This window comes from Diadema antillarum, unplaced genomic scaffold (assembly GCF_040938485.1).
Source record: "Diadema antillarum isolate AM-2024a unplaced genomic scaffold, OU_Dant_1.0 scf00000170, whole genome shotgun sequence".
Taxonomy (NCBI): Eukaryota; Metazoa; Echinodermata; class Echinoidea; order Diadematoida; family Diadematidae; genus Diadema; species Diadema antillarum.
In genome coordinates, this window is record NW_027271059.1 from 3,894,489 (window position 1) to 3,966,577 (window position 72,089).

General features: G+C 39.0%; 3 protein-coding genes and 1 long non-coding RNA gene across 4 annotated transcripts in view; all 4 read left to right on the top strand.

Moving 5' to 3' along the window:
* Positions 1–7,464: 7,464 nt before the first annotated feature.
* Positions 7,465–47,911, top strand: LOC139722712 (uncharacterized). Its single transcript, XM_071634003.1, has 7 exons — positions 7,465–7,711; positions 28,280–28,515; positions 29,134–29,268; positions 37,606–37,759; positions 45,451–45,486; positions 46,059–46,184; positions 47,856–47,911. The coding sequence occupies exons 1-7, from the start codon at positions 7,492–7,494 to the stop codon at positions 47,909–47,911; spliced, it is 963 nt and encodes a 320-aa protein (XP_071490104.1). The 5' UTR covers positions 7,465–7,491.
* Positions 14,428–18,451, top strand: LOC139722679 (uncharacterized). The gene is made up of 2 exons (XM_071633973.1): positions 14,428–14,434; positions 17,535–18,451. Exons 1-2 carry the CDS (start codon positions 14,428–14,430, stop codon positions 18,449–18,451), a joined length of 924 nt encoding a protein of 307 aa, XP_071490074.1.
* Positions 47,912–50,248: 2,337 nt separating the features above from the next.
* Positions 50,249–56,175, top strand: LOC139722741 (uncharacterized). The gene is made up of 3 exons (XR_011710304.1): positions 50,249–50,315; positions 51,317–51,601; positions 52,881–56,175. It is a non-coding gene; the product is annotated as an uncharacterized lncRNA (long non-coding RNA).
* Positions 56,176–63,349: 7,174 nt separating this feature from the next.
* LOC139722742 (calcyclin-binding protein-like) overlaps positions 63,350–72,089 on the top strand; it is a 9,976-nt gene continuing 1,236 nt past the window's right edge. The window contains exons 1-5 of the mRNA XM_071634026.1: positions 63,350–63,552; positions 67,939–68,176; positions 70,679–70,775; positions 71,442–71,538; positions 71,777–71,871. Coding sequence (XP_071490127.1) covers positions 63,532–63,552; positions 67,939–68,176; positions 70,679–70,775; positions 71,442–71,538; positions 71,777–71,871 — 548 coding nt within the window. The 5' untranslated portion in view covers positions 63,350–63,531. The remainder of the gene's footprint in view (positions 63,553–67,938; positions 68,177–70,678; positions 70,776–71,441; positions 71,539–71,776; positions 71,872–72,089) is intronic.

Consider the following 72,089-nt stretch of genomic DNA (forward strand, 5'->3'; position numbering starts at 1 on the left):
CATAATTATGGCGGTATAATTTTGTTTTAATTGTTTGTTTGTTTTCGTACACAATTTGCAGATGGTCCCAAGTTACTCGCGTCATAGCATGTTACATGTAAGCCTATGCTATTTGACGTTGTCAACGTCTGGACCATGCCCTATGTCGATATTACTTTCTTTGCGAGCGAGCGAAGCGAGCGAGCACTTGAGAAAATTATGCATACATTATCCTACAAGATAGAGTACTGTTCAGCGCTGATACCTGTCTGAAGGCAGGCGTACGAACGTCATGCAATATGCCAAAATTGATACAATCACATTTCAGCTTCCTCCACTTTTTTTCTCATTTTTTTTTATTTTTTTATTTTTTGGCGGGGGGGGGGGAGGGATGATTGTACAGGCCACCCCCCCCCTCCTTCATTTCGGGGGGGGGGGGGGATATCAATCGAAATGTTCGGCTTATCATTTCTGATTTGAGGAATCATTATGAGGCTTACGTATCACACGTCCATAATTGAATATACTATCAAAGAAATTGAACCGTGATTTGATAGGACTGTCACATATATTTATGGAAACCCAATTCAGCAAGGCAACGACGTCTTTTGATATACAAAACAGCCCAAAACGTGGAGGAATAACACAAATACACAAACACACACACAAACAAACAAATAAACAAATGCAGGTAAGAAGCACTGTACATGAAAGCAAGTAGATAATCGCAGCAGGACAGTACATGTAACTAATACGTTTTGTTTGAATGCATAGTAGTGGCCATAAATGTAAGTATATGGATTCAGTACATGATACATGACATTCTATTCCTCCATGGTGTTTTCATGGTTTGTTTGTGTTACTTCCACAGATTCAAGATCTGAAATTGGAAATTGACTACATCTACAGGTTCCATTCTCCTGAAAAACTACAGTCCTCAAGGGGAAGTGACTTGGCCCAATGGGTGTGTACTATGCCACGTCTTTCGAGCTTCAGTCTGGAGTTTTTCGACTTGGCCGATAATTTCTTCTCAACAGCAGCTGAATTAGCACCATCCTGTCAGGTATGTAAACTTTCACCTGGTGTCAGTTCTCGCAGGGAGGATATGGACGTGTTTTTTTTTTTTTTTTAGAAAATACAAAACACAAAACAAGAGCTATATGTCATGTGGGATTTTCTTCTGTCGAAGTAATTCTTTTCCATATAGATCTCAGTCTAGGTCATGCGATTAACATTGTTTACATGTTGCTCTGGTCTTCCCCAGCATTAAACCACTCAATGTATGCATTGCAAAAATCATTTTGCTATGCTGAAGGTATTTTATGTAACTACGTGTATACATGCTAGTACACAATAGAGATTCTCTTGGCCAAAAGGTCAAAGTCAGGTGACAATGCTAAATTCAACCTTTTTGTCCCCGCCGAACGAGTTCGAGCAGGGGACTATGAAACGGGATCCGTACGTGTGTGTGTCTGTGTGTCCGTCCGTCTGTCCGTCCGTCTGTGCGTCCGTCCGTCTGTGCGTCCGTGTGTGATCAAAATTTTCAATTTGCTACTTCTCTGTCATTTATGAGCCAATTTTGATTCTGTTTGCTTTATATGATAGCACTACATGGGAGCTTTGAAACTTCTAAACAGAATTTCAGTTGTGACCTTTGGCATTGACCTTTGACCTATATTGTACATTTTGCTTCAAAATGCTACTCCTTCGCCATTTCTAACCCGATTTTGATTCCGGTTGCTTTATGTGATAGCACTAGGTGAGGGCTTCAAAACTTCTACACAGAATTTTGACCTTTGACTTCTTTGACCTTTGACCTTGATTTTTGACCTGTATTGTACATTTTGCTACCAAATGCTACTCCTTCGCCATTTCTAACCCGATTTCGATTCCGTTTGCTTTACGTGATGGCACTAGGTGAGGGCTTCAAAACTTCTACACAGAATTTCGACCTTTGACTTCTTTGACCTTTGACCTTGATTTTTTACCTATATTGTACATTGGCTACAAAATGCAACTCCTTCGCCATTTCTAACCCGATTTCAATTCCGTTTGCTTTATGTGATGACACTAGGTGAGGGCTTCAGAACTTCTACACAGAATTTTGACCTTTGACTTCTTTGACCTTTGACCTTGATCTTTTTACCTATATTGTACATTTTGCTACTAAATGCTACTTCCGGCGGGGACATATAATACGCACCGCGTAATTTCTACTTTTCCTTGTTTTCACTGTTCTTGGGGGGTATTTATTTTCCATGTAGATCTCGGTCTAGTGCGAGTAAATATTTAAAAATCGGCACCAACGACTTTGCTGCAATGGAGCATGCCCAGAAAATATTAATGCATTTACAGTAAAGTACAAAATCTCTTTTATCGAGATGGACTTAACTCATTCTTTGAACTTTTATGACAGTATAACGTTTCATTCCAATAAGTCTGATGCATTGTTTTATGAAACAAAATATGCACAAAGCTCCACGAAATGTGGTTGCCATTCCTTCGAATACTCACAAGAGAATTCGAAGAAACTGCAATAACTATTTCGTAAACAAACGACTGGATATCCTATTACGCCTATATAGCCTTACCTAAGGCATTACTATGAACTTCTTTGATCTATCCCAACAAGTTTGACCTGTGGGTACATTACAAAGTGTGTTATCCATATAAACTTTTTGTAATAAGATTCCTGGCTGGTGATCATCCTGATATTACTCAAGTCATTTTCTTGTCACAATTTCTTGTATAGTGATATAACATTAGGCAGTGTTCATGTCTATATTTGAGTAGTTGACATTTACATATTTTCATCTAGAATATTTGTAATACACTTTATATCTATTCGTTACCATGCTCGTAGACATACTAATTAACTTGCAACCAACATATACCATAGAAAGGCATCTGCAAAGAATATTTCCTGTGAGGCAAGCAAAGATGGTCAAAACGATGACATCAATTGTAATTGTGAGTTCAATCCTCCCAACACTCATCGAACAAATGACTCCAGTGATTTCCCATACCAAATAGTAAATGAGTTTGTACAGAGGAATGTGTAGGAACTACCTTGTATTTTACCGTGTTTTAGATGGTAAAAGTGATAAGTGTGACATCATCTGTGACATCGGTGAATGAAAATTAAGCAGGAAACTTTCTGACATCGACATCAATAGGAACCATATATTGAAATTAGCAAGGGAAAGAAAATGAATGGGATCATTGTAAAATTTATGAGTGAAATGGTCATGATGGGATCTGCCTGATTGCAGGAAATTCCAACGTAATTTCATTAAAAGCCCCTGTATACATCCATGGGCTCACCTCTGCAATGAAATTCAGGTATACAACAATAATTGTGTCAGGTATTTTATTTATTATTTTTGTGGGGGGGGGGGTTGAAAGCCAGATTTATTAGTGGATTTGCGCATATTTTTTCTTAATTCATGCTAGCTTTAACAATTTCTAATTCCTCAGTTTTTAGTCCCGAGTCTTGTCCTAGAAGGCGATAAGGCTCTTTATGCTGTATAAGAGAATATTAACTACTGTACTGCATCGATGTGTTCACCATGTCTGCTATGATACAACGTTTGTCGAAAAATAAGCTTCCTTTTTTTCTCCTTCAGATCAAGAGTCTTTCCTTAAAGATTTACCACGACATGTTTTCACAGCCAGAAGTGTCGGCAGCAAACTTGGCTGAATTTCTGTGTCGTTTGCCTCTTCTTGCACGTGCCGATATCACATGGAAGGATATACCTATGGCATTCTTCCAGACAATGGCCTCTAAGACCACACGCTGCAATGTAAATATCAGACATTGCTATTTGTTACCTAGTTGTAAAGAAATTAGAACTGTTAGCCTTGCGTATAAATGTATCAAAATACAATTGCAAAAAATGGGGTATTCGCGAGTGCATTGTTTTCTGATATATTGTTTATTATATAAGCATGGGCACCCAATGTATACAATAGTCTTTTTTAATTGTTGTTTTTGTTGTTGTCACTAGGTTTGTAAATCGATTGAAGTTTGTTTGAAGAAAATGAATCGAAGCAACAAAATACTCCAATTGGCTGTACACTACAATGTAGATAAGTACAGTGTGATGCAATTCATTCCTTGTATGTTGCTTGGAAGAAATTCATCTTTATCGAGTAACTGTGTGCTATGTATATTTCTGATCTTTTGTTTGGCTTTCCACTACGTATCGGCTTACATGTTATAGTTCGAGGACATTACCATCAATGGAGAGATATTGAGCAAACACCTTAGCGACATAGGGCACCACTCAGGTAAGCAATTCATTCTTGGGCACCTTTTGTATTTAGCTCGTAATAATATCTTGCCAGTTCGGAGAAGTTTGTATAAACGCAATGTATGTCGGCGCGTGGCCAGGATTTCTATAGAGGGGGAGGGTGCTCAAGTCAAAATATCGGACATTTACTCACAGAGGTGGCCGTCAAGATTAGATGATAACTTATATTTCCCTATTTTCCAAGCAAAAACAGAAAATGACTATTCAGGGCCTATTTGAATAGCTACCCATGTAAATTATGTTACCTACCAACCCTTGACCCGCGTGAGCGTCTTCCCGGCATGTACTATACATACAATAACAGTTAATTGAGGTGAACCGAAGAGTGAGGGTAGAGTGTGTCCCCTCTGAAACAAGGGAGCTTTTGCATTTTTAGATTTGAATTCAGCGATCTGATGCACACTTTGGCAGAATATCATTCTGCATCTTCATCATCTTCTTCTTCTTCTTCTTCTTCTTCTTCTTCTTCTTCTTTCAATCAGAGAGTAAGTAAAGTAAAATGGCTATCATGACACCTTCACCTCTTCATTCCAGTATAGTCCTACATCTCATAGAGGTGGACCAAAATGGAGAGTGTGCGAGAACATCCTATTCGGACATAAAGGAGTGTTTTGCATTTTTGTCCCCGCCGAACGAGTTCGAGCAGCTAGGGGACTATGAAACGGGCTCCGTACGTGTGTGTGTCTGTGTGTCCGTCCGTCTGTCCGTCCGTCTGTGCGTCCGTGTGTGATCAAAATGTTCAATTTGCTACTTCTCTGTCATTTATGAGCCAGAATAAGAAAGATTGGTAGTTACACATATCTAAATTGACGCTTACAAAGAAACGGTTGTTTTGTTTTTGTTTTTGTTTAAGTGTATGCCAGTTAATGAAATTTGTATTTTTTTTTTAATATTGTAAACTGACTGTTTTGGGTGCACCAGGTGGGTTGGGGAGGATGGCCTGAGGGCCCAAGTCATTTAGTTGGCTCTTTCCAGACCCGGGCTGCCCAACCTGGTGCAACCTTACCACTCCAGTGTATGTTCTGATTTCGAAATATGTATTATGAAATTTGTGAATGAAAGCCGAATAAATAATAACAATAATAATAATTTTGATTCTGTTTGCTTTATATGATAGCACTACATGGGAGCTTTGAAACTTCTACACAGAATTTCAGTTGTGACCTTTGACCTTGACCTTTGACCTATATTGTACATTTTGCTTCAAAATGCTACTCCTTCGCCATTTCTAACCCGATTTTGATTCTGTTTGCTTTATATAATAGCACTACATGGGAGCTTTGAAACTTCTACACAGAATTTCAGTTGTGACCTTTGACCTTGACCTTTGACCTATATTGTACATTTTGCTTCAAAATGCTACTCCGCCATTTCTAACCCGATTTTGATTCCGTTTGCTTTATGTGATGGCACTAGGTGAGGGCTTCAAAACTTCTACACAGAATTTTGACCTTTGACCTTGATTTTTTACCTATATTGTACATTGGCTACAAAATGCTACTCCTTCGCCATTTCTAACCCGATTTCGATTCCGTTTGCTTTATGTGATGGCACTAGGTGAGGGCTTCAAAACTTCTACACAGAATTTTGACCTTTGACTTCTTTGACCTTTGACATTGTACATTTTGCTACCAAATGCTACTCCTTCGCCATTTCTAACCCGATTTCGATTCCGTTTGCTTTATGTGATGGCACTAGGTGAGGGCTTCAAAACTTCTACACAGAATTTTGACCTTTGACTTCTTTGACCTTTGACCTTGATTTTTTACCTATATTGTACATTGGCTACTAAATGCTACTCCTTTGCCATTTCTAACCCGATTTCGATTCCGTTTGCTTTATGTGATGGCACTAGGTGAGGGCTTCAAAACTTGTACACAGAACTTTGACCTTTGACTTCTTTGACCTTTGACCTTGATCTTTTCACCTATATTGTACATTTTGCTACTAAATGCTACTTCCGGCGGGGACATATATTACGCACCGCGTAATTTCTACTTTTCCTTGTTATGCCTCCGTCACGAAGTGTCGCCGGAGGCATTATGTTTTTTGGTTGTCCGTCTTTCCGTCAGTCCGTACTTCCGTCCGTCCTTCTCTCCGTCCGTATATACAATCAATTTTGTGGACAGCATAACTTAAGAATCATTTGAGATTTCCAAATGAAACTTGGCATGTGTTTGTATGACTGGATGAACTTTAGCTTACCAACTTTTGGATGCACATGCTCAAAATCAAAGGTCAAAAGATCGAAACCAAATGCTCAAAGAGAGACAGTTGGAGGCTAGCTGCCGTGAGCTGGAAGTTGAGAACATGTAAGGGGAAGAACCAGGTAAATGGCTCGGAAGTCAGTGGAAGGAGAAAGATGAACCAGAAAGGTCGGAGGGAAAAGAGAGAACAAAAGGTTAATAAGTCATACTGATAAGAGAGAAAAGCATTGAGGATGAGGACCATGATTTGGCTGGGTTGGTAGCGCGTCTGCCTCCAGATCAAAATTACCCGGGTTCGATTCCCGAATTTGACTGAGCCATGTTGTGTGTAATTTTACGTTTCTCTCTAGTAGGAGACAAAAAAATCCGTCCCCCGGATAGGATGATGATGATAGTGATGATGGTGATCCACAACATTTGTATGGCACCATCTGTTTTAAAAACATTCACGGACTCCTCCAAGTTAAAGTTAGCAATTGAATGCCTGGTGAGAAACGGGAGTCTTGAGTGAAACTTTAAAGTGCTCCAATTTGTCAATTTTACGGAGAAAGTAATGATGGGAGGGAGTTCCATAGGCGAGGACATCAGATACAGGCAAATAACTGGTCTCTATACCCCTTGAGATTTGTAATGGGCATCTGGAGAGGAAGGCCAGAATGACAAAGCATAATGTGCGTTTATAGAGAGTGGCAGATTGTTATGAAGTAATGAATCATAATTCAATTGTATTCCTGTGTGAAGGGTATATACCCCCCCCCCCTTTTTTTTTTGTATTTCTTTGGTTTTAACAAAAAATAAAGGGTGGGCACGCGCACGGTGCGGCCCTGCTTGTATCTGCCACTGTATATCCAATTTTGACACATACATATTTGAAACAAAGGGAATACATTTTTGTGACTCCATCTCTTGAACCTCCACACAAAATGCTACCAGTCATGAATACACTGATCTTACTCCTGTCAGACCTGGAACAATATGGCATACACGTTGCCATGGAGACGGATATTCATCACCGATACATTATCACACCGCTCCCAAAGGCTCCAGATGACCTGGTTCTAGAGGATGATGAAGTGGTGATTGCGGTTGGTCTGAAGTTTTCTTCACCTAATGACAAGCAGCCTGAGAAACCAATCAAACTCACCATGCCACATTGTGCCGTGATCACTAAACCTGAGCGCGTCTCGACTGTGCTTTATCACCGCAACGATGGTATGTTAAAATGCTTATTATCATGTTGCATGTAATGTCATTATGTGGTGGATTGCAGTATGTTTTTCGTAAAAAGCAAACATGTTCACTCCTGTAAGGAAGAAAGTAAGTGATTCATCATGGTGACTCCTGGAAAAGGGCGCCGGAAGCGGGGGGGGGGGGGGAATTGCCCTTACAAATGTTATTATACATGTATATATTTTTTTCGGGGGGGGGGGAGGCACTTGCCCAACATTTTTTTTTTTTTTTTTTTTGGGGGGGGGGGAGAACGATTTCCCCTCCCCCCTCCAATCAAAGTACCCCCTGTCACAAATAATAAGTCGGTTATTAAGACCAAATGAAAAATAAAGGCACTTTTTTTTAGTTTAAAATTGCCAATTTCATACCTGGAAATGCAAAAATCATAGCATGCTATTAGTATACATTATATATACACTTTATTTACTTATGAATAAATTTAGTGTATATAATGGTAGCCTCACGTCCTCATGTGCCCCCCGAAATATACCTTTAGTAAACCTTACATTTTCCCTTTCTTCCATGCTTTTTAGCAATAAGAATTATCTATATTTTTCGAACAATGCGATCACGTTGAAGCTTTTAATGAATACATTTCAGACGAATGGCAAAGTGAAGCGGCTCGCTCGCTCTGCCCGTACTTGTAGTAAAATGAACAGTTTGCATAAGTTATGATCAGAGTCCTTCGCAGTGTCTTTTTTTAACTGTGTTTAATTTCCTCGAAACTTGAATTAAATGTTTTGCAAACGGGACTTTTAAACACTGCTTTCACCAAATGTCCCTACCAACGGCGTAAATCCGTATACTGAGGAGTGGGCGGAATATGATCGGCGCTAGCCACCATCACCACGATAACAAGCTTAAAACCGTACCGAGGCAACCTTGGGGGGGGGGGAGGGCTTCCCCCTCCAACAATGAGAAGTATTTGCATTTCAGTGTTGTAAATGGTGCAGTTTGATGCATGTTTTGCGCGTTTTATCGACTTGAAACAGTCCCACTTGCTAAAGGTAACAATATTATTGTAATGTCGATTATCATTGAACAGTGTGGCTATAAAATCGTATATCATTCAAATAAACTTCTTGTATGCCCTATCAATTTTTACACTAAATGTCACAAACGTGACCGAGCCTGAGCGTGCGGAGAGAGCGGGGGGGGGGGGGGTGGGAGGGGGTTCCCCCCTCGCACGGTGAGAACTTTTCGCATTTTTAGTGTTGTAAATGGTACAATTTTATGCATGTTTGCCTGTTTTATTGATTTGAAACAGTCCCACTTGTCTGAGGTAGCAGTATAATTTAATGAAGATTACATTGAGCAATTTTCCTATCAAATTGTATTATTTGAATAAACTTATTAAATTAATATTCTTACGATGAATATCATGAACAGCCTGATGAACGCTGTCTGTTAAGCAATCAAACATAAATACCAAGCAGACCAGTGTGTAGATAAGGGGTATCTCTCATCATCATCTCTGCTTATGCACAAAGTCTGGTTAGGTATACAGAGCTTAGGGGGGGGGGGTGTGGGAGGGGTGGGAGGGGACCAAGTGAGGATGGCAAGATATCTCTCCCATATTCGATGGAGCTCTCTTTTCAGTTTTAGAACTGAAATCTAACAATCTGGTGCACACTTTTGTTGGAATATCTGGAAATTTGTCAGTCAGAGAAGGTGGGAGGGGATAAGACCTATTCCCTTCTCCTACACGAGAGAGATTATGTATTTTCTAATTGTATTTCATCGTTTTGGGGCACACATTATGAGGCATATTTGGAAAACTGTCTACTTGTATGCATAGGGGGGAGGGGAGGGGGCGGGCGAGCAGGGAGAAGGCTGTCACCACCCTTCCCGTACGAGTCCGGGATCTTTTGCCTTTTACAGTTTAAACTGAGATGTCTCGTATACGCATGTCTGTTGGAATATTTGGGAAATTTAAAAAAAATGATTTGAGGGTACTGAGCGAGGAAAGTTTTGATTAAAATTGGATATTCCCCTTGTACATAAGGGAACATTTGAGCTTTCGAAATTTAAGTGATGAGTCTTGTGCACTCAGAATAATTTGGAGATCAGAGTATCCTCTCGGATCACCTTCTGTATCTGTACTTATTCTTTATTTCTCTCTCACAAAATGCTGTGCAGAGGTTAAGTCAAAAAGTCCTCCGACTATCAATTCAAACTTACACCATAATTATATGCATCATGTCATAAGGACGACAGATCTAATGTATCATTGTGATTAGTTAATCATGACGTCATAGTGATGTTTCATCTGAAATCACCTTCTCATTCATATCTCATTGATGAAAAAAAAAAATGAATGAAATCTACATCACATATCACTCCCATATTTTGCAACCATCTAGTCCATGGCATATAGATCGTTTCGTGACATAACAACGTTGTAATCAGATGCGTCTTGTGTTTTGGTAACAACGGCGTAGCCAGGATTTCATTTTAGGGTGGGGCGGTTAGTCTGCGAGGGAGCGAAGCGACCGAGCCCGAGCGAGCGGAGCGAGCGAGGGGGGGGGGGGGAGGGTGTGGGAGGGGGGTGTCCCCCCTCCCACGGTAAGAACTTTTGCATTTTGATGTTGTAAATGGTGCAATTTGATGCATGCTTTTGCGCGTTTTATCAACGTGAAACAGTCCCACTTGTTTAAGGTAGCAGTTTATTTTGATGTAGATTATTATTGAACAATTTGCCTATAAAATGGTATAATTTAAATACACTTCTTGTATTAATTCTTTTCACTGAATATCATGAACGCGACTGAACCCGAGCAAGCGGAGCGAGCGAGGGGGGAGGGGAGGGTGTGGGAGGGGGTGTCCCCCTCCCACGGTGAGAACTTTTTGCATTTTGATGTTGCAAATGGTGCAATTTGATGCATGTTTTTGCTCGTTTCATCGACGTGAAACACTAACATTAGTGCTAAGGTTGCAGTATGTTTTGATGTAGATTATCATTGAACAATTTGCCTAAAATATGGTATGATTTAAATACACTTCTTGTATTAATTCTTTTCACTGAATATCATGAAAGCGACTGAACCCGAGCAAGCGGAGCGAGCGAAGGAGGAGGGGAGGGTGTGGGAGGGGGTGTCCCCCCCTCCCACGGTGAGAACTTTTTGCATTTTGATGTTGCAAATGGTGCAATTTGATGCATGTTTTTGCGTGTTTTAACGAGTTGAAACAGTCCCACTTGTTTAAGGTTGCAGTATGTTTTGATGTAGATTATCATTGAACAATTGTGACCCTGCACCTCAAAACAAACAAAAAGTCGCCTGACATGAATTTTTAGCTAAGGCCATATTCTAAAAGAGCAGACTTAAGCTTTAAAATGATGTATAACTCAAATAAAATGGACTCTCCTAACCTATCTAAATATTGGAAAGAAAGCACAAACTCAGGAAAAGTGTGAACTGAGAAAAGAGGCTCTGAAGTACAGTGTCTATTCAAGCGCTTAATCTTTACCAAACCGTGCTGGCTGTGCGATGAATGGGACAAAAAACAGGAAGTAAACCACCAGAGCAACAACAATGAAGGGATTATCAAATTAAACTGAAATTAAGCATGCCTCATTAACACATTCTGTCCATAATTAATGCCAACTTTCAAAACAGTAGTACTATCCTTTCAAAAGTTATTAGAGTTGAAAGTGAAGAGTGTGGACATGGTTTTTCAGAAATGAAAAAGGAATTCTAAAGACACACCTAATCACACTATTTTACAAAAAATGTTCGAGATAAACTGCTAAAAAACACACTTTCCTGCCCGTTTTGTGATACCAAATTTTAGCATAATGTATAGAAGGCCCGCTGTTTCAGAAAATATGAAAAAGTCAAGTTCGGCTAGGTTGACCCATTTCACTTATTTTCAGTCCTGACGCAAAATCAGTGTATGCGACTTTATGTTCGTTTTGAGGTGCACGGTCACAATTTGCCTAAAATATGGTATGATTTAAATACACTTCTTGTATTAATTCTTTTCACTGAATATCATGAACGTGACTGAACCCGAGCAAGCGGAGCGAGCGAAGGGAGAGGGGAGGGTGTGGGAGGGGGTGTCCCCCCTCCCACGGTGAGAACTTTTTGCATTTTGATGTTGCAAATGGTGCAATTTGATGCATGTTTTTGCGTGTTTTAACGAGTTGAAACAGTCCCACTTGTTTAAGGTTGCAGTATGTTTTGATGTAGATTATCATTGAACAATTTGCCTAAAATATGGTATGATTTAAATACACTTCTTGTATTAATTCTTTTCACTGAATATCATGAACGCGACTGAACCCGAGCAAGCGGATCGAGCGAAGGTAGAGGGGAGGGTGTGGGAGGGGGTGTCCCCCCTCCCACGGTGAGAACTTTTTGCATTTTGATGTTGCAAATGGTGCAATTTGATGCATGTTTTTGCGCGTTTTATCGACGTGAAACAGTAACATTAGTGTAAGGTAGCAGTATATTTTGATGTAGATTATCATTGAACAATTTGCCTATAATATGGTATGATTTAAATACACTTCTTGTGTTAATTCTTTTCACTGAATATCATGAACGCGACTGAATCCGAGCAAGCGGAGCGAGCGAAGGGAGAGGGGAGGGTGTGGGAGGGGGTGTCCCCCCTCCCACGGTGAGAACTTTTTGCATTTTGATGTTGCAAATGATGCAATTTGATGCACGTTTTTGCGCGTTTTATCGACGTGAAACAGTAACATCAGTGTAAGGTGGCAGTATATTTTGATGTAGATTATTATTGAACAATTTGCATATAAAATGGTATCATTTTTAAAAATCTTTTTGTATTAATTCTTTTCACTGAATATCATGAACGCGACTGAACCCGAGCGAGCGGAGCGAGCAAAGGAGGAGGGGGAGGGTGTCTAAGGGGGGGGGGGGGGGGGGGACACCCCCCTCGGTGAGAACTTTTTGCATTTTGATGTTGCAAAATGGTGCAATTTGATGCATGTTTTTGCGTGTTTTAACGAGTTGAAGCAGTCCCACTTGTTTGAGTTTGCAGTATATTTTAGTGTAGATTATTATTGAACAATTTGCCTATAAAATGGTATAATTTAAATAATCTTCTTGTATTAATTCTTACACTGAATATCATGAACGCTGTCTGTTCAGCAATCAAACAGAAAAAGCATGCACACGAGGGTGTAGATAGGGGCATATCCCCTCCCACACGAAGGTGATTTTGCGTTTTCAGACCTGAAATTCAGCGATCTGGTGCAAATTTTTGGTGCAATACTTTTTCATCGAAGTGTTAAAATCACGGAATTTAACTCTTATTCCGAATGTGCACCATCTGTGTGTCAGTGTATAAAGTCTAGTGAGGTAGAGCTTAGGGGAAGGGGAATTCCGCCTCCCGCTCGCGGAGCTTTTGCGTTTTTAGAATTGAAATAAAGCGATCTGGGTATAGCCACAGTCTACTCCTATGCATGGCGGAAGGGGGGGGGGGAGGGGCGGGTGAGCAGGGAGAAGGCGTGGGCGAGTGTTATCTCCACCCTTCCCTTCCGATGGAGCTTTTGCCTTTTTAAGGTTGAAATTGAGATATTTCGTATACGCATATTTGATGGAATCAACATTTGGGAAATCAGAAAAAAAACAAAAAAACCCAACAACTGATGGAGGGAGGGGACTGAGGGAGGAAAGGGTCGATTAAAAGGGGAAATTCCCCTTACATGAGGGAACCTTGAGTTTTTTGAATGTATGTGATAAGTCTTGTGCACTCAGAATTATTCATAATTTTTTTTTGTAAATCTAAAAAGTGTACTAAGATAGGGAAAGAGGCACAGAGGGGGAGCACGAGAGATTTTGCATATTTTGAATTGAAATTCAACGATCTGGTGCACACTTTGAGTGAAATATTCAAAAAAATATCTTATTTGATGAAAGGTTGCAAAGGAGACCCGCTTCATGTGCATGCATACAGTATACATGCATTTTTTTTTCCGCCTCCCAAATCCCCGGTCCAAATCTTAGGGGGGGGGGGGGGGGGGGCGACCGCCCCCATCGCCCCCTTCCCCCCCCCCCCCCCCCCCCCCCCTGGCTACGCCTTGGTAAATACATGGCATATTGCGCCATATTTTGAACAGATATGGACCTTGTCAAGAGGATCATTTCATAAGATAAAGGCCTTTTCCTAAGACGCCATCTTGTACATCAAAATGAGGTTCAATTTGTCTCTTTGTTAACATAATACGCCCTTTCCATTTGAAATCTGTAGAGATAAAAGGTTTGATTCCCTTTTCTTAAATGAGAATCTCAGAAACCATTTTCTACATGGGATCACCTAATTTGTCAGTCTTGAAATATTCTCGAGTCTAGTTAGGTGATCCGAGTATTCTCTTGGATCCCTTTCTGTATTATGTACTGATTATTTATTCTTCTTTCTTTATTTCTCCTCAAAGGTTATGTAGAGGTTAACTCAGAAAAACCTCTGCCTATCAATTTATCATGTCCCAAAGACGACAGATCTAATAAAATCATTGTGATCAGTCTACATAAACAGATGGCGCTGTTTATCTTATCGGTCTCGCGAGCCTCCTTTGCCTAGTGTCGGTCTCATGGGCTATCTTTGCATAGTGTCGATCTCGTGAGGCTTTTGTGCGTATAGTGTTGAACTTCTGAGCTGTAGTTCGTGAACCGTGTAACTCGTGGGCTATATGACTCATGAACCTATTTTTGACGTCGGTCTCGTGGACCATGACTTGTGAGTGTCGGTCTCGTTCGACAGCCCCCCCCCCCCCATCGGCTGACATACAAAATTCAAACAAACAAAAACACAAACAACATTGAAATTAAAATCACTTTGTGGTACCTTATCATCTTCGCACTTTTTCGTACAAATTCTGGTGTGGTAGTACCCGATCAGCCGTCAAGCAAAAAAGAAAAAAAAATCATCAAATTCTAAGCTTTGAACAGACTGAACTGTGGCACTCAGTCGCGAAAACAACCCCCCCCCCAAAAAAAAAAAAAAAAACACAAAAAAAAAAATACAAAAAACACAAAAACCCACAAAAAACACAAAAATAGGGCTTCAAAACTTTTTCTTGTTAAACTTATTTCGTCAACAAATCAACTGACAAATTAACAAACAAACCAAACAGAGGTACCACAGTTTACAAAACACATACAGATTTTCTTTCTGTAGCGATTAAGTTGGAATTATGCGTGGCACAATGCTAGATGCCGAAGCACCAACTCTGGCGACATTATAGTGTCCTGTATTTCCAGGTACTCACCTGCGTGTATGTAATTATTCCTGGCAGTTTGTTTCGTTTAATGATTAAGGGCATCATAACCAAGAGTCATTTCGTTCGCTTTAATAACTCTCCGAAAAATACCGCATATTCCCAAAAGTTGCCCACCGGCTTGCAGCAGTGATAGAAGCAAGAAACGTTTTACTGTGTCAATTATATGAGTCATATCAGAATGTCTAAACTGAAAATAGAGCGTAACACTAATATAGAAGACTGAAGCATGAACAGGCTGCAGAGGGCCTAGACACTGATTCAAAGTGCACCTAGATCAAAATGGGATTGGAGATGGGATTATTTTTTTGGCCAAGAACAAAACATTCACACTTCCAAAGCGTAATCCAAAAGAGATTGCAAACCTGCAACTGCTAGTACAGCAGGAGGAAAAGCCGTTTTCGTAATAATCTGCAAGTGACATCGCATGTAATCTAATCAAATAAAACTAAGAGCTGCAAAAATTGTCAATGTCTGTAAAAACCAATTAATGAGAACACACGTTGAAAAGAACACTCTGCAGCTACCCAAACCATCACACACAGACACTATACATGTATCCCAGTCATCGCAGGAATCTGTTTTCACCATCAAAGCGAACTATAAAGTCTGCAATTTAACCACCATGATCAATGTCACTCTATATGCCAACCTGGACCTCGTATTTTAAACGAAGTTTCTTGTTTCGTGTTACGACCAAAATCACTCTGAGAATGATCGCACAAAAGAAACAATCAACTGATGTTCAGGCGGTTTATTAACAGTGATATTGTGGGTACAGGCTGGTAATCGGCGTCACATCAGTACAACAATGATCAATAGAAACAATTACAAATCGGTAATGGAATCACTTACATGCGTCCAAATCTTAGATCTCAAAGTTGCTACAGTTCCCTGGTAATGTCCAGATACGATGTTCGATGCGCAAATTAATGATCCGCGATGCACCGATGAAAGATTCCTTCGACGTAAATCCAGAGGTACAGGTTACAATAGTCCGCGTTATAAATCCAGGGTATATGTCCACAATAGATCCACGGTATAATGTTCACAGCGAAAAGTGCAGAATCCAACCACCACGTCCAATCGATGCGTTGAATGATGATTCACTTTATATTGTCCAGCTAGGAATCCAGCCCGTCACAGCTTTGCCGTAGCAATGTCCATTGACATAAAAACATGGAGTCTATCCCAATGAAGGCAAATTAATTCTCTGCAGGCAAAAATGTTTCCCAGGCCTTATCTCCACAAACATAACAGGTCAGCAGGTAACACAGGACTGACTATAACAAGTCGCTTCAGAGCCAAAAGTGTCATAACTCTCAGAGCAGAGGTGTTAGGTACTCTGCCTACTGCAGAATTTCTCTGGCTTATATACTATCCATTCACCTCTTTCTAGCACATTCTGTAACTCTCTCCAACCTGGGGCCACATACATGAACATACTAGCAAGTCCTAGTTCCAGGAAACCTGGATGACTCACTGCATAACATCATTGCCAAAATTAACTACCAATCACATTGGGCTACAGGGACAGTGCCTCACTCAGCCAAACATGTAAGCACTTCCCAGAACATTCTGGAATGGGTGAAATCATTCTAGATTGAGTGAGCTATAATGTATTTCCTGTTACATGCATGTACTGTATAGCTACATTGTATAGCACCTAGAAAATTCTCCACTGATCTGGCCAGCCTGTATGTACTATATCTATACCACATAGAATGTTCTCCATTAATCTGGTCAACCTGTGTACATACACATTAAAACAGCCATGCATACAGTACATAATACATGTATATAACTACTAGTGTGTACATTAATTTTTGTGACACCATCCCCCATGGGAAAAAGAAAGCCTTGCCGTAGCAAGGGTTTCTTTTACCTTCACAATTTCTCATTATCATTTACAATGAATGTGAGGTAAAATCCAAGTCAAGCTACAATAATCATATACTATCACATACCTTTTGGATAGCTGTATTAATTCCATGTTCTCTTTTCATGGATACCATTTACAATGATATTGCTTGGATTCTCGGAGCTTATACAATCACATCAAACTGTTTTGCACACATTAATGAATATGCTAAACACATACACTGGAAATGATATGCGATGAAAACTTTTCACCTTTGATACTCTCTTCATGTTACACTCTTGACAGAGCGTCGGCAATTACATTGTTTTTGCCTGCAACATGTTTGATTTTGAGTGCATAATGGCTGCGTCATCATGCTCCATCTGAACAACCTGTTGTTCTTCATTTTGAACCGGTCTAAAAAGACCAAGGGGTTGTGGTCAGTATAGACCGTGATCTCCCCTTTGCTATTTGTCAAGTACACTTCGTATTGCTGGAGGGCAAGGATGAGACTTACCTTTACCAACATTATCACAGATACGTGTGACGTCAAAGTTGAGTGTCAAGTCTTGTCCTTGTTCAAACATAAATTACACCTTTTTGAGGACATTTCAACTGGAGATTTTTGACGTGAGTACTAAGGATGAGGACACATTTCTTCGAAATATAGGTTTTTCATTAAACCGATATTCCTACAGGTGGAAAAGCTCAAGAAAAATCTCGGAAATCCCAAAGGGGCAAGTTGTCAGAGAATGACCGGCGAAGGGACAAGACCCCCGCCGGTGAGCCCGGGGCCGAAGAATCGAACTTGAGCTCAGACGAGGAGTCAACTCCAGCTGGTCAGTCAAGCAACCATAGCTTCGACAGCACGCTGAAAGACGCCATTGAACGCCAAATTGGGCATTCTCTGCGTTCACCGGACCTTGTCAAACAGATTGCCAACGAAGTTTTTGAGGTGATTGCTGCGAAGCTCGAAGAGCGTGTAACGTCCAAAGTGTATAATGCTGTGTCCTTGGACCTTCAAAAGCACGCTGATGAGCTTAACGCCATGAAAAAGAAAATCTCGGATATGCAGAGAGACATCAAAAAACTCAACGACGACAGAGACGATGCTGAGCAGTACAGCAGGCGAAATTGCTTGCGAGTATACGGCGTCAGAGAGGACCCAAATGAACGCACTGACAAACTGCTGCTTGATCTCTTCAACTCCAAAATGGGCCTACAAATACCTCCTGATGCGATCGACCGCAGCCATCATATAACTCCACGTCCATGGCAGGATGGCGCCGCCGAAGATCGCAACGCGCCTGACGATCGAACCTCATCGTACGCAGATACAACCAGAAGGAAGGGACCTCGGGCGATTATCATCAAGTTCAGCCGCTACAACGCGAGAAGCGATGTGTACAAAGCCCGCACTCGACTGAGGGACATACAAGGACCCAAAATCTTCATCAGAGAGGACCTAACTGCTAGCCGAGCCGCACTTTACAGGAAGCTTGTCAATAGCAGAAAGGCGAAGACCTGCTGGACACAAGACGGCATCATTTTCGCCCTCAACAAAGACGCCAAGCGAGTCAGAATCTCATCTGCACTGGACATCGAAAATATGTGAGACTGATCGTTAGTATCTCTTGTGTATCAAATGTATAGTAATATATATAATATGCCTTATAATGTCAAATACCCATGTATAAGTTGCCGAAGAGATGTGAAATGGGATCAAAACGCTATTTTATGTGTATCATGTGATAAATGGAGTCACTTAAAATGTTCGAGAGCATCTCGAGATATATTTAATTCCGAGGTAGATTGGGTTTGCGACAAGTGTATTTTTCAAGAACTTCCTCGATTTATTCCATCAACAGAAGTTGAAGATAACTCAGATGGTGTATCATTACACAGTAAATATGATTATGGTAATGCCAAGAATATATTTGATAAAATTCGCTCAGTACCTGGATTTAATATTGCTCATCTTAATATTTGTTCTTTAGCAAAGAATATTGACGAGATTCGTCACATTGTAAGCAATGAGAAAATTCACGTAATGTCATTATGCGAAACCAGACTGGACGACACGATCTCTGATATTGAAGTAGATATTCGAGGCTATCAATGTATAAGGTTAGACAGGAATCGAAGTGGTGGTGGCATTGTGACCTACATCAACGAAAATGTTGAATTCAGTGTCAGAAAAGATTTATTCATTGACGGTCTAGAGCTTATGTGTATTGAAATCGTTTTGCCAAAGCAAAAACCTATTATTATAGTATATTGGTACCGTCCTCCAAACTCCCACGATGCGATTTTTGATCAGTTTGAAACTTTACTACAGTCGTTAGAATTTTCCTCAAAAGATGTTATAATTTACGGAGATTTGAACTGTGATTTAATGAAGAAACCTTGGTCATGTCAATCGAGACGGCTTCAACTTTTAGCTGAAGATTTCGATCTGAAGCAATATGTCGACAAGCCGACAAGAATCACACCGTCGACAGCTACATTGGTAGATGTGTTGTTTTCATCTTGTAAGGATAAAGTGAAATTCTCTGTGATGTACTGCCGTTATCAATTAGTGATCATTATATGATCGTTTGCTCTTTAGGTAAAGCCAAGGCTGGGAAAGGTTACCATAAGTTTACATATTGCCGAAATATGAAAATGCTTAATCTGGAGGACTTTAAGGCTGATTTAGAAAAGAATAGCTGGGATGATGTACTGGGTGAGTCAAGATCCGAACAGTGCGTATGACAAATTTTCTCATAAGTTTATTCCTCTATTGGATAAACATGCCCCCCTTCGAAAGAAAAGAATACGGCATCGAGAGTCACCGTGGATGAATATTGATATATTACGTAAGATGCGTGAAAGAGATCACATGAAACAACAAGCCCTTCGCTCTAAAATCGACGAGGATTGGAAATTATATAAGAGATTGAGAAACTCTGTAACTGATATGATACGGCGAGCAAAACGAGCTTATGTGTCTGAAAGCATTGTAAGGAATAATGGTGATACAAATGCAATGTGGAAATCAATACGACGTATAATGCCAAAGAAAAACAGTGATACTCCCATTCAAAAGTTGATCATTGAGGGAAATGAAGTTAAAGGTTCAAAAGAAAATAGCGGCCTCTTTGAATGATCATTTTGTATTAAGCTTGGCTGCTAGAAGAAAACAGGAGTCTAATACGAAATTTGGTAAAAATATGCAACAATATCTATCTAGGATTAGATCTCAGTTCACTTTTACTCAAATTTCTCCAAATGATGTAATGAATGTTACAAAAAATATTTCGAGGAACAAAGCTACTGGTTTGGATCAAATTCCTGCCTGTATCATAAAAGATACTATTGATTTTATTGTCGAACCTTTGACCCACATTCTAAATCTGTCATTGAAAACTGGTAAAATTCCAAGTATATGGAAAAGGGCACGTGTAACACCTATCCACAAAGGTGGTGATAAAGACAACCCATCAAATTATAGACCGATATCAATTTTACCAGTAATGTCCAAAATATTAGAGAAAATTGTATTTGATCAAATATATTGTTACCTGTGTCAAAATGACATACTCAGTTCACATCAACATGGTTTTCCGCCCTGGTCATTCCACTTTAACCGCATTGTGGTATTTAACAGATGAAATGTGTAAACAAATTGATGATGGAAATGTAATTGGTGTCGTTACTCTGGATTTAGAAAAGGCGTTCGATTTGATTTCCTTTGATGTTGTCACTGAGAAATTAAGATATCTTGGATTCGACTCACAAGCATTGCATTGGTTCAGTGATTATTTCACTAACAGAGAGCAGTCAACCTTGGTAAACGGAAACTTGTCAGCAAGTAGAACGGTTACAAGCGGAGTGCCACAGGCAAGCATTCTTGGGCCCCTTTTGTTTATCTTAGCTTTAAACGATCTGCATAAATCTGTCAAGAAGTGTGCGCTTTCCCTATATGCAGATGACACTTGTTTATATTTTCCTTCAAAGGATCCGTCCTGTTTACAGAAAACAATCAATGATGACCTAGTGTCACTTCTTGAATGGTTTAAAAGTAACGAATTATTGTTAAATGTAAACAAATGTCAGTTTATGTTGATTGGATCTAAACGGAATTTGCGAAATTTTCAGAATGTTCATCTTAACATTCAAAATACACCTCTGCAAAGAGTTTCAGAATGCAGATATCTCGGGGTCATTCTCGATGAAAACCTAACATGGACCCCACAAATTGAAAACGTTAGAAGCAAAACGCTTAAAGTCTTTCATGCAGTCAAGCGTATAAGAAAGTACATTGATAAGGATACCTCCCTGTTGTTATACAAAACTCTAATCCAACCCCATTTGGACTACTGTAGTGTAATCTGGAGGACTGGTCACTCGGGTCAACTACATCGATTGCAAGTTATTCAGAACAGATGCCTAAGAATGGTGCAAGGTGTTGGCACCCGTTACAATAGGGAAACTCTTTATTCTTCTCTTCAGGTCGACCGACTCAAAGAAAGAAGAGGAAAGCAAGCCTTAATCTTTATATTCAAACTGTTGTATAACCTTGCTCCAACAACTTTGTCCTCTAGTGTTCAACTCAGATCATTTGAAAATTACACTCTACGAAACTCAAATACTCAAATTGTGATGCCAAAAACCTCGATCTAATTTTTTCCGAAATAGCCAATTATATGTTGCATGTAAAACTTTCAATAACCTTCCTGTTCATTTAAGAAGAATTAGTGACATCAAAAGTTTCTCGAGAGAGATCATGAAGTTAGCGAAAATCCCTTAATGTGTCCAAAGAAGTATATTGATTTTCTCTTTTGTTTTTAATATCTGAATTTTTTCTTCTTTTTTTCTCATTGATCTTCTTTGTAACTTGTTCAGTGTTTGTTATATATTATTGTATATAATTGCATATGTTTGCTTTTTTCGCCGTGTGTATGTATACTTTGTTATTCGATGTGAAACACGGCCTTGCTGAAAAAACAGCTGTCCAGCTGAAAGCAGGCTTTTATTTCCGTGTATAAATAAAATAAACTCAACTCAACTCAACTCAACTCAGACTCAGAGCCTCCTTCTCAATTGTGGAGTATTTCTTCTGGTATGCGTTCAATTTTTTGGAGAAGTAGCTAACTGGACGTTCAGTGTCTTCTTCATCTTCTTGGAGCAAAAACCGCTCCCACTCCTACATCGCTAGCATCTATTGCCACCTTGAATGGCTTTGAGAAGTCAGGAGCTGCCAAAACAGGCTCATTAGCAAGGACTGCCTTTAGTTTCTCAAAGGCTCTTTGACACTCATCAGTCCAGGTGTACTTTGCCTTGCCCTTCAGCAGGTTTGTTAGGAGGGTGACTACAGTGCTGAAATTCGGTACAAATTTCCTGTAGAAACCAGCCATGCCCAGAAATCTGAGCAACTCCTTCTTGGATTGGGGGATGGGAAAGCCTAGTATAGCCTCTACCTTGGCTTCTCTTGGCAATACTTGTCCCTGACCGACTACATGCCCGAGATACACCACTTTGGCCTTCGCAAATTCACTCTTTGCCAGATTAATCACCAATCCCGCGTCCTTGAGTCGATCAAAAAGTTGCCGCAAGTGTGTAATGTGCTCCTCCCACGTGTCACTGTACACTAGGATGTCATCAATGTATACTACACAATTGTCAAGTCCTGCAATGATTTGGTTTGTCAGCCGTTGGAAGGTGGCTGGAGCATTTTTCATGCCGAATGGCATTACTTTGCATTGGAACAAGCCATCTGGTGTAGCAAAGGCAGAAATCTCTCTGGCTTTGTCGGTCAAGGGCACTTGCCAGTATCCCTTTAGAAGGTCTATTTTACTGACAATATGCAGAATTTCCGACCCTGCCAATGCAGTCTTCTAGTCTGGGAATGGGGAAAGAGTCTTTTTTCATCACGGCATTCACCTTTCTGTAATCTATACAGAATCTTTGAGACCCATCCGGTTTGGGCACCATGACGATTGGGGAGCTCCAACTGCTTTTACTCGGTTCTATTGTGTCATTGTCTGGCATGTATTGAACCTCTTCTCTTACTTTTTGCAGTTTGCTCGGGTTTAACCTGTAAGGGTTTTGCTTGATAGGGTCAGCATCTCCTACATCAACATCATGTACAGCCAGAGGGGTGCAACCTGGTTTGTCTTTACACTTTTCTTTGTACTCATGTAACAGACTAGTCACATCTTTCCTCTGATTTTCAGGTAGGTAGTTTAGTGCCTCATCTACTTTTCCTAACATCTCTGAGTTAGACAACCTGGCACTAGAGGGCTCACTTCCATTCTCATCTTGAGCTTCCCCCTCTTCCTCTTCTACCACCTGAGCTACGCCTACCGGCTGACTAGCCTTTCTCTCATAGTACTCTTTCAGCATGTTTATGTGACACACCCTCTGATCTTTTCGTCTATCTGGCATACTGATCACATAGTTCACCTCATTGAGTTTCTTTTTGACATAGTATGGGCCACTGAACTTGGCTTTCAGTGGTTCACCTTGTATGGGCAGCAGTACAAGAACTTTGTCACCTGGTTTGAAGGTTCGGGCTTTTGCATTTTTGTTTGCCTTTCTCTTCATAGAGTCTTGTGACACTTTCAAGTGTTCCCTAGCTACCTCACAAGCCTTTGAAAGCCTTTCACGAAACTTTGACACATAGTCAAGTAGGTGGACCTCATCATCCTCAGTCATGAATTTCTCTTTGATGAGCTTCAGTGGGCCCCTAACTTCATGACCGTACACCAACTCAAATGGGCTGAAACCCGTCGACTCATTTGGGGAGTCCCTCGTTGCGAACAGCAGGAAAGGGATGCCCTTATCCCAATCCTCGGGATACTCCTCACAAAATGCCCTAATCATCGTCTTTAGGGTCTGGTGGTAGCGCTCCAACGCACCTTGGGATTGGGGATGATAAGCTGACGACTTCAGCTGCTTTACACCCAAACGATACATCACCTCTTGAAATATGCCTGACATGAAATTTGACCCTTGGTCAGACTGCACTTCCTTGGGCAACCCATATCTAGTGAAAAACTGCACTAGAGCATCTACCACAGTCTTAGCAGTGATATTTCGCAATGGTATAGCCTCTGGAAACCGTGTAGACATATCCATGATTGTCAAGAGGTACTTATGACCCGACCTAGTCCTAGGCAAAGGTCCAACACAGTCAACTAGAACCCGACTGAATGGTTCTTCAAACGCAGGTATCGGAATCAATGGCGCCGGCTTCACTGAATGCTGTGGTTTTCCAGCCACCTTACATGTGTGACAAGTCTTGCAAAACTCAGCCACATCCACATTCAACCCTGGCCAATAAAAATGCCTCATGATCCGATCCTTTGTCTTTCTGACGCCTAAATGGCCGCCAACAGGTAACTCGTGAGCAATCCTCAAGATCTCACCGCGGTAACTAGGAGGGACAACAACTTGATGGACCACCGTCCAATCCTCATCAGCTGGCCTATGGGGAGGTCTCCACTTCCTCATCAAAATGCCATCTTTGACATAATAGCACTCAGGGACCTTTTCAGCCTCAACCTCAGAACACGCCGTCTGAGACAAGCCTTTCAACTCAGAGTCTGCCTGCTGTGCTTCAACCAAGGAAGACTTGCTAAACAGCCCATCACTGTTAGCCTCGGAGCCTAATACAGCAATCCCATCATTCAAATCCTTGAAAAAGGTTTCTGCCAACCAAACAACGGAATTCTCCTCCACATCAACAGAATCCGCATCATCTTGAACAGCCCTACGAGCCTGGGACCTAGTCACAACACAATCTGGGAAAATCCCAGTAAACTCCTCCTGCAACTGCTCAGTTTCAGCAACCACCACTGGTTTATCCGAAACAACTGGAGACGCAACCACCTTGTCCCCAGCCAAGTCATTCCCCAACAGGAAGTCAATCCCTGCCATCGGCAACTCAGGAACAACTCCAACAGTAACAGGACCAGAAACTAGGTCACACGACATATAACTGCCATCAACAGTCTGAATCAAGACTTTTGCATTCACTGCACTATCTGGTGGAAAAGTCATACCACCATCCACCATCAACGACTGAGAGGCCCCCGTATCCCGCAGGATGACCACTGGCTTACCTGCCTCACCAGAAGTACATGGGGTCACCTCACCATCAAACAAAAAGCTACGATAGCTCTCATCCACCTGCTTCAGCCTATCTTTGAATTTGGGAGATTGACTTTCAATGGCCTGTGTTTCACTGAACGGGACACTGTCTTCGGGTAGGACACTTTTTGACATGACAAATCCCAAGTCCTTCTTTGTTTTGTTTTGCAACTTCCAACACTGTGACTTTACATGCCCTGTCTTGTTACAGTGAAAACATTTGATGACATTTGCACTTGTACTGGACCCTTTGTCAGATTGAGGCTTTGGTGCCGATGAAGTTTCAGAACTCGTGCCTTTTTCAGGACCAGCATTCTTTGGATTGCTCGACTGATTTTTGTCTCTCTTGTTTCCAGAGAAATTCCTGAAAGGTGGTCTGTTGTCATTTCTTTGGGTCAGCTCATACTCATCAGCCATCAAGGCTGCTTTATGCAAACTTGTCACTTTATGATCATCCAAATGCGACCTCACACTGAAAGCAACACTCTTTTTGAATTCTTCCAAGAGAACAACCTCACGTAGGTTATCAAAGTCCTGATCCACTTTCAGGGATCTGTACCACCTATCAAACATCATTTCTTTTTCACGAGCAAACTCAACATGTGTCTGGCCTGGTTTGCGGTACGAATTTCTGAACTTGTGTCTGTATGCCTCTGGCACCAACTCATAAGTATTCAACACTGCTTTCTTGACTGTAGCATAGTCACGTGATTGCTCTTCAGAGAGAGATGAGTACACATCAGCTGCTTTGCCGACAAACACACTTTGAAGGAGCAAGGGCCAAAATTCCTGTGGCCAGTTCAAACTGTTAGCCACCTTCTCAAATGACACAAAATATGCATCAACTCTGTTTTCTTCAAACTTTGGCACCAATCGAATGTTCTTGGCCAAATCAAATTCAGAGGGAGCCTTTTCATGATTTCCAACAGTCTGTGAATGAGTCAATTCCATCTCACGCAATTTCACTTGTTGCTCCACCTCAAACTTCTTCTGTTCCATTTCAAATTTCTTCTCTTCCATTTCAAGTTTCTTCATTTCAATTTCTCTTTGTTTGTCCCTTTCCTTCATTTCCATTTCTAGTCTCATCTTCTCTTTCTCCAGTTCAAATTCCCTTGCTCTTTCTCTTTCCTTCATTTCCAATTTAGCAAGCTCAAGCCTGGCTTGATCTGAAATTTGAGCTCGATCTGGAGTGTCAATTTCTTCTTTGAGCTCCATGTGACCAGCTACTAAGTCAAGAATCTCTGCCTTTCTTGCACCTTGTGGAACATCTACATTTAAATGCTGTGCAATAGCAGTCAAATCACATTTGCGTAACCTTTGCAAATCTTTGAGGGACAAATCTGTCCTCTGAACAAATGCCTGAACATCCATTGTACTGATTGACATTGTCACACTGTAATACACACAATATACAATTGAACAATCAACTCAACTGATATTTTGTCTGTACCAATACTCTGGATTCCGGAACGTTCCAAATTCTAAGTTTTGGCTTAAATTCACCTCCCGGACAAGCCCCCAATTTTGTTACGACCAAAATCACTCTGAGAATGATCGCACAAAAGAAACAATCAACTGATGTTCAGGCGGTTTATTAACAGTGATATTGTGGGTACAGACTGGTAATCGGCGTCACATCAGTACAACAATGATCAATAGAAACAATTACAAATCGGTAATGGAATCACTTACATGCATCCAAATCTTAGATCTCAAAGTTGCTACAGTTCCCTGGTAATGTCCAGATACGATGTTCGATGCACAAATGCATGATCCGCGATGCACCGATGAAAGATTCCTTCGACGTAAATCCAGAGGCACAGGTTACAATAGTCCGCGTTATAAATCCAGGGTATATGTCCACAATAGATCCACGGTATAATGTTCACAGCGAAATGTGCAGAATCCAACCACCACGTCCAATCGATGCGTTGAATGATTCACTTTATATTGTCCAGCTAGGAATCCAGCCCGTCACAGCTTTGCCGTAGCAATGTCCATTGACATAAAAACATGGAGTCTATCCCAATGAAGGCAAATTAATTCTCTGCAGGCAAAAATGTCTCCCAGGCCTTATCTCCACAAACATAACAGGTCAGCAGGTAACACAGGACTGACTATAACAAGTCGCTTCAGAGCCAGAAGTGACGTAACTCTCAGAGCAGAGGTGTTAGGTACTCTGCCTACTGCAGAATTTCTCTGGCTTATATACTATCCATTCACCCCTTTCTAGCACATTCTGTAACTCTCTCCAACCTGGGGCCACATACATGAACATACTAGCAAGTCCTAGTTCCAGGAAACCTGGATGACTCACTGCATAACATCATTGCCAAAATTAACTACCAATCACATTGGGCTACAGGGACAGTGCCTCACTCAGCCAAACATGTAAGCACTTCCCAGAACATTCTGGAATGGGTGAAATCATTCTAGATTGAGTGAGCTATAAAGTATTTCCTGTTACATGCATGTACTGTATAGCTACATTGTATAGCACCTAGAAAATTCTCCACTGATCTGGTCAGCCTGTATGTACTATATCTATACCACATAGAATGTTCTCCATTAATCTGGTCAACCTGTGTACATACACATTAAAACAGCCATGCATACAGTACATAATACATGTATATAACTACTAGTGTGTACATTTGTGACATTTGCAAGAACAGAATTCAGATAGCAATCATAATGCCCAGACTAGCTTAGTCGATGAAATTTGCATAGAGTCTCTTGAGAGTCAACCTCTAATAAATCAGCAAGAGAACATCATTTGGATGGTGATATTATGTATAGTAGCAAGGCCTCTGCTGATCCATGTTGACTTTAGGGGAAAGGGGGCATTTAAGTCCGAATGAAAATTCACACACACACACACACACACACACGCTTCGGTACCTGCAGGTGCCGAAGACTGTTATGGTCCAGATATGGGAGTGCCATCTTATGCCCGTAATCAAACGCCGGCCCTTAACGTCTAATCTTATAGAACAAGTAGTCAACAGAATTGCAAACGTCGGGATATGTGACAATTATACAGACTTGCATCTCTCATAACACACAATTACAAAACAGAATTGTTGCGCAACGATTCCTCCTCAAAAATATACACTGTATAAACAATATGCCATTTCAAAAAGACTAAATTATGTGAAATTTTGTGTGAAAGGAAACAATCAAACCAAGTAGGTCTCAAGCGTTTGTTTGTTTGTTTGTTTTTTTTCAAAGAAAGTGTAGAATCGTGAAAACAAATATTTTGAGTCAAGATGACATTTGCTTGTCTGCTCTCCTTTTTTCTTTTCAGATTCAGAACAGTTTTCCCGGGTTCCTGTCACATACGGCTCTGTACGTCTGGGTAAAGAAAGTTTAGTGCTGACTGTCAACCATTTCTGTCAATGGTGGATTACTGCAAAGATCACGGAGTTTTTCTTTTCCGAGAAACGGGTCATTTGCATACCTTACATACCCAAACATGTAACAGCGGGAGAGAGGCACACAGTCACATTCATCATCCATGATGACATCCAAGGTGTGCACAAGGTATGTTTTTTGGTGGGTTTTTTTTGATGAAAATAAATAGTTTAGGTAACATTACAGGTAATTTGATAACACTTTTTAAATGTCCCAATATACTTTTCTTTGCATGATGATACCAAAAAAAAAAAATGAAAATCTAACACATTGATCAAAGATCAAATCACCCCCATTTTAGGCAGTATAAATGAGTATGTGAACTGATATAATGAAGAAATTTTGCAAGCGTATCCCGAAGTCACATCCCATAATTACTTCCCAGCCAGGGCAAAAAAAGGAATTGTTTAAGAGTAATTTATTTATTTTTTCAACAGTAAACAATCATGTATCCATGTGAGTGTGAGTGTGTGTGTGTGATGCACATTCACAAAAGTCATTAAATGTCCGAAATATAATATGTCATATGAAATATCTCTCCCTCTCTTTCTCTCTCCCTCTCTCTCTCTGTATATATATATATATATATATATATATATATATATATATGAATTCGTTTGATCTAAACTTTAAATCAGTTTGAAATTGGCTTATTTTCATGCCTGGAAAACATGAAAGTCAGAAAGCCGATATCTAAATATCTGTAGACCTAAAATAAAACTTAGTTGAACGACTATTATTCTGCAGAATATTCATGAAAAGATGGTGACAGCTAGCTTCGTTATTGGACGGGTTGGTGGCGGCGAGCAGTTCCCTGTGAAATTGAATGACGGCAGCGTCGTAGTAACCATGTGGGTAGAGGAGAAGGTGATAAGCACTAAAGTGAGTATAGTCTAACTTCACAGTCTATCTTTTCTACTGCATCTTTATTGTTTTTTTATTACACATGGATTCACAAGATTGGTCAGACTGTTAGATACTTTGTCCGTTATATAGGTAATGGATGGCGGACGGAAAACAACATATTCGACTCCGCGTTTCGCTCTTCTTGTTTGCTTGTTATACCTCAGCAAAAATAAGTTCCATATCCGGATTAAGGTAAAATATTCTTTCGTAAATAAAACGCGGAGTGGGCTTATCCGGGCAAAAATGCCCATGATATATTGTCTGGTGCACTGGACATTTGTCGACATTGCTTTGACTTTGCGCATTCGCGACTAAAGAGCTATTCAGTTGTACACTATGACTTTAGTCGGCTACAATGGAGATGGTGGGGGGCTTCCAAAATAAGATCAAAGTTGGGTAAAATTGCTATATACGCCAGTGCATAAATCGACTGTTGTTGGGCATTCCTAAGTCCCCCCCCCAATAGCTGAAATGGGCAGCATTTCTCTTCCATTGTGTTAGAAAGGGCAAATAGTAGCCGTATAATTGTAAAATTTCCTTTATAACATTGCCAACAATAACTTCAAGAGAATTGTAGCAGTCTCCTTTTCCACCGATGGCTACATCGAGACTTTGGAATGTCCGATTTTCCTCAAACGTTCACTGATACGTTCTAGTATGTTGCTGAATTCAGTCAATCCACATTTCAATATTCGGACCTCTGTTCCTTTAAGTAAACAAATGTATCATTAATCTCATGTTCTCTTTGTGGGAATGGTTTTTGTCTTAATGAATAAAACAGCAAAAACCTTTAAAGGGATCGTATAGTTTTGGTTGAGACCTACTTTCAGGTTTCTAACATTTTTTTGGTGAGATAATGAGAAACCTCTCATGAAATATGAAAGAGCATGTAATTTTATGAGGAATTCAACGTTTATTTAATGAAAATTGGTTTTGAAATGTCTGAGATTCCAGATATTCAAAAAAGAGCGATTCTAATAAAAGTGTGTGACCCACACTTTATTACGATCACTTTGTTTTACTTTGTTTTTGGATGTTTCAGTCATTCCAAACCCGATTTTCATCAAATAAACTTTGAAATCCTCTTAAAATGGTATGCTCTGCATTATATCATAAGTGTTTTCTTGGTATCTCGCAAAAAGTAAAAAGCCCAATTCTCATCTCCACCAATACTGTACCATCCCTTTAACACTCACGCAAACATGAGCGAAGTCGTTTCAGCATATGGGGGTACTTAGTTACACTTTAGAAAGTGTTCATAGGCCTACTGGATAAAAGTAGATCTGATAATGAATAACATTTATTGTGTACCTGTCTGTGTATGTATGCGGTCTTTGCATTTGTGATTGTGCGTGTGTGTGTGTGTGTGTGTGTGTGTGTGTGTTTGCCTCTCATATCCATTTCTATTAATTATTGATCATGCATGCACGGAATAAAAATATCACTGCTTCCTACAATACAAGCTTACTTCTCATCAAAGTAGGCCTATTTTAGATGTAACGGAGTATCAAACAGTGGTACCTATTCATTAAACATTTCTTTCACGTAGTCAAGCTGATTCCATTGACTGAAGAGTGTGGGTTTTGATACGTATCTGAATATGCGTGATATTGATGTATGTATATAAGCTGAAAAAATGCATAGAATCATAAATCAGTTTCCTGTATAGGTAACAAAGCATTATCTATATTACAAATTCATGGGTTAAGTCGTTACAGCTAAATAACATTCAAGATGTGTCATGGGGCAAGTATGCCGCACACACACTCTAACTGAGAAGTCTACAGATACGCGCTATTACCTGTGTAGTGTTGAAAATTATTGAAAAAAGAGGGGAAACTAAAAAGCAGAGCTTGTAATATGCATTGTCCTCAAAGCCATTGTTACTGAGGTACAAAGAATGTAAAGGCCGTGTCACACAAGCCTTGCGTGCGACTTCCAAAGAACAATTTTGACTACCCGGAGGTCCTCGTAGATGATCCGCACATGACAGTACCTAGCATGTATCTCAAAAGTAGTCGCCCGGAGGTGCGCACGCATATTTTTTTACCCGCAACCGTGTTTAGGCCCTGTCACACCTTTCCGGGCAAGCTACTCGGGCTTGTTACGTGTAGGGATTTTCTAGCATACCGGACATTCCTGAGGGCGGAAAAGGATTTGTGCGAGTCAGCGCATGTGTCTTACTTGCTGGACGCGTTATACTTGCGAGTATACTGTGTGACCTTTATACCAATCGCGTGGGGGCTGACAACTCAGTGAAGGAATTCCTCTAATGGAATGGCTGAAATCTCACAGAATTTCATTATCTTGGCTGCATACTGGACAGCGAAGTACCTGCGTGGGAATTACCTGGGAAGTACTGCCGCTAAGGGTCTCCTACTGGCGTTCTGCGTGGACCTCTACGGGCATTCCCGCGACTCACCCGGAAAAAGTTTTGGTCATGCTCAAAACTTGGCTGCGGTTAAATCAGACTTGCGTGAGCACCTCCTAGCAACTACGCGCTAGATACTGCCACGTGCGGACCAACTGAGGAGAGCTCCGGGGAGTAAATTTGTTTCCCCGCAAGTCAAGCCGCAGACGTTCCCCGTACGGTATGACAAGGCATGAATGAAAATTGCAAACATTCTTGTTCGCCCGCTGAAAATCTTCTACGTGGTGGAAACTACCTCCTCGCCACAAGCCCACGTAGCTTGCCCGGAATGGTGTGACACGGCCTTTACCATGTATCATACGGGCAGAGAAGCGTATAGAGTGAGTACAGCACAATCGTTGATGACAAACTAAATCCCTATAAAAGCCCAAAGAATGTCCCTCTTTTAGCAAGAAGTTGTTATGATGATGATGATGATGATGATTATTATTATTATTATTACTATCATTATTATTATTGTTATTAATTTTATTTTTATTATTATAAAATTATTGTAATTGTTATTCATTTGGTCATAATAATAGTGCAACACAGTGCAATGTTACAGGAGTACTAAATGTAACAAACGCAAACAGAAAAACTGACCAGAATGAATATTAGTTATTTGTGGAAAATTGAGCAAAGAAAATGGGATTCCTTCGGGATCCGGACCTCCGGATTCCTAACCCGGTGCTCTACCGACTGAGCTATAGAAAGTCCTTATTCAGTTTTAGTCCCAGAAACCTCAAATACTCTTGGTCAGAAGCTATAGCAGTGTGTTAGTGTGTGACACACACGTGCGCACTTTAACGGATAGAGAAACGTATATAAAGTGAGTACAAATATTCATTGATGACAATCACACATAAAAATGAACCCTACTTTTATGTCTCATACAGTGGACTAGCTCCCAACAAACCGGCATCCTTAACTGTGTGATAACAAGCAATCATACACGCAACCATAGGCGTACCCAGGATATCTTAGAGGGGGGTGTTCAGTGGCGTACCGTGGGTCAAGACATGGGGGGGCACCTCATGGAAGCAACATCAGAATTGCATAACTGTACAATTAAATGCGAGCGAGCGGAGCGAGCGAGCTTGAAAATTTTGACATTTTACAGTCCCCAAACTGCCGTTTGTAGGTATATATGATAATATATGTATATATATATATATATGCTCTGGAAATTAAGGGGGTTGCACCGGGTGCAACTGCTGGCAGTTGCTGGCAGTAACATCAGGAGAATGGCATAACGATTAAAGAGAATTTTGACATTTTACAGTCCCCCAACTGCCGTTTGTAGCTATATTTTTTCGCTTTAGAAATTAAGGGGAGGGGGCGCACCGGGCGCAACTGCTGGCAATTACTGACAGCAACATCAGGAGAATTGCATAACGATTAAATGCGAGCGAGCGAAGCGAGCGAGCTTGAAAATTTTGACATTTTACAGTCCCCAAACTGCCGTTTGTAGCTATATTTTTTCGCTTTAGAAATTAAGGGGAGGGGGCGCACCGGGCGCAACTGCTGGCAATTACTGACAGCAACATTAGGAGAACTGCATAACGATTAAATGCGAGCGAGCGAAGCGAGCGAGCTTGAAAATTTTGACATTTTACAGTCCCAAAACTGCCGTTTGTAGCTATATTTTTTCGCTTTGAAAATCAAGGGGAGGGGGCGCACCGGGCGCAACTGCCGGCAATTACTGACAGCAACATCAGGAGAATTGCATAACGATTAAATGCGAGCAAGCGAAGCGAGCGAGCTTGAAAATTTTGACATTTTACAGTCCCCAAACTGCCGTTTGTAGCTATATTTTTTCGCTTTGGAAATTCGGGGGGGGGGGGCGCACCGGGAGCAACTGCTGGCAATTACTGGCAGTAACATCAGGAAAATGGCATATAACGGTTAAATGCGAGCGAGCGAGCTTGAAAATTTTGACATTTTACCTTCCAAAAACTGTCGTTTGTAGCTACATGTATATTTTTTTCGCATTAGAGGGAGAGGGCGCCCGGTGCGCCCCCTGGATCCGCCACTGGTAGTCAAGGGTGTCGGTTTATGTTCATGATTGTGGGAGGTATGACCAGCGAGGGGACGTCGAAGTGACCAAGCGGGAGAAGGATGTCCAAAATCTGCACTTTATATGAAGCATCCCCTAATTTGTTTGTGTTTGTAAGTGTGTGTGTTTCATATAGATGGAAAAGTTAGGAAATAGCCAAGGTCAAGTCTTATTATTGGCAATGCAAGGCATTTTGATATAGACTAGTATGTAAAGCAACACTGCAATATCAATGATCAAGCTTTGATAGCAAATGTGTACAACCTATATATCAAACATCACATTGCGCAACATTGCAGCGACTCTTTTTGCCATTCCGATATTCTGAGTACACTGCGCACATCCTGCTTGTATTCAAAATGCCAACCAGGAATCACTGAATCACAATCTTTTGTCATCTCCGGCTTTTCGAACAATGTTATACCTCTTTAATTATATGGTTAAAAGAAATCTTAGAAAAATATCTTTTTTTCTTGATCATCCTTTCATGTCGATTTCAAAAGCAGTTTACTAACCCTTGAATTACCATTTTCGTAGGTTTTTTTTTCTTTTTTTTCTTTTGTTTACCAGCGGATTGGGGGGGGGGGGGGGCACGTGCCCCCCATTCCCCCCCCCTCCCCCGTAGTTACGCCACTGTTCCTAGACCTAGATATCTAGTGAATTTTAGGCGCCGCGCAATAAAGTCATCCAACCACAATTTGTAGACTCACATTCAGTTATCTTTCAGTTTTAACTTTCAGTCATTGAAAAAATTCATATCTACTGTTACTAAAGATTACCAAGTCCAAGTGTTATTACTAATTACATTGAGTAGCAAGTAACTTGCTACTCCCAGAGCTTCCAGAGCTTGCTGCTTCCAGTAGGCTACTATACTGACTGTACTTGGTAGTCAGTGGCGTATCTAGGGAAAACGGCGCCCGGGGCAAGCGCGAAAATTGCGCCCCTAATTTCTGAAAAAGTGTTCAACCCCAACCCCATCCCGGTAGGGACTTTAAAAAAGTCCTCATGATATGCTTTTTGAAGCAGTTAAGAGGGGTCTTTTGAGGTTGATTTAAATGTAATAGATATTGAAGAATTCTGGCGAGCGAGCGCAGCGAGCGAGCCGAAAATTTTCATATTTCAGCTTTATACATAACATGGAATTCTTTCATTTTTGGTTATTAAATCTTCGAATTACAATTCTAAACAATATATAGTGACGCCCTTATAGATAACGATTTATACCAACAGTGTCCAACCCCATCCCGGTAAGGACTTAAAAAAAGTCCACATGATATGCTTTTTCAAGCACTTAGAAGGGGTCTTTTGAGGGTGATTTAAATGTAATAGATATTGAAGAATTTTGGCGAGCGAGTGCAGCGAGGGAGCCGAAAAATTTTGTATTTCAGCTTACAAAACATGGAATTCTTGTCATTTTTGGTTATTAAATCTTCGAATGACAATTCTAATCAAGATATAGTGACCGTCTTATAGATAACGATTTATACCAACAGTGTTCAACCCCAATCCCATCCCGGTCAATAGGGACTTTGAAAAAGTCCACTTGATATGCTTTTTCGAGCACTTCAAAGGGTTTTTTTGAGGGTGATATAAAATCTGATAAATTTTGATAAATTTTGATAAATTTTGGCGAGCGAGCGCAGCGAGCGAGCCGACAATTTTTGTATTTCACCTTACAAAACATGGAATTCTTGTCATTTTTTGGTTGTTAAATCTTACAATTCTAATCAAGATATAGTTACGGTCTTATAGATAACGATTTATACCAACAGTGTTCAACCCCAATCCCATTCCGGTCAATAGGGACTTTAAAAAAAGTCCACTTGATATGCTTTTTCGAGCACTTCAAAGGGTTTTTTTGAGGGTGATATAAAATCTGATAAATTTTGATAAATTTTGATAAATTTTGGCGAGCGAGCGCAGCGAGCGAGCCGACAATTTTTGTATTTCACCTTACAAAACATGGAATTCTTGTCATTTTTTGGTTATTAAATCTTACAATTCTAATCAAGATATAGTGACGGCTTCATAGATAACGATTTATGCCAACAAACTAAGGACTAGGAAAGATACTCTAAATTACTACGAGTGAGTGAGCCGAAATTTTTATATTTCCACGTCATCATTTCTTTTGTTCTTCTTATTTTTTTTTTTGTGGATAAATCTTGGCGAGCGGGCGCAGCGAGCGGGCCGAAAATTTTTATATTTCAGCGTTACAAAACATGGAATTCATGTTTTGTTTTTATCTTGTTTGATTTGGTTTTCTGCCCCCCCCCCCCCCCCCCCCCATTCTCCTTCCCCCCGTCCGGGCGAGGGTTTTTATCTTCTTCTTCTTCTTCTTCTTCTTTTTCTTCGTCGGTTTTTTTTTCTTCTTCCTATTTTTCTCGCTTTTTTTTCACGTGCCCCCCTTGCCCCCCCCCCCCCTTATAGATACGCCACTGTTGGAAGTTGATACTACTAACTTAGCATGCAATGTGCCTATAATAGGCTGCAGCGCAGCATGCATTGTACACACATAATATTATGCATCATACACAATTTACGGTACCGCGTACGGTATAATACCGGTAAACGGTGAACATTATGCCCAATGTATCTTCGCGATTCGGCCAGAAAGCAAAGCAGGGATCGGGAATGTCTACTGTTTGCGCGTCAGCTTCGTGCGCGGTGCAGTAACGTAGTATTAACACGTACTGTACACGAGTTCTTTAGTGCGTATAGTATTATGTAACTCCATAATGTATCATCATCCACACAAACATTAAGATAAAACAAGGAAGAGAGAGAGAGAGAGAGAATGAACGCAAAAGAAAGGAAAGGCGGAATTCAAAACGGAAATAAAAGCGACAAAGACAGCTTTTGTTTCATTTGTCAACATCTAAACATTGCTGAAGAGGGGTGTTGAATAGCTCAAACACCTCCCTTTTGCCCAAGGGAGGTGTTTGAACACCTCAAACACCCCCATTTTGGCAAAGGGGGGTGTTTGAACACCCAAAACACCCCCCCCCCCCTCGGTACGCCCTTGCACGCGACAACAATATAACAACAACTGAACAGCAATGTTTACTAACACGCGCCACGGCCCTAATCTCTACTTCGTCACCATCGAAGCATTTTTACAATCATAACATTCATCACAAGGGGAAGACATTGTACCCAAAATTCAAATCATATAAAAAAAAAAGAATACAACATACCCAACAAAAAAAAAAAACCCATCCCAAACCCAGTTATAGAAACTCCCCAAATGTTATAGATATAATGTAAATTAAACATTCAATTTATCATCTCAGACAATATTTAACGCCAAAATGAATGCATGCAAAATGTCATGACATAAAAGTTATATACTATTATATGGATGGCTGTATGTTTTGGCTGGGTAATCATGTGTTGTTTGGTTTTGTGTTATGTTTTAGCATTCATTCTGCATTGGTGTTTTCTATGTGTGTATCATCTGAAGTACAGCTCAAAGGCCGCAGAACCAGGCGGGGCAGTCACCCCCTCCCCACACACTCACACACACACACACACACACTCACTTCCCAATTGTTGGCCCTTCCGAGCCAATGAAAAGGGGAGGTGGATTTACGAGAAAAAAAAAATGACGAAATTAAAAACTGTCAATGAGTCTCGGAGAGTTCAGCCCCCTGGATTCTTTCGGGGGGGGGGGGGGTATAATGCATATCGACACTTTACAACAATCCCTAAAAGAAAACAAAAACAAAATGAAAATGTTCCGCGGTCCATGCCGCTGCTGATACATTTCCTCTATAGTCTATACATCTAAAGTATGCAAAAGTGACGGCAACGGTTTCTCTGCTGGTTTTGAATAAACACACAGACAAGGGACATCAGGTTTTTCACCACGCTGAACAATCAACAATTGGATTTCTTCACTAAAGCTCAGGACAACCCCATGAAGAACCTACTGGTTAAATTTGAAGTGGAGCAAGGAAGCAAGAAAAGCGAGCTTGAATTCCTTATCGATTACACGAGTAAGTAAATCCACATTCCCTATTGTCAATGCGAAGATCAAACTCTTGAAGCAAATGTATATTAATGTTCATTATTGGAAACCTTGGTTCGCATTTTGCTGGCAGATTGACTTAAACTGGTAGGATTTCTAGAAAAAAAAAACACAAGTCACAAAACTTCTACCTGAATTATTCAGTGAACTTTTAGAACCAGACTTTTTAAACACTAATTCTAAAAGAAATGCGAAAAATGTAGTTCCTTAAAGGGAAATAAATTACTCTTTACAACCTAATTTTCAATTAAAAAAAAAAAGAAGTGACTGATAGATTACCATACTTTCTTAGTTTTATTGACGCATTTTCTAGTTAATCGAAAACTTTCAGTCTGAATGAATCTACTCAAAGTTTGTGCATGACAATTTGTGTATGGCTAAAAATGTTAACACTCTATGTTTTAAGAGGGCCGTGACTTCGTCTATACGCCAATTAGCGCTCAAATATTTGAATAAAAGAGCAGCAGTACTTTCAGTGAAATTTTCAGCGAATCTCCTTTTAGAAATATGACAGCAATATGTAACTCAATAATTACATATTCTTCATTGTTTTCAGAGATAATAGATGACAATCGTATATCTTGTTTAATGAAGTAAGAAATCAAAAACAAATAAGTATGCAATACTGACAGATGATAAAGGTACGAAATTACATCAATTCATCTGGACTTACTGTTTTAATTCCGAGAGCGATTTAAAGTCAGATCATTGACTTTCATCAGCTCGTCTGATTTGCTGGCGGGAAGGCATCGTTTCCAATCGGCGCAGACGCACTACATACGCTATTGTTCGGAGTCAGTTGTCGAGTAATGATTATCTGGATGACAGAGTTGTATACACCCGGGAGAGGTTGTGTTGTTGCTTTAACAATATTGATATAATAATAACTCAGTATTTATATAGCGCTTATCAATAAAATCCTCTAAGCGCTTTACATGATGGGTATATACCTGAACATAAAGTACTGCATAATCCAAGATACTATAATTTACACAAATAATTAATCACTTAAATAACAATAATAATTACATAAATGCACGGTTATTTAAACTACAATGAAAAGCACAATACCCTCAACAGGCTGGTAACATTTAACTGAGCAACTAATTACGAAAGAGATAAGTCTTAAGTGCAGTTTTGAAACTGTTGAGGGATGGCTGATTTCTTAGGCTCAAGGGGAGTGAATTCCAGAGTGAAGGGACGGCGACTGAAAAGGCTCTGTCAACATGGGTGTGGGAGACTACCTTAGGGGCTTTTAGGAGATTCTGTTCAGCTGATCTTAGAGAGCGGGATGGTTGATATTGAGAAATCATGCTAGAGATATATGGGGAAGATTTTCCTTGAAGACTCTTAAATGTGATAACTAGGATCTTCAACAGAATGCGCTTATCGATGGGTAACCAGTGTAGTTGTTGAAGAGTATTAGATACATCATGTTTCCTCGGAACCCTCTGGACAATCCTGGCTGCAGTGTTCTGGATTCTCTGAAGTTGGCTGATCAGGGATTGTGGGAGTCCAAACAAGAGGCTGTTATTGTTGTCAAGTCTACTGGTTATGAATGCATGAACTAAAGCCAACGTCGCTGGAGTAGAGAGATACTGTCTAATCTGTCCTATCCTTCGGATGGCTATCATGGCAGAACGGCAGATAGAGCGGACATGTTCTTTCATTGTGAGATGTTGATCCATGATGCAACCAAGATTCCTTCCGAATGGGGATGCTTCCACCACCAGATCTCCAACTCCAACGGACAGCTGTTCAGGCATATGCCGAAATCGCGATGAGAAATGAACGATTTCAGTTTTTGCATCATTCAGTGTAAGCATGTTCTCCTGAGACCAAGCTTTGACATCTGCGAGGCATTCACTGACAAGAGAGAGTGATTGAGACCTGTCACTTGATCGGAAAGTCAAATAAATTTGGGTGTCGTCAGCGTACATCATCACTTCCAAGCCATGCGCTTTAACAATATCACATATCGGAGCACAATAGAGTGTGTAGGTAAGTGGACCCATTACAGATACCTGTGCTACACCACACGTGTCGCTGTAAACGCTTGAAGATGAACCGTTGATCACCACGACATGGGATCTGTTAGCCAGGTATGACTGCAACCAGCTGAGGACTATACCACCAAATTCATAGCGTTCAGCTAACCTTCGGAGCAAGATTTGATGGTCGATAGTATCGAAAGCCACACTATAGTCTAAGAGATCAAGCACGACTTCCTCGTAGCCATCCAGCGCCAGACGAATGTCATTTTGGACCCTTATCAGACCTGTTTCCACGGAATAGTTGGCTCTGTATGCTGAATGTATATTTGGCAGAAGGTGATTGATATCCAGATAGTCCTTGAACTGGCTTGCAGCTATTCTCTCAACCAACTTTGCGACAAAGCTCAAGTTCGATATGGGACGGTAACTACTGAGTTCATTACGAGGAAGGTTGTCCTTCTTCAGCCTGAGTGTTACAATCGCCTGCTTGTACTATTCCTGCCTGAAGACTGCCGTTGACCATCTTTGTTAAGATAGGAAGTAGGGCTGACGAACACCTTTTCAATAAAGACGTCGGGATAGGGTCCAGATTACATGTAGAATTTGATGTTAATTTGATAGTTTCCAGCACTCTGTCATCAGTGACAACATCAAATTCCCTCAAAGTAGCAGTACAATTCACAGTAACTTGAACCGACATATCTCGAAGGGGGCAAATATTTAACTCAGCCCTCAATTTCTGGATTTTCCCATTAAAGAAGTTTCCAAAAAAGGTGGCAAGTTGCAGGTCAGAGTCATGTTCTGGAAGAACTGTCTGTGACGTGGGTGCGGAGAGGCTGCTCGCCAAGTGAAAGAGGGCGCAACACGTACCTTTTCCAGGAAATAGTTGGATTTTGCTTGCAGAAGTTCCTTGTATGATTTACAACTATTCTTGTAGATTTCTTTGTCAACCGTTAGTTTCGTTTTTCTAGCACGACGTTCCTTCTTTCGTCGCTCTTGCTTAGCACGGGGCAAGCTCTGAGTGTACCAAGGTGCATGTGGCCTCAAGATCACATCTTTCTCTTCAATTGGAGCATGCTCATCAAGGATTCCTCGAAGCTCTCGATCATAGAGTTCCATCAGTTCTGGAATAGTTGGTAGATCATCACTACATAAATCCGAGGAAGTGATGTCATTACAGAACCTCTCCATGGCAATGTCCTTCAGTTTCCTAGCAGTAATGTGTCGCTTGATAGGACCGGGTCTTCTCGTATTCAAGCGACACATAATTGCAGAATGGTCTGATAGCAGGCTCTGCGATGTTGTAACTGATGATACCAGGGAATCGTCGTCCCTAGAAACAGTGAGGTCTAAGGTATGGCCTGCCGTGTGCGTCGAGCATGCAATGTGATTCTTTAACTTTGAGACATTTGGAGGATGTCCAGGAAACTAGATGCATCAGCACTATTCGACTTCTCAATTAGCTATGTTAAAGTCACCGGCAATGATCAGTCTCTGAGGTGATGCGAGAAGTATCTCCAGTAAGGACGAGAACTCCCTATAGAAGGTCGCATTGAAAGCTTACTTTTTCGAAGCTGGTGGTCGATAAAGTACAATAAGTCGTAAAGTACACGAGTTCGCTGAGGCTAAAGTCAGATTCAGGTATTCAAAGGACTTGAAGTCCTCCAGAGGATTCCTGGTAACATGGTACCCTTTGAGAAGTAAGACGCCAACCCCACCACCTCTGCCACTATCACGAGGAATGTGGTGGAAATCTAAATGAGGTAGTGTCTCTTTGAGAGTAGCAAGAGTATGACTCCTTCTCATTACCAGTCAACAATGTCTCTGTGAGCACCATTATATCCAGTTTGTAAGTGATAACAAAGTCACAGAGAGCGTTACACGTACCATGGGATTTTATAGATCGGGCATTCCACAGCGCAAACCTCGTCGAAAATTCCGACTGGCTGGACAAAGTTCCGTTGGTAGGAATGCTCCTCAGATGCATTACACTCGAGTCGGATATTCGGCTTATGATACTGTCGCTTTTCCGTTGAGAAATGCGTGCTTCAGCATCCCGAGTACCACTGTTGAAACGTCGTTTTCTTCCCCCCCCCCCCCCGACATCCTCTACGTTTAACGATGTTTAGTTCTTTCAGCAGATTCCATGTCAGACTATCAACTCGGTTTCTCTCAATGCCTCTAATAGACGTTTTAACTTGAAAAAGCTGTCTTTTTGTATAGTGGTGAATAGGTCGATCCATTGTGGCATGCCCCAATTCCGCCTCAGTAGGGTAGAATGGTGTGCAGTGGACTTTGGGTGCACTTGACCATACACTGATAACAATGGTAACAGGCAGTAGCAAGTATCGTCCCAGCAGCATTTTCAAGTCCGTATTGGCTGATTAGAGGCGAAACCATCGGGAAGATCGGGGAAGAAATTCAGTACATGTCCGACGATAGACAAGTCACTGTACAGCAAAAATGATCACACGAATCAAACCAAGTTTTGCGTCAATAATATACATGTACAACAATCCAAAATGTTGCATACTACATATGATTCCGTAAACAATAGGTAGTTAAATCAGAAGCAACAACAAAATGATGAAACCCTGACTTTAAAGACCGATTTTGAGAGCGATCGAAAAGATCGTGCAGCTAGCGGCAGCGCTACATATATTTTTTGAGAGATAGGTTTTCGGAGTAGACGGCTTCCCACCCCCCCCCCCCCTCTACGAATCACCGAGGCATATCTTTGTCATTGAAGTTGTGTTTGAATGTCGTCAGGTGGGAGAAGACTTCCGAATCGTTGCCCTATGGTACCTGATCTTTATTATGTAGCGGCTGCTTGGTTTCACCAAGATAGTTCTCTCGTTATCACTGTCCTTGACGTTATATGGCGTAGACAACGTTGTTTTTCTTTTCCTTAAGTATCTTGTCCCTTTGATGGACCAGCTTCTGTTTGATTGTGCAAGCCGTTGTGAAGTAGACAGTACGGGAGCCTGAATGAATCCGTTGGATTTTCTCAGAAAGTCCGTTGACGTACATTGTAGGGCACAGAGATACCTATGCTCGGCGCTGCTCTGCTGGACATGTGGTTAGCTTTCTCGTCCATCCGTGGTAGACACGAATGCAAAGTGGTTCCCGGAGATGTTTAAGCAGCTCTTTCTCCTTTGCCTCCTTAGAAGACTAATTGTAGGACGCCCTATGAAAGAGTGTTCGCACTACTCCCAATTTGTGAATAAGGGGGTGGTGTGATTCAAACAGAAGGTATTGGTCTGTATGGTGGGCTGTCCTGTAGACCGAGGAAAGGAGCGTCCCGTCGTCTTTGATGGTGATGAGACAATCTAGAAACGCTAGTTGTTTGTCATTTGCTGTCTCAACTGTGAACTTGTTATACGGTTCGAAGTTATAATTGATATGCGCAAGGAAGTTCTCTAGTTCTGCCGTCTTGATCTTGACCCAAGTGTCATCAATAAATCTTAACCAACGAGAGGGTGAATTGCCGGAGAATGAACTCACAGCCATGTCTTCAACATCTTCCATATGTGACCCTGCACCTCAAAACAAACAAAAAGTCGCCAGACATGAATTTTCAGTTAAGACCATATTCTGAAAGAGCAGACTTTAAGCTTTAAAATGATGTATAACTCAAATCAAATGGACTCTCCTTACCTATCTAAATATTGGAAAGAAAGCACAAACTCAGGAAAAGTGTGAAGTGAGAAAAGAGGCTCTGAAGTACAGTGTCTATTCAAGCGCTTAACCTTTACCACACAGTGCTGGCTGTGCCATGAATGGGACAAAAAAAAAGAGGAAGTATAAACCACCAGAGTAACAACAATGAAGGGATTATCAACTTAAACTGAAATTTAGCATGCCTCATCATCACATTCTGTCCATAATTAATGCCAATTTTCAAAGCAGTAGCGCTATCCTTTCAAAAGTTATTAGAGTTGAAAGTGAAGAGTGTGGACAAGGTTTTTCAGAAATGAAAAAGGGATTCTAAAGACACACCCAATCACACTATTCTACCAAAAATGTTCGAGATAAACTGCTAAAAAAACACACTTTCCTGCCTGTTTTTTGATACCAAATTTTGGCATTATGTAAAAGAAGACCCGCTCTTTCAGAAAATATGAAAAAGTCAAGTTCGGCTAGGTTGACCCATTTCACTTATTTTCAGTCCTCACGCAAAATCAGTGTGTGCGACTTTATGTTCGTTTTGAGGTGCACGGTCACATATGGAAGATTTTGTACCAAAGGATAAAGTAATTAAAGAAAAGAGAAACAACGTCGTCTACGCCATACAGTGTCAAGGAGAAGGTTGCCAAGAAAACTATATTGGTGAAACAAAGCAGCCGCTACATAAGCGATTCTATCAACATCGAAGACCAGGTACATTGGGCAACGATTCTGCCGTCTTCTCCTACCTGAAAATATTAAAACACAACTTTAGTGACTTCTTAAAAAGGAGCCTTGGTGGTTCGAGAGGGGGGGGGGGGGTCAGGGAAGCCGTCTACATCAACTCCGAAAACCCATCCCTTGCAAAGGGTGGGGGACTGCGACACAACCTCTCCCTGGTGTACAACTCTGTCATCCAGAGAACCCCTCGACGACTGACTCTCAACAATAACGTCGGTAGTGCGTTTGCGCCGATTGGCAACGACGCCTTCCCGCCATCAAAGCAGACGAGCTGATGAAGCATCAAGAATCTGGCGTGGAACCGTTCTCGGAATTAAAACAGTAAGTCCATGAATTTGTCGATTTTATTTTGTACCTTCATGTAATACACATGTATTACCTGGACGAATAAGAACTCACACCAATTAATTACAGGCAGATTCAGATCCAATATTTGTAAACGGAAATGGTCACTTGAATTTAGCACAGTTAAAGGCAAACATGCTCCATTTAGAAAATGAGAATGCCAATAAAGCAAAAGGAGCCTGGACTGAATATTGATATTTTAGAGAAAATGTAGGAGAGAAAATATACATACTCTATACTATAGTTATTATTGAAAATCGTAAAAAAAAGAATATAGATACGAATTTAATATTATTATACGAAAAGCCAGTATGCGTAAAATGGGTCAAGAAAATAAGAGTTTGTACGCAAAAACCGATAAGTCCATATTTACCAAATGGAGATATTTGCGATTAAAGGTTAAGAAAAATAAAGAGAATAATAAGATTTTTTTTGCTTCTTTTGATTAAAACTTCAAAAATGTACCTTCATATGTATAGTGACCAATATATCATTTAAAAAGGTATTATTTTGTACTTTATGACAGAGGCCGTACTTCAAAATCTTCAAAAAAGGACTTATCGGTTTTTAGGAACAAACTCTTCAAACGTTTGTTGTACCAAGAGGAATCTAAATGCAATGTGGAAATCTTTGAGACACATACTACCAAGGATGAATAGAGACACTACAATTCATAGATTTTGTTGATGGTAGAAAGTAGGAGCGGCTTAGATGTGAGTCGCAAAAAAAAAAATGATAAGATTCTTCTTGGAATTTAGAGCAATACTTGACTCGAGTTGTATCCACCTTCAGCTGTAGAAAATAACAGTCTCTAATGATTAAGCATTCGAATGGCTACTATTTTATATCAAAATGTGGGACGTTATCTGGTATGTTTGTCACATTGGTTCTGCTGTCTTTCCACATGCTGCAGCTACATCATCACATGGATCAGCTGCTGCAACCGCAGGTATGTTTATCAAAAGAAAGAAAGAAAATGTAACAATTTCATGATCAATTTGTTTAACCTGTTTTCTGTTACATATTACTTTATTGAAATGTAGCATCTTTTGGAAGTGTATGGTTAGAAGATAAATGCTTTATTTACTACCACACCTTGGACTATTGCGACTTCATTTTGTATGGCTGCCACAACATTTGGTGCGGCTATACCACATTTTCAGTACAAGTCAGGTTCCATAATGTCCTCTGCTGCTGTCACCTCACCAAAGCTGCTAAGTCCTGTGGCTCAACTGACAATTCTATGACGGATATCTCTATGCAAAAACCTTATTTCAATTAATACTTTCACTAGGAATTGTTTGCTCCCCTGTCACTCTCGGCGCGCCATCTTGTGCACAAGGTGTAGCCTTTATGTCTTTTGTCAGATCAATCATTTTAATGCTGGTTATGTTTCAGTCGCTGCGAGAATAAGTTGACACTGAATATGCTTTCTTTTTGTCCTACCACATTTCATATATTTTTGTAGATGTAGCTTGATTACTAAGTAATTCCAAACTTTCTTTTTCAACAAACCTTGAGGTACTACCACGTCATCTGTAATGGCTGTGACGTCATTAGGTGCTGCTGCCACATCCTCCTGCCAAGCTTCCATGTTATCATCTCCTGCAGCCTCATCACCACAAGGCCCGGCTGCCGTGTCCTCTGGTATGGCTATATCATCAAAGACATCAATTGTGGCAAAGCAATATGTTATGACTTGAAGCCTCTTGATGCATGTCGTGAAAAAAAAGTATCTGGCTGTACTGGATTCTAAAACGTTAAAAATTCTTCGAGATGGTGAACCTTTCATCAAAGGTCTACCGCAAGGCCTTCGCAATTATTCTTTTTTTCATTGGAGGCTTCCTATACACAAACAGATTATGTGTGCAGGCATTTGGGCATATTATTGAAAAAAAAAAACATATATATAATGTAAGAGAATACTTTGACCTTCGCTCATGCAGATGATATATTAGGCAAACTTATTTATCCGTGTGTCTCAAGGTACCGTAACTTTGACAATTTTTATGTCATATGTCACTTGTTTTGACACATAAGAAAGTGAAAGAGATGGACACGCCTGAGGAAAAAAAAAAAGGAACAGTGAACCCAAAAACAAAGGCTTAATGTGGGGAAGCGTGAGCGCATTATTACCACACACACAAAAAAAAGTGTTCAAAGTAGTATTTGACTTTTTCTGTTTGAAATGATAGAATAAGCAAACGTATTCATTCATAATTAAGTCTCCGAGTACTTTGAATACTTTCTACTTAAGCCACTGACCAATGCAATTCCTTCTAGCTTTGGAATCCCTTGGTTACAACTTGAAGACGACGGGCAAGTGCACCAATGTTGTTTGCAGTTCGCCCTACAATTGCAGTTCGCACTGATCGTCTTCCAGAATTACCCTTGGTCCTATTGGGGCTTGATGTTAATGTTTACTCAAAACATTGTCCAGATGTTGGAATTTGACGGGGGTTCTCCATCAGGAAAAGCATTCCTATAAATTATGATGACTCATTACATAATTCCTTGTCTCAAGAAATTTCATATCGATAAACAATCATTCTATTCAGGATTTAGCTGAAACATATTTTGTAACTGTGATAAAGTAGGGGTGTTTCGTGCACCAATTCCTTCATTTGATTGATTCATTACCCAAACACACGGCAATCATGAGGAAGGGAATGAGATGAAGAAAATGGGCATTCATTTCAATAGACTGGTTCACAAGCATTCAATTACTATGTCGGACAATCCTCAAACAACTTTTGTTGGTGTCAAAAGCAGCCTATCCTTAATTTGTACAACATTTGAATATGTTTGTGAACATTTATATCTACCCTTGATTTCAGCTTGGTGAGCAAGTGGTTTGTAATTTCTTTTTTCAAAATTGCAGCAAATGAATTCTTTTTTTTTTACGTAACATTTTCTAAATCACATATTATGAAATATATCTTTTCTCTTATCATACATTATATATATATATATATGATTATGTTACATCGGTTCTGCTATCATTTCATCTGCTACAGACACATCATCACATTGCTCAGCTGCTGAAACCGCAGGTATGTTTATCACAAGAAAGAAAGTAGAATTTCATGCTCGATATGTTTAAACTGTTTCTTTCACTTTCGTAGTATTCATTTTTATGAGAGTTAATCCTTTTACTTTTAAATGTATTTAATCAATACGATTTTATATGTAGTTGGAAAATGAGCTTTTAATTGGATTTTATTACCACGACCAGGGCTACGGTTTTTCATAATTGTGTGATTGCCAAAACAGTTATTGCGGTTATAATCTTCTACACACATTTCCAATCTTGTCCAGGTTCCATGGTGTCCTCTTTCTGCAGCCACATTATCAAGTGGCCCAGCTACTTTTAGTCCTTTGGTTCAACTGACATATTGAAGGCAAACTAAACCAATTTAATGGCGGAGAGCTATTTATTATGCAAACACATAAATATATATATTTTTTTTTTTAGATATAGCTTGATCACTAATAAATTCCAAGGTAAAATTTTCTTTTTCAACAAACCTTGAGGTACTACCACGTCATCTGTAATGGCTGTGACGTCATTAGGTGCTGCTGCCACATCCTCCTGCCAAGCTTCCATGTTATCATCTCCTGCAGCCTCATCACCACAAGGCCCGGCTGCCGTGTCCTCTTGTATGGCTATATATCATCAAATTCAATGAACATGATTGATGCAGGATATATTAGAACCATACTTTCTTTTAGAAAATATGAAATCTTTAGAGGGGATGGCTAGTAACTGATAAGTAGGAATCAGTGAGAATGCTGGAGGATGATTGTTCCAATCCTTGTGGGATTCATAAGAGTACATCATATGTCTATTGTTGTGTGAAAATTATTTGCTTCAGAATGGCCTCACATATCACGTTTAATGTTTCCAGGTTAGCGTCCCTGGTCAGTGACGGGGCATTAAACTGCACATTACTTGAATATGAGACCGTTCTGAAGCAAATAATTTTCACAAAGCAGTTGATATAAAATGTATTCTTAAATGAATCCCACAAGGATTGGAATAATCATCCCTCAGCATTCCCACTGATTTCCACTGATCGGTTACTAGCCATCCCCTTTAAATCAAACATGAAGTTTAAGCTCAAGTTGTTTTATTTCTTTTTCCGACAAATTGAGGATACAATGAATGTTTGGTATAAAATAATGACACTAAATCAGTATGCAATGAACATAATAACATTCAATAAAGACACAGAAGTATGTACACAGGCTTATTTCTCTTAAGCAATGGCATTGCCTGTACATGTAACTTTTACCCATGTTCAAATAAGACGTTGACCATTGCGTAAATGAAGGTTTGAAAAAAAAAAACAACAAATAGAACAACATGATAGAATCATTTCATACCTTTACTTGGTGGAAAGATCTCTTAAAAGGGATGAAGGTCACCCAGCGGTAAGCAAAATAAAGTTACTTGTCCCTTCTTGACGCGTGTCGTGAAGAAGCTCTGGCTGGACTGGATTCTAATAGGTTAAAATCTCATTGAGGTAGTGAACCTTAAGTCTACTGCAAAAGACTTTGCATTTATTTTTTCCCTTACACAAACAGATAGTGTGTGCAGGCATTGGGGGTATTATTGGGAAAAACATAAGAACATACTTTGATTTTCGCTCATGCCAGTCGTGCATGCGATGACAGACAAAATTATTTATCCGTGTGTCTCAGTTTACAGTAATTTTAAAAAAAAAAACAGTTTATGTCAAAAATAATTTCTTGCACTTTGGGTTTTGACATTCAGCAATCAGAAAATGAAAGAGATGGACACAATGACGTCTAAGTTTCCCAAACAGAACAGCAAACCCCAAAGCAAAGGTTAAATGTTGGAATCTTGGGGCGTATAATTTTTTTTTAAAGTAATATTTGACTTTTCTGTACAAAATGATAGATTAAGCAAACGCTTTTCGTTCATAATTATGTCTCTGAGTACCGTGACTTTGAACACTTAATGCAAAAAGCCATTTGCTGCACATTTTTGGCTCTGACACTGACCCATGCAATTCTTTCTAGCATTGATATCCCTTGGTTACAACTTGAAGACGACGGGAAAGTGAATCAATGTTGTCTGCAGTTCGCCCTATAATTCAAATTCGCACTGAGCGTCTTCCAGAATTACCCTCGTTTCTATTCGGTCTTGTGTCATGATTTTGATGTTTTCTCATTTTATTGCCCAGATGTTGAATTTGACGTCGGTCCTCGATCAGAAAAAGCATTCCTATAAACTATGCTTCCTGACTCATTACATAACTCAATGTCTCAATGAATTTGGAACCGATAAACAATCTCTCTATACAGGGGTTAGCTGAATTATATTCTGTAGGTTTGGTAAAGTAGGGGTGTTTCATGCACCAATTCCTTCACTCGATTGATTCATTACCCAGGCTCACCCTGTTTTATGAGGCAGGGAATGAGATGAAGAGAATGAGCACTCATAGCAATAGATTTGTTCACAAACATTCATTTAGTCGTTGCTATGTCAAACAAGCCTCAGACAAGTTTCTTTCTTGTCAAATGCAACCTATGCTTAGTTTGTTCAAAAGGTATAATAACTTTCGAATATGTTAGTAAACAGTTATATCTACCATTCATCGTGAAATATTTTTTCCAAAAGTGTAGCAAATTAGTTAATTTTAATTACATTTTACCAAACCACAAAATGTCATAATGATCTTGTCACATCGTCTCCTGTCATTTCTCCTGCTTCAGCCACGTCATCACATGGCTCAGCTGCCTCGACCGCAAGTATGCTTATCACAAGAAAAAAAAAAAGAAAATGGAATTTCATGCTCGATAAGTTTAACCTGTCTCTTTCGTTCAGTTTTCGTGGTATTCATTTTAATGAGAATTATTTATTTTACAATTAAATGTACTTTGTAAGTATAAGTGTACATGTTGTTGGAAAATTAACTCTTTGTTCATTACCACACCCTGGGCTGCAACAACTAAACTGCTTCTTAATTTTGTATGACTGGCACAACATTATGGTGTATAACAATTTTTCAGTGTCTTTTGCGGCAGCCACATCATCAGATAGCCCAGCTGTTAAAGGCATAATTTACCATTTGCAGATAAAACAAAAACCCAGCATTAGTGCTTTAAAACAGATTAAAAATGCGAGTTAGGGATAGAAACAACCACTGTAAATACATGAATCAGCAAAATCGATGTTAAGTGTCGTTAAATATACAAAATATGAACTATAGTTATAATGAAAATGTTTCCAGAGTAAACCGTGTACAGTTACAGTTTATTAAGAAAAATACTGATATCTCCTTATATTTTAGGCTTTATTGCGAAAATTTTATATGGTAGGATGTTTTGTGGTACAACGACCTACTCATATGCATCAAATACGATATCTTTAACATTTTTAAAAGCACTGCTCCCAAAGGTAAACTGGACCTTTAAGTCCAGTGGTGACGCAAAATGATATAACTTGTCCCTTCTTGACGCATGTCGTGAAGAATTTCTGATTTATCAAGAGCAAGTCAAATACCTGTACTTATCTAAAAACTTGCTTTGAATAGCAAATAATTTCATACTTAAGTACAAGAATTGATTATATACTTATTCAGAGTAATTATTTCACTTATACCAAGGAATTGAAACCTTGGAATTTACAATGTTCTTTACTTAAGTACAAGTATTGAGTATTTTTACCTTTACTTAGGATTGGATCTTATAAGACTAAAACTCTAGAATTTACAATTAACTTTTCTTGTCATTTTTATCAATGACTGCAGGACAAACAGAAAATGATTGGGATTCTCTTCTGAACGAAATTGCCAGTGATATCTCAGAGGAATGTGATATCGAGCGTCTTGGGAAACAGTTAGGGTTCTCCGTGGCAGAAATCCAGAGATTCATTCGAACTAACATGATAGGCGGTAATGTGACAAACCGTGGAACCCTCAACATGCTTCGTGAATGGAGTAAGGGGCAGAGCATAGCATCACGCAAATCGGACCTGGGAAAAGCTCTTAAGGATGCCATGTTAGTCCGGATCGCTGACAGGCATCTACCCTAGGGTATGTCATCATGCAAAACCCGTCAAAATTTCGTACATGTACATATTTCCCCATAAACACACGTCTGAAAATGAAGTATCCAAAATACACTGATTGTATGAAAAAAAAAGTGCTTCATTATATCGAAGTACACTAACTGATTTCTCTTCAGTCCTGAAATTTGCAATGGGGTTTACTTGCTGAAAGTCTGTTGAAAAGTCTTAAGAGGTTAGACGACAGTTTCGTCACTCAGAAATGTCACATGTTTTCTCAATTTCTAAAGTGATGTTGAGGGTATCATAAATCAACACAAATCAACGTGCTTTAAAAAATACTTATGTCTCTCTTTCTCCAAAAAAAGAAAAAGAAAAGAGTTTTATCCTTCACATAGGTGAATATTAAGACGAACCAGTGTGTGTACTTTTCTTTAAAAATCTTTCTCCATGCGTAACGTCACTACCTGTTGTAATCGTCCTGGAAAGGTGGTACCGAAACGTAACCCCCCCCCCCCCTAAAAAAAAAATAAAATAAAAATAAAATAAAAGAATAAATAAATGAATAAATAGAAATGAAAATTAAGAAAGCACAAACAAACAAACAAAAGATAAAACAAAGAAATAATAGTACATCGTAGTAACAAGTATTAAAACAAAACAACAAACAAATTGTGGAAGGGTTGTGTTCCACTGATATCACTGCATTTGAAAAACTTAATTCCTCGAAGGGCTTCCATTCCTGTATAAATATATATATATATATATATATATATATATATATATATATATATATACATATACATATATATATAGGCTATATATATATATATATTCTTTTTAATACTAAGATTATGTGATGCTCAAAACATCAGATATGGATATAGTATATAAAACTGCAACATGATGTCATGATTTGTAGAAATCATTGAATATTGCCATGACAGAAAGTCATATTGCTGCAGCAGATTGTTGTTAATTTTTTTTTTTTTTTTTTTTGCGACAGAGGGTTATTTCCAAATCGTTTTATTTAATTTAATTTGATTTCTTTATTCAATAATATCTAATACTACTCCAATCACATTTCTGGCAAGAATGAACAAAAAAGAAAGATAAGATTGTTAGGGAAATAACATAAACTTCTGTTTTAGTCCCAAATATAATTCTATGAAAGAAATCGCAGAATATAAACGGCTGTATCATAATATGGACATGAGTGGAAGGCACCCGAAGATGTTGTTAATATGGGAATGTTATCATCGGCTGTAATTCTCATAATTATTGTCCTGTTTCATTGGCTGTTTCAGAGCTCAGCGACTAAAACTCAACCAGCTGTCGACGAAACAGACCTTTTGCCACGACCCGAGCTGTATTGACATTCATCTGGACATGGCATTCTATGCGAACATTGGTAGTATGCCGGCTATGACAATACTGGATCCGGAGCCCAGAGTTTGACTTCATGTAAAATATGCCTTTGAGTTAGATGGTCCGCCAAGTCCACCTAGCTCGACACCAGTGAAACAAGACCAACGAGTTCAACACTAGGAAGAACGTCCCTCGAAGCCGATATTATATCGCGAGGTTTGATATACAGAGTGTCGGTCTCATCATGGGTCTTATTTTTTTATTTTTTTGCCTTGTGTTGAGCTTTTGGGCTCTCTGACTCGTGGGCTGTATGACTCGTGGAACTTTTTGCAGCGTTGATCTCGTGGGTTGTGTGACTCGTGGATGTTTAGCTCGTGGGATGACCCCGTAGTTTTGTCATCAAGCCATGGTTACATCGAAACTACAAAAATGTATGTCTTTTTCAACGGATTGTCCAATTATTCCTCGAGCTTTGATGTCTTCCACTTATATGCTGCATTCTCTCAATCCACGTGTGTATTTGGATTTTATTCGCCAATAACATGTAAAGACTTTGCATGTATTTAATGTAACTTGTTGACGTGTAATCAGATGTGCTATACGTAAACTTGAATCCACCACATGTTATCATTGTAACACGTAATTTTGCTAGTTTACAGTTTATACATTAGTGATGGATTTTGACTAACGAAAGAATGTGACCCAACGTATCCTACTTCTTACATGTGATAGTGTAATCCTAATACTAGAAACAAAAAGAAGATAGAAATTAAGACTCTGTATTTGGTTTTTCTGCGATGTATGATTTGATGCTACATTGCCACCTTTGTGCCTGAACTTCCCCTCAGAGGAAGAGTTGACCTCTGACATATAGAAATTAATGATACATATTTACCTTTGTCGTGTTCTTATACAGGAAAAATTATTTATTGTTAACGGGCACTGTTTTAATGGAGACTTATAGATTTCGATGATAAGTATATGGCAGCCTGTGTAGAAAGGATGTTCTTTTGAAAAAAAAAAAAAAACAACAACAACACATTATTAGCTGTATAACCCGCTAGCCTTTCGCCTGGATACAGGTGAGGTCGAAGAAACTTTCGACCTTTGTCATTCTTATTTGACACTGTGCCATGAAGATCATTTGAGGATGTGCAGCTGTAGATATGCTTCGAACAGAAAATGTTAGTGTCGTTTACATTATGTAAAGTAAAATTAATGTACAGGGTACATGACAACTTGTAAATGGTTTTACGTGATAAGTTTTCACTGTGTATGTTAGTCGTATATATATTTGTTGGTACATGCATTTTGTACTATGCACTAATAGATATACTAGTACTGTTCCATGACATAAATGAATAGTTTACATTGTGGTGACTCTTCCATCATGGCTCCAATGAATTACGTTACGTGGATGATTATGTGATTTTGCAAGTGCGTCATTGCTACAATGTAGAAAACGAAATCATAAGACGTAGCTGTGCTGCTCTGCTTGTACCTAAAATCATATGTCGATGCGATCAAATGTTAAGATAATTTCATGTTGTGTGGTGTATGCAGGGAGATTACAGTATTTCATCCTGTGTCCATCAATGATTACTGATTTAATGGTGGATGGATGCTGATAATGTTTGCCTACTTTCACTGGTGGTATTTTTTTTCACTACTTGACGATCACATGTTCCATATCTGCTGCTTCAGAATTACAGAGTGTAACATGTAAACTAGAGATCATTTGATATGGTATGTGGTCTTATGCAATTATGGAAGGCAGAGTTCAAGCAACTCTGTTCATAAATGTCTGATGCGAACTTTCTTGGACTGATAGTACCAAGTAAATGTTTTGGATTATCTAAATATAATGTTGACGACACTTTGGTATATATTTGTTCAAACAAATCTCCTTCAAGTTCATACGTTTTCCACAGATAATCAAACCATGTTTTGTTTTGTTTTGTTTTTTCTTTTTGCATGGTTAAATGGACACGGTGATTGACACTATTGCTGTGAATTATAGATTGGTGAAAAATCCTTGTGGGCAAATACGAAGTAACTTTGCCACGTTGAATTTCACATTATTCTACAAATTAACTGAACATGCAAGGCTGTGCGATCTATCATGCCTATAATTATAACAAAGTTGATAATTTGTTCATTGGCATGATCTTGATATGATGTATATCACTGTACACTGAAAACAATCAATGCCGATAATTGATCTGAAATGAAAATATCTCTGTTAAAATTGAAGTCGAAACATGTACTTTTTTCACAAGTTGAAATTACTCTACCATTTTTCATGCGTTATACTTAAGTAGTGTATGCATTTTGTAAGTGTAAATCACCTCATGTAAATACAATCACTGCAGGACAATTCACATCTGCTTATCAACATGACTTTCACTGCGTGAATGTAGTTTGTTTTTCAAATGGTTGCATTTCCCTAGTCTCTTGAAGACATCAGGAAAGTGTGGTAATAAAAAAAAAAATGTATGAAAATTGAATGTATGACAGCAGGCAAATCTACAGGACTGTGATTTGATCTCGATTCCATAATGTAAAATCAAATGAATGTATGGTGATCTTTTGATGTTTCGCCCAAGTATGCTCCTAGCGTTTGTAAAGACAATACAGACATATTCGTCATTGTCACGTTGTGGAGTGAGTTTTGTTTACCATTTGAAGTCTGTAGGAGAGGTTTTAGTGACAAGATAAAGATGGCTCAAATCTGGAAGGTCGGTAACTTAACAAAGAATGATGCCCACTTTATCTAATGAAAACGAGAGTGAGTAATTGTCCGCGGATGATTTGTTTTGTGTGTATAGATCTAATATTTTCCTGCTAAGCTACGATATGATACTCGGGAAATCATTACAATGATTTTGTTGTTGTTGCTATTGTCGAGAGTACAAACACGTTGAAGATGGAATAAGCATTGTACTGTACGGTCTTAAGGAGTATGAATCTATGGTACTGTAAATATTTTGAAACAACACTGAAATACGTTCGTGACGCAACTTTTTATTTTACTTGTTGTACAAACAAGGATTACAAGATGGTGTGCATAATGTGGTCGCTGTGAATATGTCTGACATGTCTGATGTTGAAACACTGATGTATAACAAAAATGATCAGAATATTTCTGTTTGTGGCTGTATACACGTTTATTTTTCCAAATAATTTTATGTTTAAGATTTAATTTGTATTCCATAAAGGGAATTTGCAGTTATTTATAAGTATGCTTAGATACACTGACCTTACAGTTTAGCCACATGAAGTTGATGTATATATTTCATGATCTTATATCAAGAATAGGAATGAATTGTATCAAATTTTAATGATTATATCTTAGTCAAAAATAAAGTTGAAACAATTATCTTTTAATGGTTCCATGTTCATGAGTTTTGTGATGTGTGTAAGTCCACTGTAAATTTGCCATATTGTAACTTTAAATTGCATTATTTGAAGTGTCATGTGTAAACCTTTTCACGTAGGATGAACGGTATCGCCTGTTATCATCAAATAATGACTTCTGTTCCTGTCTTAGAAGCATTGTGGGAGATGTGGTTATAGGAAATGTAAATGCAAATAAATTGTGATGCTTGATAGGACTTAGGAAGACATCATTCTTCAACTTCAATATTTTGAGTTTAAGAATAATAGCTATATTCAATGTGCAACATTTGTTACTCAAGGTAACCTTTATTCAGTTGAACCTTACATGAAGATATTCATTTTAGCCAGTCACTGTACGTATTTTATTCACCAAGATCACAACCAGATTTAAGCTTCTATGCATCAAGTTTCAAGATTTAAACATTGATTTGATATCATTTGATATGTGTGATATACATTATGTGAAACAGTTTCATGCTATGATGGAAGGCATACTTCAACATCTTTGTAAATTGATATAATCTTGCAAATTTCTTGTGCTAATAAGACAAATCAGATGTCTTACAATAGGCTTATTTATGTTAGAATGTTGAAAACACTGTCTTATGTATAATTATGTTCAGAAAATCTCCTGCAAGTATGCTTTCTAGATAATATTAAACAATGTTTATAGCATGGTGAATTGGATGTAGTGAATAAATCATTCAATTCTGAGTTACAGATTGGTGATAATCCGTACGAATGTGGGCAATTAATGCAATGTAACTTTACCATGTTGAATTTCACATTATTCTACATATGAGCCAACACGATGTGCCTACAATAATGGTATAACTTTAATGGCTTGTTCATTCACATGATCTTGATGTGATGTCAGGACTGACAAATAAAAACAATCAATACCAATGCTCAGTAATTATTAAGCTGCATTATTCTATCTCACTTTACAGTGAACCCAAAACATACATTTTTCACAAGTTGTAAATACTGTTTCCTTAATGTGAAATACTTACAATGTGTATGCAGTTTGTAGGTGTAAACACCGTGTGTAAATATCTGAAAACTTCACTGTATCTATAGGCCTTTTCAAATATACCTTTTTTTAACGTGATATTCACTGCTTGGATGTAGTTTGTTTTTCAACTTGCCAATTCCCCAGTCTCTTTGAAGACACAAGGGATGTGTGATGATAAGACATGTACAAAAACGAAGTGTATGACAATAGGCAACTCTACAGGTGAGTTGATAGTGATTCCATAATGTTACATGGAATGAATATATCTTGTTCTTGATGTTTGGACCAAGTAGGTCCTATGCACTCAGCGTTTGTAAATCCAGGCATATCTTCGTTCATGTTACGATGTACAGTGAGTTTTGTTAGCTATTTAAAGTCTGAAGAATGGAATGAGTGACGAGAAAGAGATGGTTCAAACACTGATTTTTTTTTTATTTAAGAAAGAATGGTGCCTTCTTTATCTCATGAAAATCAGAGTAAGTAATTTTATGTCACTTATATTCATGAAACACTGATTTGTTTTGTGTAGGAAGTACTTACCTGTACTATGGTCCTACGCAGTCTGAAAATATACTGTAACCATTTTGCAACAACACGAAAAAAAAATGTTTGTAGACCTAACAAAACTTTTTATTTCACTTACTTCCTGTACAGACGAAGAATATTAGATGTAGCTGTGCATTTTGTGTGAGGTGATATACTTGTTCTGATGTTGAAACACTGTTGTTTATATGCTCAGAATAGCTCTGTTTGGTAGGTATTGTAAGTTATACGTGTTAACCTATCCACATATACGTCCAACGTATTTCTTGGAGCCATTTGGCAATGAATGAGTATATTTGCAAGCACGTTGCGTGAAGTTGATATTGTGCATTTTTCATGATTACATGTGATATAGCAGAAAAAAAAAATGATGTTGAAACATATTTTTCAAATGTTGTAATTACGGTTCCATTTTTGCTTGTTTCTGATTTGTAGGGTAAGTCTAGAGTGTCTTATTTGCCATGATCACTTTATCTGAAATGCTCTCTTATCTGAAGTGTTCTGTGTATTCATGTATGTGATGCCGGGGGGGGGGGGGGGGGTCATTTTCATGAAGCATTTTGTCCGACAAAGTTGTCGGACAAATTTGCTCTGAGCCAATCTGATGCAAGGATTTCGGTAGCTTGTAACAGTTTGTCAGAAAAATATCCGACCAAAATGCTTCATGAAATGCATCCTTGGCGTCGTCTTCTATTCACTCCATAACTGCTTTGACTTGTTCTGTCTTAGAAGTCTTATGGGAAATGTGACCATATCATACGAAATGTTTGAAAATGAACTGCATTGAAAGAAGTAGAACTCGGTGGGACAGAGGAAAAGTTCATGCTACTTCAATTCGAGTTGAACGTGATCGGAAGACGAAAGTTCCAGCATCTGATATGACACACGTGCATCCAGTGGTTGTTGTCGTTGTTGTTTTTGTTATACGCAGATATTTTTATTATGATCGATCAAAATATGAAGCGCGGTGTGATAATGAGTTGACAGGTATAAAGAACGATGTATTATAGGTGACAAAACTGAAACAAAATTTGAAAGGTCGGTTAATGTACAGACTGATACTGACTTCAGATGGTGGAAGTCAGGGTCATGCCTCTTCCTCAATATGTTTTGGTTGCCTGTTGGTGTGTTTGTTTGTTGTTTATCATATAGCTTGCGCATTTTTCACTGTGAGTAAGTCTGATGTACTGAACGTAGTTTTATGTATACATCTGTAAAGAGGGCGCAACTACACACGTGATATACACAGGAAACAGAATAACTCATTTAACCTTAGAACACACCAAAAGCGTATGTTTCGTAGGGCATACATTTAGTTGTTTATTTTGTACAGCTGAAATATGATGCAGAGGTTGGCGAATTCAACCTTTCTTCTCGGGTCTACACAGCCGTGTTGCCCGCCGGTCCACACTGTGTAGGCCCTATATTTGAAGCCGGCCAAACACCACTCCATTTCAAAACGGCTGTTTGCAGGCCGCAATGCATACTCCCTGCCGACGAATTATAAAGGGCAGTGATCGAACAGGAACTCAGTGTTCATATCCGCTTCATGAGAAGACAGCTTTTCTTCATTTCGATTTTCGAATTTGCAAATGTTGCATTTCATATTTTGTTACTAATCTGCATCATCATTGTAACGTCTTTTGATAACTATAAGTAAAGCCCAGAGGTTGCAGACACTACATTTTGAGTACTCAGAAAAAGAGGAAAATAAATTTCTAAAGGAAAATTGATTAATCTGGATGAAGATAGATTTAAATAAACAAAACAAAACAAATTAATCGTCGCTGTACAAGCAAGGTTTCGTTTGTTTCTTGTTGGTTTTTTGTTTGTTTGTTTGTTTGTTTGTTTTTTGTATAGGTGGCTTATGAGATTTTTAAAGATAATAAAAAGTTTTAGTACCTCAAAAGTTTCCCTGAATTTCCTTGTCTTAGTTTGTGTTTCAGGTAAAAGTACCTTTCATATAATTAACACTGTGAGACTTACTCGCCACAAAGTGCTCTCATGTCTTAGTAATCATGCAATTAACTGCGACCAGCAGCCCCACACGCATAGCGTAATCGGGCTTCGCATTGTAGCATTCAGGATCATGACAGATTTAGTATCGCGGGTAAATGTCAACTTAAAATCCAACCCGAGTGGCAATGCCTTTGATATTTTTGTTTTTTATCATGGCTACTATACTAAAACAGTGGATAAATATTTGCCAATTTGCGTCGACGTAGGGCAATTTGTCAATCAGTTGCAATAAAAAAACAACATTTTCATTAATGTGAGTATTGTGAGATATAAATCTTGGCAACTAATTGTGTAAAATAGTTTAGCGATCAATTTCTTGCAAGATCCCAGAACGGTATATGTCAGTCAGACAAACAATGTATGAACACAAACAAAAACTAAATTACCACCATAGACAAAAGTAAGTGGTAGAATCTAACATTTTAAGAATAAGTTTTCTATGACTGAGTTTTTGTTTGTGTGTACTTTACATACATTCTATGGCTGTGTGGATTGCTATGTTTGCACACTGTCATAAAGAATGAAAAAGGGATTCACGCTCATTCAAATATTATATTACAACTTATCCATTCAATTCAATTCAATTCAATTCAATTCATTTTATTTCTATACTTCTCATTTATGAACATTACAACAGAAACCAGACAAGTTCTTTTACCTTGTGAACAATGTGCAGAAAACAAACAATATACATGGTGATAACACAGTAATTACATGTAATGATAAATGGTCAAAATCGAAATCGAAATGGGGTTGATCAAAGAGAAGTATGACGGGACCTACATGAAAGCTAGCTTCTTTGGCTGTAAGCCCCGAGTAATCAGTGTTTGTGAAAAAGAAACGGAGAACGGATAGAAGATAAGACCAGAATGATGATGTAAGGTTGCCAAATTTTATGTGATAAAAAAGAAGAAAAAAAGAAGAAGAAGAAAAACAAACAAACTATACATTAATATGAACTTACTGTCACCGAGCCATCATTATTATACAGCCTACTTTGGTATATATACTATAAACTATTGTTGCATTAAAGCTCCTATTAGTAATGTATGCGTAGAGAATTGGACCAAATCTATAGTAGACGTTCTGGAATTCAAGCCGTAATCTCACTTAAAAAAGAATAAATAAACATCTTGACATTCACCATATCTGTCCTCTCTCAAGTTCTTCTCCTGAAGCTTCGATCCTGCTGTCAACCGTTGTCATGGAATTAGTTTGTTCTGCTCTCTTTCCTGTGGAGACTGGTCAATGATCTCGGATGCTTTCATTTCGGGTGCGGTTCGTCTTTCCGAAGGTTTTGTTCCGAAGGATCGTTAATCCCAAAAAAAAAAAAAAAAAATCATAACAATAGCAATAATAAAAATAATAATAATAATAATAATAATAATAACAGTAATAATGATAATAATAATAATATTGATAGTAACAATGATAATAATAATAATAGTAATGGTAATAATAATACTAAGACTAACTTTACCTAGATGTTCGTTATTTCACAAATGAAAAGGGGTTCGTTAATCCGAACATTTGTGGCATTATTCCGAAGGTTCGTTATTCCGAAGGTCCATTAACCCGTTCCATGCGGGAACCTGGTGGCCTGCGTGTTAAGTCTATGGGCATTTATGAATTCAGTATGGAACAGGTTAATCTAAAATAAAATAGGGTTCGCTATTCGGAAGGCCCGTTGATCCGAAAATGAAATAGGGTCCATTATTCTGAACGTTTGTTTGTTATCTGAAAATGAAATAAGATAATAGGCTCGATAATCTGATATGATTTTCATTACAAGGCCAGCGGAACGTTTTAAAAAGTGTGTGTGTGTGTGTGTGTGTGTGTGTGTGTGTTGGGGGAGGGGGAGGGAGGGGGTCCCCGGTTCCGCCGGCCTGATGCGTTAATCCAAAAATAAAATGAGGCTTGGCCGGAGGAGCGTTTTCAAAAGTAAGGGGGGTGCACACTTCCGGGTTTCATGAGCTAACAACCAAACAAAAACAAACGAACAAACAGACCAAATACAAGGTCCTAAGGTCATCTTTCCCCTTCCACTTCCGAGTTTCAGCTGACAAGCAATGCAAAAAAAAAAAAAAAAAAAAAAAAAAAAGGCCTAAGCCCATCTCTCCCCTTCCACCTCCGAATTTCTTCATCTGTCAACATGACAAGCGGAAAAAAAGGTCTTCGGCTCAAAAACATAATTTCATCGCGCTCACACTTCAAGATCTCTATCTATTTCTTTTTTATTACCACTCACTTACTTCCGGGTTAAAAAAAAAATAGTGGGGGGACCCAAAGTGATGACACCTTTGTATTTCTTTGTATGCCATGTAAGGTTGAGTATAACGAACGGTATTGTTTCACCGCGATTTCATCCAGTCTGCGTCCCCGCCCAACCCACCCCCCCCCCCCCCCCCCCCCCCCCTCCCTATGCTATGGTACATATCTGCGAGCGCGTCCGCGTAGTTGGGGAGAGTTGCTGAGCGTTCACTACAGCGGACGGACGTGCTGTCTGAATTCTCTCCGGCAGACTAATCGTCACCTACGAGTTACCATAGGGTTTGTGTGTAGGTGTTAGGTGCTAGGCGTCGGCTTCACACCCACTTTGTGTCGACTGGATCGTCATATACGGTAATAAAGTTCTTTATCTTCATGAACTCGTTATGATTCGCGTGATTTAGTGTGATCAATTCTGCGATTATGATGTGGCGTGGTTTGTTGGCGTGATTTTTAACGTAAAGGCCGTGACCGTAGAGCCTACATAGAATATACATCGTATATAAGATACTGTCTACTGACTGTTCAGAGAGAGAGAAACTAGAAGATACTTACGCGCGCGGTTACGTTACATTTTTATTATTATTTTTTTTTTGTTATTATTATTATCATTACTGTTATTATCATTATTATTTGTCTCTCTCTCTACACAACTCGCCTCTCCTCGAAAATCGGCTATGACGGACGGGCATCATAATTGGACTATTAATGAGACCCAATCCACGTGACCACAATGACAGTGAACCCAGGTTTATTCAGTACTAATATTCGTATTCATCTCATTGAAGATATATATAAATATATATATTATATATGTATATATATATTTCTCTCCTCTGTCCATCATTTTGATTGCGTGTGTGTGTACGTGTGTTTGTGATGCGTGTTTGTCTTTTTTTTTCTTTTCTTTATGTTTTGGATTTATTATGTAGCCTCTAATTCAGAACAAGTAGAAATGGAAACTTCTCGAACTTTAATTGCGCAATTTGTCGTTTTGGCGCTCCATAATTACCACATAGTCGTCGGTGAGCACAGCATGCATGCTATAAATTGTGCGTGCGTGCATAGCTAGCTAGCTAGTTAGCTATTAGCTAGCTAGCTGCAGGCAGAGTCTAACTGTTAATACAGTGACAACGTTCAGCCCGAACTTCCCACTACAGCTGTGTACAATACCTTTGACCTTGGCCTTGGCTGGTTCTGTGGCAAACTAATTTGTGACATTGATTCCACAGATATTTTACAGACAGTGAAGACTGGGACCGGGTGTGAATCGTGGGGAGGACTCCTTTACTTAATATACTGTCTAGTCTTCTAGATTTCTGGTCCTGCAACAGACGAGTGTTAAAATGGCCCAGCCGCGGGAAGAGGTAAATTTGATACGTTCTCATGTTTCACTTTCTTCTTTTTTTTAACCAATAATTTTGTTAGACCAGTAGGCCTAACACTGCTCCTAACGTTACTAAGTTTGTAACCTTTTAACGGTAGGTACCGTACCTATGGTTGACTAACAAATCTAATGTCAAGTTGATAAATTATAAAATCAACGTAGGAAAAGTAAAGTACAGTAAGTATCAATATCATGATTATGGTAGGCTTTGTGTGACCTCAATAATATTCTATTCTTACAAAGCTGTCTCATGTTGAAAAATTTTGAGACTTTTCATATACATAAAGGAATTAAAGTGCCAGTTAACAATTACTCCAAGATCTTAGAATTTGCTAAGTTATTATCTCAAAGCTAAAGGGCAGCCCACGTCATACAGTTGTAAGTCATAAGCCGGTAAGGCGATCGGGACACATTTTTTTTTTTTTTTTCCTGGGAGACTTAAATGAGGAAATGATTGCTGGGTGGATGAGTGTGGGTTGGGTTGATGCGGAGTGATACACCATAGGCGTGATGACTATAATCCATTGTACGTCTGGATTATGTGTTCCTGAAAATGGCAAATATGGTTCTTGTACAACTGATTATCTACAGGATGACAAATACAGTTTGCACCTTCACCAACCCATGGAGTAGCATACGTGGCAACTTTTGCTATACAAATGATGCACAGGTGTGTTAGTGGAGATGTAGCGCACTCGAGGGTATTTACAATTTTGAAACATGCACAAGGCGAAGCCGAGTGCATGTTGCACTACATTGTAAATACCCGAGAGTGAGCTGCATCTCCACTAACGCCAAAAAATAATCCTGTGCATCATTTGTTTTATAAAATGGGTCGAAAACTAACAGTTTCACGTACCTTTGTGGGTCAATACCAGTCAGCTACATGTAGCACTCGCTCAAGAGTCAAGATGTCCGAAGATGTTCGTCCCAAACATTTACGCACGTCGCACTCGGAAATCCCGCACATATGTGACCGTGCACCTCAAAACGAACATAAAGTCGCACACGCAGATTTTGCGTGAGGACTGAAAATAAGTGAAGTGGTTCAACCTAGCCGAACTTGACTTTTTCATATTTTCTGAAAGAGCGGGTCTTCTTTTACATTATGGGCAAGTCCAAGATAATGCGCGCGTTACGTATGGGACATTCAGAGACTTTTATGAGCTGAAAAATAGTGTTAATGGCCTTTGATCATATTGAACTTCATCATGGTGATTGATATCTAGGAGAAGTATAAACATGTAAAAAATTGAGAAAAATGACCTTGACAATTATATTCTAGAAGAGAAAATATGTGCAGTTACGTATGGGACCAGAAAACTTTTGTTTTTTTGAACATTTTTTTCAACCTCAAAACTCTCTGAAAGTATTTCATTCTATAACTTGTAACTCACTGTGATGAAAGTCACAACACTCAAGATTATCACAGGTAAGTTTCATGTCATTAGGCAAAAAGCTCTAATTACAGGTTCTAATTAAAGACAGACGTGACGTGTTACGTATGGGACAGTTACGTATGGGACAGTTTGTCCCCCATTCATTTAGTGTGTGAAGAACCATATTTATGGGTATTTTGCATAATTATTGTAGTAAAATCAGTTGAAACTACTCAAATACTGATCCAGATTGTCAAAGAAACATTATTCCCCAAATATTCACCATCATAATCATATTCAATCATATTTTTATATTTTTATGACCAACCTGAGTATGCATGCCCTTTGTCCCCCATTCGTTTAGTGTGTGGAGAACCAAGTTTATATGGGTATTTTGCAAAATAATTTTGCAAAATACCCATAAACAAATTTTTGCATAATTATTGAGGTAGAATCAGTTGAAATTACTCAAATGCTGTTCCAGATTGACAAGGGAACAATATTCCCCGTATATTTACCATCATAATCATATTTAACCATATTCTATATTTTTTATGACCAACCTGAGTATGTATGCCCTATTTTTATCAGGATAGTTACTATTAAAAAATTGAATAGTTTAAAGTGTTTACTTCCATTGATGAAGGGCAGTTTGCCATTTAGTTTCAACAAAAAATGACTTGACACAAGAAATATTAATTTTAATAAATAAGCAATACCTGCTGCGTGGAACCCCAGTGATCGAGTAGATATATGATGTCTGTCTAGCAGTCAGGTCATTGATTCGTGTCACACCTCGGTATGTGGCTACTATTGAAACTGAATAAGGACAATTTGTGTATCACTTGCAATAAAAAGGAATCATTGTACTTTATATATTTTTTTTTTGTATATATCACAACCATTTCAAATTGGATCTCCATCACATAAACTTTGAATTCCTCTAGTCTTAGGATTGTATGCTCTTTAGTAATTCATATAATTGGTTTCCAATCATCTCATTAAATGTTGAAAACTGAATCCCCATTTCTACAAAAACTATACCATCCCTTTAATGCTGATTTTTCATTGTGTATTTTGCCATTTTCCCCTCCCCCTTTCTGAAAATTGTTCAGTCAAGTACATGCATTGTTTCAAGTGTCTAAAACTCAAAAAGTAGCTACAATGTTGGGATGCTTTCTTCAGGATGATTGACCATTTGTGTACTGAGAGACCTTCCCAGCTAGCTACATATGCATTTACATGCAATATGTATGAGGATGTCCCATACGTAATGCATTTGTCCCATACGTAACATTATTTTAATGCCTAATAGAATATATTTCTTTTACTGTTTTTTCCTTTTTTCTATGGTATTTAGTTTCTCTAAACAATAAATTAGAACTTTCCAAAAGGGCATTAAAATATCCATAGCAATTTCAGAAAAAACCTAAAAAAATGACCTCAATTTGTTACGTATGGGACATCTCATGATAAGACACAAGCTAATTTGCATAATCATTTGCATAATCCCTAAATTTTTATACCAAGTTAAACTATTTGATGAACTTCTTATGTCCACATATTAATCAAGTATCATTTGCTTTCCTTTGAATTAATATGAATTTTTATAAATGTCCCATACGTAACGCTGTGTTTCACATTTATGCAAATGAAGCCCTTGAAATTTGCATAAACTTACATAATATCATTTTTTCCTCCATGGAAATCAAAACTTCAACTCATAAGCTTCAAAATGATACCAAACACGTCAATATTGAGCAAGGATGAAATTTTGCCTTCTGAGGGGACCTTATCTTGGACTTGCCCTTATGCTAAACTTTGGTATCATAAAAGAGGCAGGAAAGTGTGTTTTTTTAGCAGTTTATCTCGAACATTTTTGGTAGAATAGTGTGATTAGGTGTGTCTTTAGAATCCCTTCTTCATTTCTGAAAAACCTTATCCACACTCTTCACTTTTAACTCTAATAACTTTTGAAAGGATAGCGCTACTGCTTTGAAAGTTGGCATTAGTTATGGACAGAATGTGTTCATGAGGCATGCTTAATTTCAGTTTAATCTGATAATCTCTTCATTGTTGTTACTCTGGTGGTTTACTTCCTGTTTTTTGTCCCATTCTTGCACAGCCAGCACAATTTGGTAAAGATTAAGCGCTTGAAAAGACACTGTACTTCAGATCCTCTTTTCTCAGTTCACACTTTTCCTGAGTTTGTGCTTTCTTTCCAATATTTAGATAGGTTAGGAGAGTCCATTTGATTTGAGTTATACATCATTTTAAAGCTTAAAGTCTGCTCTTTCAGAATATGGTCTAAACGAAAAATTCATGTCTGGCGAATTTTTGTTTGTTTTGAGGTGCAGGGTCACATATAAGTACTGTACGTATAAGAGTTTACGTACGCCACACATATGTTATGCACACAAGAAAGGCCGGCCGGCAGCCCGAACTAGAAGTTGTTTACAGGATTGACAGCGCTTATAGTAGCGCGCGACGCACTTGTAACAACTGATTGAGTGCGCACTGCTAGTGTAAACATTGTGATGTCAGGCCGTAAAGTGAGAAATTAATGCACGCACACGTGACTCATTTCAGCTCTTCCAATTGGCTACATTCTTGAACCCATTTTATAATTGCAGTTATTGTCTTCTTTCAATTTCATCAAATGTGAGTTCACTGAATATCTCTGGTCTGGGAAAATACAATGTACAGTATAAATTCCCGGGTTAGAGTTTTAAAAAGCTGCAGATTCTTCATGTTCCGTCGGACTACGCCAGTCTTCATGTGAATTGATACCCATACTGGACTTACCATGTAATGTAGTGTATTTGATTGGGATTGTATTTTAGTGTTAATAAGACTTGTGGGACTTGGCTGTCCACACGCTATCACCAAGTAGGATGTAATCTTGTGAATGTCTGTCAAACAATGTACCAGTATTAAAAAGCATGACATTTTCAATCTGGTTGCACCGGTTCATTGTTATTCCACAGTTGGAGCTGGACTGTGAGGAGCTGAAGCGACTCCTGGAGCTGACAGAAAGGGAGTCGGTCAAGGCACTGCTGGGGAAACAAATCCAAGATGTGGAAGGGAGACTGCAAGGCCTGGACAACGTCAGTGTACGAGAGCCACCCAGTGAGAAAAGGGAAGATCCAGTGGTGGCTATGAAGCCCAGTGAAACAAAGAAGATTGCTGTATCACAGCTGCCTACCAAAACCATCACTTCCTATGGTGAGGCCTTTAAGTGTAGTCCCACATGATTATTTTCAAGTTGGCCCTTTAAACTGATCACAGTAGATGAGAACCAACCAGTCAAATGGACTTACAAAATGATATTTCTGACTTGAAAGATGAAAGTAGTGGAATTTTAAAGTTTCCACGTGTGTGTTCTTGAATAGGGCCTAACCCATTAGAGTCAAAATCACATGTTTGAATTGACAGAGTTAAAGATGTGATGACATCACAAATCTCCCGTTGACATGTCAAATGATGGTATGGTGACATCATAGCCTCACCCTTTCTGTGTTGAAAACTTGAGTCTTGGTGTAAGAATATGGAGCTTTGACAAGTTTAAAGGGAACACTAACCCAAAGAGCAATGCGGATTGAGTGAAAGCAGCAACATTAGTAGAACACAGCAGTAGAAGTTTGAGGAAAATTGGACAGTCGATGCAAAAGTTATGAATTGTTAAAGTTTTGGTGTTGGAACAGCTGGGTGAGGAGACTACTAGAGGTTATGACGTATGAGAGGACAACAATATAAAGAAAATAATATAAAGAAAATTCCACAAAAATTCAATTTTTCATGAAAATTACAAATTCCATCAACTTGGTAATGATATGTGTGGGTAGCAATATTCCCCCTGCTTTCTGAAAGCGGTATTAAAGTCAAGTGCTCTTCCACAATGCTAGAAAATTTATGTTTTGTTGAATTTTCTTAATCTTTTCTTTATACTTCATAACCTCTAGTAGTCTCCTCATCCAGGAGTCCCAACACCAAAACTTTAAAAATTTGTAACTTCTGCATCAATTGTCCAATTTCCCTCAAACTTTCACTGATGTGTTCTGCTAATAAATGTTTTCTACTTTCACTCACTACACATTGCTCTTTGGGTTTGCGTTCCCTTTAACCCTAACCAAGCCGGGCTTTTTTGGGTGTTCTGTGGCCGGGGAGGCGTTGATTCGACCCCCCCCCCCCGAGATCTCAGCCGTCGATCGCGCAATCACCATGAAATTTGGCATGTGTATTACCTGTGGCGTAATCTACCAAGCTATATAAAAAGAAATGGAAATTTTCGTCATAATAATTAATTATGCTAATATATGCATAAAATCATACATTTTGCTCTAAATCAGAAATTAAAGCTCCTAGAATCCTAATTTTTTGTGAAAACATTCTTTGTAGCATTCCTAACAATGTTACTTGACAAAAAAAATTTCGTATCAAAATCAATTTCTTATGCATATTATTGTTTTAAGAATTTCTTTGTTTTTTCGAACTTTTGTTTTATCAGTGTTTTTCCGCAAAATTTATGACAGAACCTATTTCAAGCATAATTATGCTAAAATTATTTAGTTTCAGCCTATGAAAGTGAAAATAATCACATCTTTATGAATAAGAAGAGAAAACTCCATTTGCATAGACTTTATACACAAAATCACGTTTTTGAGCCATTTTCGGTCTAACAGGCTTGTATAAAACGTCATGCAGCGTCGTAACGGTATGCACGATTTTTGCAAAAATGGTGTCAAAATGATGCGCGAGACTTGAAAGTAAAAAGTCAGTGAACGGCGCAGTCAAAAAATTTCGCGCGGCGGAGAAGTTGCGAAAAATGTTGAGGAGGGGTTGATTCATCCCCCCCTGGCCTTTTTAGGGTTAAAGTGAAAGAGAGAAATGGAAGATATGCAGGCTTACTGGATGAGAGGATTCTGTGCTGGTTACATTCATTCTGGTAACAAGAGACTCTGATCAGGATAAAGTGATGTTCCATGTCCCCCTTTTCTATTAATGAGATGCTAAGCAAGGTGTATTGAAGGACATGTTCACAAAACTTTGCTGTATTGTTTATACACTCTGTTTCAGCTCCCCTGCAGGAGGTGATTTACGGATTCTAAACCATACAGTACCAAGGCTGATGATATGAATGAAATATTATAATCGACATGGTGGTGACTTGTTTTAACTAAGGATTAAGTGTAAGAAAGTAGAAACTATGTTGATTGAGGGTGTCCAAACATACACCGTACAATATATTCTCCGCCTGGCCATGTCCCAGCCAAATTAAAGCGTCGACGAAATCTGGACATGAATACAGTGGCTTAAAGCCTGCATCATTCATAGGTAGCCTATCTGTAGGTAGGTATGTTGTCTCATATGAAATGACTGACAACACACAGGGTGACAAATTCTAATGGGATTATCCTTCCAGTACAAGTGTACTTTGATGGCATGTACAGTACAGTTGCTAGTCGATAGATAGAGGGTTTCATAATTTGTTTGTTTTTTACTTTTGACAATGATTGGCATAATTAGCTGGAAGACTTGTTGGGAGTACCCCAATATGATCTGTTTTATGTTACTGCTTGGGAAGCAATGAATATAATATTATGTGAAAGGAAGCAACTGTGGGACCAATGCCCTAGAGGTCCACTGTTACACATGACATGTGTGCCTCATCCTTGTTCTTGTCTTTCTACCCCACCACCTTCCATTTCTGTTCCCCACACCTCCTAGGGTGGGACCAGTCTCCAAAGTTTGTCAAAGTTTACATCACCCTCAATGGAGTACAGACCCTCGCCAAAGAAGATGTATCAGTGGAGTACACTTCCAGGCAAGTGTCTACCCTTCCTATGACATCATGTACACATAAAAGAATTTAGGAACATTGCACTCAGACATTGGATTCTTAGGGATGTTCCTGCCTATTGGCTAACATGACAGTACAGATTTAAAAAAAAAAAAGACAAAGAGAAAGTTGCATTCAGTTGAAAAATCTCTAGATAGTCACATTCAGCTGTGTACTTCAATAGATTATACACGGTAGTACAGAAAAAAGAAAAAAAGAATTGAAAAAAAAAAAGCAGGAACAGCATCAGTAAGCATTTCTTGTACATTGTAGATATCTGCCGGGGTATACTTCAAGTAGTCTTCAGTAGGTTAAGAGTGGTCATTTTCTGATAAACACTGTTCAATGTTATTTTCATTTTTTATTTATTTATTTATTATTATTATTTTTTTTTTTTTACCTTTTCTCATTTTTTTTTATTTATTTCTTTTTTTTTTTTGGGGGGGGGGGTTCTTGTTGTACCCAGAAAGGATGCTGGTTATTGCATCTCAATTTCTTCTGATTACTCTGAATTTTTGAGCTCCTTTTCAAACAGTGGTGCACATTATGTTAAATTTGCAACTTTGAAACACAGTCATATTTTAACATTAGTAGGGGTTTGCCTTTTTGATCTGACATTTTTCCCCTCTGTGTATGTGGTCTTTGAATCAGATCCTTCACACTGAAGGTGACACAGAAAGACTGCATCCATCAGTTGACAATCAACAGTTTACTTCACTCCTTGATAGCAGAGAAGAGCTATCACAAGGTATGTATTTTCTCTCCCAAGCCAGAAGGTACTTAGTACATTGTGTGTACTGATCTACAGTTAAATTGACCTAAGTTGACCCTCACACATTTAGCAAAAAAAAAAAGATAAATAAATTAGTGTGCTGATATGCTGCATTTCTAGACTTCCGTAGAATGACTGCATGACATTCAGAAAATGCGCTGTGACCGAAGCCAGTAGATGTTTACCTCTGTGTACTTTTTGTGTATGTTGGCAGGTAAAAACAGACAACCTGGTCATCCTACTCAAGAAAGAAGTTGAGAAGAATTGGGACTATCTTACACAGACTGAGGCGAAGGTGAAATCGAAAAAGTAAGCACACTTAATACATGTATGGAGAAATTTACTCAGAATACAGTAATTGTGTGTCGGCAGGCATCCCCATTTTTGTGTGAATTACATAGCGTATTGCTATTTTTCCTCAAATTTTGGTGCAGTTTTTAACAGAATAGCATTTAGCAATTGAGCTCTCTCGGGAGTCTTCAGATTTACCTTGTTTTTTAAAGTTATGTTACAGGCATATTTTTTTT

Bases quoted from the DNA above. Each gene is read 5' to 3' on its own strand.
- LOC139722712 (XM_071634003.1), top strand. From the start codon at position 7,492: ATGGAGACGGATATTCATCACCGATACATTATCACACCGCTCCCAAAG. The intron at 7,712-28,279 runs GTATGTTAAAAT...TTTTCTTTTCAG, and splicing joins GCTTTATCACCGCAACGATG to ATTCAGAACAGTTTTCCCGG. The intron at 45,487-46,058 runs GTATGTTTATCA...ACAAACCTTGAG, and splicing joins ATCAGCTGCTGCAACCGCAG to GTACTACCACGTCATCTGTA.